The sequence below is a fragment of the Aquarana catesbeiana genome, linkage group LG02, assembly GCF_042186555.1.
Source record: "Aquarana catesbeiana isolate 2022-GZ linkage group LG02, ASM4218655v1, whole genome shotgun sequence".
Classification (NCBI taxonomy): domain Eukaryota; kingdom Metazoa; phylum Chordata; class Amphibia; order Anura; family Ranidae; genus Aquarana; species Aquarana catesbeiana.
The window spans coordinates 708278000-708350088 of record NC_133325.1 but is presented as its reverse complement, the minus strand read 5'-3'; the positions used below and the strand labels follow the sequence as shown (position 1 = coordinate 708350088).

Genomic DNA, 72089 nt, shown 5'->3' with positions numbered 1-72089 from the left:
GTCAAGTTATACAAAAGGGTAATAGCTGTGGGGGATGAGCTAATGGAGAAAATAGTGCAGTTGTTAGATGGAGGCAGGATAGGCTTCTCTGAAGAGGAAAGTTTTCAGGGATCGCCTAAAAGTGGATAAATTTGGAGACAGTCTGACAGATTGGGGTAGGGAATTCCAGAGGATGGGAGAGGCTCGGGAGAAGTCCTGGAGGCGGATATGGGAGGAGGTGATGAGGGAGCTAGAGAGCAGGAGATCTTGGGAGGAACGGAGAGAGCGATTAGGTTGGTATTTTGAGATTAGGTTAGTGATGTAGCTGGGGGCACAGTTGTGGATGGCTTTGTAACTTATTGTTAGTATTTTGAATTTAATTTGTTGGGCGAGTGGTAGCCAATGGAGGGATTGGCAGAGAGGGGTAGCAGACACTGAGCGGTTTGTAAGGTGAATGAGTCTGGCAGCCGCATTCGTGATGGACTGAAGGGGGGATAGTCTATTTAAAGGTAAGCCAATGAGGAGTGAGTTGCAGTAGTCAAGGCGAGAGATAGCCAGGGAATGAATCAGGAGCTTTGTGGTTTCGCTGGTTAGAAAGGGACGTAGTTTAGAGATGTTGCGGAGGTTGAGGTGGCAAGCTTTGGAAAGTGATTGGATGTGGGGCTGAAAGGAGAGTTCAGAATCTAGGATAACACCTAGCACCTGATATGTGGGGACGGGTGGATGGTTTTGCCATTGCTCTTCACAGAGAAGTCAGGGGAAGAGGCACGTGGGGGAGGAAATATTATAAGCTCGGTTTTGGACAAGTTGAGTTTGAGGAAGTGACATCCATACAGATATGTCGGTTAGTAAGTTAGTGATGCGTGAGGAGACCGATGGAGTGAGTTGAGGGGTGGAGAGATAGATTTGTGTATCATCAGCATAGAAATAATATTGAAAGCCGTGAGAGGCTGACCCAGGGAAGAGGTGTAGGTTGAAAATAAAAGAGGTCCAAGAACAGAACCTTGGGGGACCCCGACAGAGAAGGGAAGAGGAGTGGAGGAAGTAGAATTGTAAGTGACACTGAAGGTGCGTTGGGATAGGTAGGATGAGAGCCACTGAAGAGCACAGTCACGGAGACCGAGGGAGTAAAGTTTTTTTTTGAGGAGGGGGTGGTCAACCGTGTCAAAGGCAGCTGAAAGATCCAGAAGTAGGAGTACAGAATAGTGTCCGTTGATTTTTGCAGTTAGTAGGTCATTTGTGAGTTTTAAAAGAGCAGTTTCTGTGGAGTGTTGAGGGCGAAATCCAGATTGAAGGGGATCAAGAAGGTTGTTTTTAATGAGGTGGTCACTCAGTTGGTTGTAAACCAGGTGTTCAAGGAGTTTAGAGGAAAAAGGGGAGCAAGGAGATAGGGCGTAGGTTGTTAAGATTGATAGAGTCCAAGGATGGCTTTTTGAGTATGGGAGTGACCAGTGCATGTTTTAGAGCATCGGGGCAGATGCCAGAGGTGAGGGAGAGATTGAAGATGTGGGTTAGAGACTGTAGGATGGGGTCAGAGGGTGACCGTAGCATTTGAGAGGGAATAAGGTCCAGGGGACAAGTGGTTAGGTGGGTGATAGAAAGGAGTTTAGCAACTTCGTCTAAAGTAGCAGATTTGAATAGGGGGAGTGTCAGTTGTACCTGTTGACATGGGGTCTTAGCTGGGGGAGATACCTGTAGAGTGGAGATTTCATCACGGATTGTATCAGTCTTGTTTTTGAAATGATTAGCGATTTCCTGGGCAGTGAGTAAATCAGTGGGGGGAGGCGGTGGAGGACAAAGTAGAGAGTTGAAGGTAGAGAAGAGTTTACGGGGATTGGATGAGAAGGTGTTAATAAGAGTTGTAAAATAGGTTTGCTTGGCAGTGTGGAGGAAAGAATAGTATTTTTGGAGGGCAAATTTGTATTGGTTGAAGTCTTTGAGAGACTTAGTCTTGTGCCACAGACGCTCAAGAGCGCAACTACGTTTTTTGAGAATTTTAGTGTCATCTGTTTGCCAGGGTTGTAGGGGTCGAGGCCTGATTCTGTGTGTAGTGAGGGGAGCGAGCTTGTCCAGGGTGGAGGACAGAGATTTATTGTAGATGGACATGGCTTGGTTGGGGCAGGACAGGGGAGAGATTTTGTCATAGAGGTGGTCAGTAGCAGAATAGAGGAGAGAGGAGTTGAAGTTGCGAAAGTTTCTACGGGTGATGGTTAGGCGATTGGAGGGAAAGGTGGTGGAAGACAGGGGGAGAGAGAAACTAATAAGGTGGTGGTCGGAGAGAGGAAAAGGATTGTTTGAGAAGTTGCATGGAGTGCATAGGTAAGAGAATACAAGGTCAAGGGTGTTGCCATCAGAGTGAGTAGAAGCCTGTACCCATTGCTTCAGGTCAAATGAAGAGTCTAGACTAAGAAGTTTAGAAGTAGCAGGAGTGTTTGTATTAGTAGGGATGTTGAAATCACCGAGAAGGATTGTGGGAATATCGGAAGAGAGAAAGTAGGGTAGCCGGGAAGAAAACTCATCAAGGAAAGTCGATAATGGTCCAGGGGGCCGGTAGATCACAGCAATTCTTAGGGAAGTACTGTAGGAGAGAATAGACGTATACAGTGGGCTTCGAATGATGAGAGTGAAAAAGAGGGAGGAGGGTGAATAACCTGGAAGGTGCTCTGGGGGGATAGGAGGATTCCCACTCCACCTCCCTTGCGTCCATTAGGCCTGGGGGAGTGAGTCCAGTGAAGGCCACCCTGGGAGAGGGAAACAGGAGAAGGGGTGTCATATTCGTGGAGCCAGGTTTCTGTGAAAGCAAGTAGATTAAAGGAATTAGTGACAAAGAGGTCATGAACAGCAGTGAGTTAGTTGCAGACAGAGCGGGCGTTCCAGAGGGCGCAGGAGAGAGGGAGACTGGTGTTGGCAAGAAGAGGAATGGAGACTAAATTGTGTAGATTGCGACTACTGCCAGAGGGTGTAGGGTGATGGGTGTGTTGGGCACAGTTAAAAAAGGAGGGCCCAGGGTTTGGGGAAATATCTCCAGCGATTAGGAGAAGCAGAAGAGTGAGGGAGGTAATATGAGAATATGATTTGTATGAGGGGACATGTTTCAGTATCCTGGGGGGTATGTTAGCAAGTGGGCTTAGAGTTAGAAAGAGGTGATGAGTGCAGTAATAGGGGGAGGGGAGAAGTGAGGGTGATATGTACAGCTTGTGGGGTGGAGCAGAGGGATGAAGAAAAGAGAGTTTGAGGAGAGAGGCAGCAATTGTGAAAAGGAGGAGAGGTAAAGACTGCATGTTTCAGAGAGGAAGATGATAAAAGCACCTTTCAGGTACTCCACCCACCTCCCTCTCTGTCACTCTCCTCTTTCGAAACACACTGCATTCGTCTTTTCACTCCAGTTTCTTTAAGGATAGCTGTGATCTACAGGCCCCCTGGACCAGTATCAACCTTTCTTGATGACTTCTCTGCCTGGCTACCCTACTTTCTTTCTCTACGACAAAATCCCTATCCTGCACCAACCTAGCCACTTCTGTCTACAACGCCTTCTTCTAGCCTCACTGGACTCACTGGCCCCCCTCACTAAACACAGAATCAGGCCCTGACCCCTTCAACCTTGGCAAACAGATGATACTAGAAGTCTGAAAAAACGTAGTCGTGCTCACGAGTGCCTGTGGTGTAAGACTAAGTCTCAGAGAGATTTCAACCAATATAAATCTGTCTGAATTGTGAAGTATGTCCAGTCGGAGCCATCATCCCATGATACTTTTATTATCTTGGTCCAGCAGGGCAAATGCTCCTTTGCCCTCCAGCAGAGGGTTGTCTGCCATGGTTAGGTATTACCTATATTTATGTATAAAAATGTTTTCTGGTGTCTACAGGCACCTTTAGAGACAAATCTTTCAGTACAAGATAAGGAAAAGTCAGAACTATGTTTAGCCTCACGGTTTATAAACAGCAGAAAAAACATTGGTTGGGGAACCTATATATTTTTAAGTGAACTGTGTGGGAAATTTATTAGGAAGACGTAAGAAAAAAACAAGTAATGGTGAGACTCGACTTGTATAGTGTAAGTATTGATCACTTTGTAATTATGAAGTGTGCATTATGTTTCACATATTCAGGTCAGAATGCAAGATTTTGCCAAGGAACATGAGATTAATGAAAATACCCAAATGTATATATTTATATTGACCTTAGATACTCACTCTGAAGAATACCAATCAGAAAGATGATTAGGTGTCTTTTATAATTACAGAAAAAATAAAAGTAGGAATTTCTTGGAAATACCAATATTATATTTAAGAATTCACAAGGCTGTGTGCTTGGAAATATGTTTTTATGGCTGTGTCATTTTCTATTTGTAGTTTGACAAACTGGAAAGTTCAGGGAGTTTATAGGGAATTGCAGTTGTTCCAAAAAGGACTGTTACACTTTCTATGTGAGTAAATGAAAAATCATACTGCTGTAACTGAACTTTATTCTACGCTGTCAAAGTAGCAGCTTGTATTTTTCAGGTGGGAGAAATTATTTAAAGTAAACCTATCACAAACCTGAGCAGTTAAAACTGAGCACAGGAGCTTACCATCAGTATAAATACACATGATGTCCAATTAATTGTAAGATCACAAGCTAGAGACAGCTGAAGTTGTATGCCAATTATAAAGCCCAATTGAACCCCGAATTGAAGGACCCATTCAAACTGTGTGTGGTGGCAAGAAGTTTTCTACTTCAGATTAATGCCAGTCATCAAAAGGGCGCATGGAAAATAATTGTTTTCTATGTGCCTTGTTTACACCACAATCTATAAATGGAGCATTTGGAACTTTCATTCATTTGCACATCCTCCATTCATGAAGACCACATTGTGATAGTGCAGCATAAAAATGAAGCAGGGAACAGAAAGGGTGGGCATAGTCAACACACTTGATGAGTGCCTGTCACAGGTGAAGTTGCCCGTATTAACCCCCACACCACCAGAAGATCACAGCTGCAGGGGTGTTAATGGGGCAGAGGACAGAAGGTTTTAAAGAAAAGAGCAGCTACCAGTGCACATGCCACTCATGTATTGTCCCAGGTGCTTGTTTTTAAAAAAAAAATCACTAAACTTCAGCTTCCTTTCTTATTTTGTTTCTTCGAACTCTCCTTGAGCTTGGCCACTCTTTCTACCACCTCCTTATTTATCCTTTAAAAGAATCCTATACAAAGAGAAATAGAAAGCCTGCAATGCAATGTTAGTTGTGTGGTTTGCTTCAGTACTCTCCAAGTTGTTTGTAGGTGGGGTGGTGGTGTGTAGAAAAAGGTGCAGAGCATTACAGCCGTGTGCCCATGTGGTCTACTCTGAGTTGTATACCCCCTAGGGGTTCTTTAGGCTACACAAGGCGATGAACCAGGCCACTAACCCTTACACGTGGGGTAACACCTTGCCCGATGGCATGCTCACCAATGCCCGGGACCAGGCTAGGCAGTGGTCATGTGAAGAATCAAACATTAAGACAGCACTTCAATTCAGAGATGAGCCACATGTGTGCAGTACCAAAATACAGAGTTCCCCCATAAGCTGCTTCCTCCTATGTCCTATACACTTGTACTGATATATGTGTTGCATTTGGCGGGACATGCTGAGCCTCTGCTGAGCCTCTGCCCATTCCACCAGTCAGCGCATCTCTGTTACCTCACTCCCAGTATCAGAATGAGGTCCCACCGAACACATACTGTAGCGCGGACCTAATGCATGCTCACAATTAACACTTCTCTTCCTTTACCTAGTGAACAGGCCAAAGATCTCTGTAACACTAGTCCATGCCTGGTGACCAGCAGGGACAGATAGCTAGGGAGGAAGTCAGAGCACTGACCTCCTCGCTACTGAAGGACTTGTCACCTAACTAGGTACCACGCCAACCATTGGTTGCTGTTCTTCCTTGTGTTTTCTCATGGCAACTACCTCTTCTTCATCTTCTTGCTGAATGAACCTCTTTCGTAGTGACGTTACACATACACCATATGATGTCATGAACCTAAGTTCTTTATGAATGGGCCAATACCCCACATGCACCCATTGAATAACTTCAGACCGGGCTCTGAGCAATTGAATCAACTTTTACTGTAAACTTGGCACAACATGTATAACATGCAATAACATCTTTCTCATAACTAAATTTAACTGCGGCTGCCTCAAGTTACCTACACAGTTGAAGCCTCTTTGGGAAAAGTCATACCTGGAAATGCTTGAATAGAGAAGTCCATGCTCTTGGGGTGTTCCAGCGAATCAGTGTTCCAGAGCGGACTATAGGTCCCAGCAAGTCTCTACACATATCCCTAATTGCGTGTGTGTCCCCTTAGGATCCAGACCTGACCTTTTATAGAACACAGGAGGGAGGCTGGACCCCAGAGAAAGCCCAAACACATCAATAAGGGCAGCAAAACACTAACCCTTTCCTCCTGACCTGGGCAGCCGCGTGCTAACTAAACATACAGTAGGCTACCTGCCTACATGTTAACCTGCAACAAACATGTAGCAAGCAAAGTTAGGCCTCGTTTACACTAGTGGTTGGGCTCAGCTTTGGTTTACAGCCACCCAACTGCTTTCCCTTGTATAGATATGCCACAGCCTTGATGGTTTGCATTCCAGCGCAGCAAAAATTATAACCACTGTCATGTTCAGTGGGCAGTACCACCCATTGAACGTAAACCATTCAACTCAATAAGGGAGCCCCTCAACTGTGTGCAATGCAGGTGGTTGCGCAACGCTAGTGCGGGGTTCTAGGAGTTAAAACAGGGGATGAAGAGGCAATACAATGCCATCTCCCTGCCTGTCAAATCCTGTCTGAGGAGTGATCCAAATTGCAAACCTCGAAATCCTTATTTGCTTACTTGTGCTGGGTCAGTCACTCAAAAACTACTCAATACCCTGGATCAGCATGACTGCCAGCATTTTCTGAAGGAGAGGTCGACAATGGTATATTCTCTGCTGTACAGATTTCCTTTAATGCAATTGTTCAGCCTCAGCATTCTTTCTGGTGCTTTTAGGGAAAATGCTTGAATTTGAGATGCAATTCAGACATTTTTGCTATTTATTCACAATGACCTGTATATAGGAATAAAAACAATGCGTGGCAAAAGTCACATTAAACTCAAAAGAACACTGCTTCATACAGTTCAAATAAAAAGTCAACTGCTGCCTTCCAGATGCTTCGAAAATGTTTCACAAACAGATGTCAAAAGCAAAAGACAAACAAGCATGTACACTAACCCTTAATGAGGACCTGAGTGTGATAAATGCAAATAGTACACGATGGTCCTGCTGCTGCTTACAAGCGGGTTTCAAGAGATAAACTTCTGCTATATTACCACATTATATGGGTGGGTTAAATCATGGGTTTAGGGTCCCGAGGATGCAGGCTTTTATTTGTATTCTATTGGTAGAACTTAATGGACATGTGTCTTACTTCAACCTGGCGTGTACACTTGCAAAGTTCAGTTTAGCATGAACAGATGCTCTAAAGGGACACCTGTCAGGCTAGGAGCAGATAACAGGTAACAGTTCAAATGTGCTGATTATGCAAAGAGTTCACTGAACAACAGCACATCACATGAGCAGGTCTAAGCAAAGCAGGTCAGCTGGAACTTGCAGTTCACCACTGTGGATGAAGGTAGATGTTGGCTGGACCTTGTAGTTCACCTCTGCAGATGAAGGTAGATGTTTGCTGGAACTTGTAGTTCACCGATGCAGATGAAGGTAGAGGTTGGCTGGGCAGCCAAGTAGTAATGCTGAATCTGGCACAACAGTAGAATCAGGCAAAGCGTAGTCTAGCAAGCTGGATCATACACAGGTAGATCAGAGTCCAAACAGTACCGAATCAGAAGCAAGCAAGCAGGGTCGAAACTAGTCGGGTCATACACGAAATATACAGAGCAGATATTAGCTGGGTCAAGCAGTAGCACACAAAAGTAACATCTCTATCACAAGCACTGATTGTATGCTGATACAGGTGATGTAAAGGTGAGCTGGCCAATCACTGTTGTTTCCCAGGCAAAGGCTGTGTCAGGCGTGTTTTGCTGGCTCTTAAAGGGATCCTAGTACTGACAGTACCCCCCCCCCCTGCCTTTCTCGAGGGGTTTGGTCGGTCAGCATGAAGATCACAAGCTGGGACCCAAGATCGATCCTCTGGGCCGAAACAAGATATTGTAAGGAATTGCGTACTGGTCTGGAATCAAGAATAAATGCCACTTCATATTCCTGACTGTCCAACACATCCACAGGTTCTGGTTCATTTACTTGGAGGCTGCAATGAACAGGTTTCAACAATGAAACACGAAAGACATTTGGAATGCGCATGGATGGGGGAAGTTTTAATCTACAGGCCACAGGATTAACAATCTCTGAAATTTCATAGTGCCCGATGAATTTTGGGCCAAGTTTTTTAGATGGAACATGCAGGGACAGATTTCTAGATGATAGCCATACTTTGTCACCAACTTTATATCCTGGTGCCTTTGAGCGCCTCTTGTCAGCCATTTTCTTAAAAGCCTGGACAGAGAGAGAAATAGCACAATTAACATCAGACTGGATTTTGGAGAAATTTTCAATCTTAATGTTGGCATTTGGAACATCGGAGGGTGGAAGATCAAAGGAGCACACACTAGGATGCAACCCGTAAACACAGAAGAAAGGAGAGGCCCCTGTATATGTGCTGGCACAACTATTAAAGGCAAACTCCACCCACGGAAGGATGTTGACCCACTGCACGTCATTATTAACCATCAGACAACGTACCCTCTTCTCTAGAGTCTGATTAGTCCTTTCTGTTTGGCCATTTGTCTAAGGATGATATGCTGAAGAATATGATAACTTAATCTCCAGCTGAGAGCAAAGGGCCTTCCAAAACTGGGCTATAAACTGAGAGCCACGGTCTGAGACAATGTTAATTGGTGACTCATGGAGCCTGAAAACACGTTTACTGAATAAAGATTCCAGTTCTTTAGCCAATGGAGGTTTCGGAAGCCAAACAAAGCGGGCCATCTTACTGAACCTGTCTACCACAACCCAGATCGTGGAACATCCCTGAGACAGAGGCAAGTCAGTGATAAAGTCCATAGATAAATGGGTCCAGGGGCAGGTAGGTATTAGAGGAGGATGTAGGAGACCGGAGGGCTTAGAGGTACTACTCTTGCTTCTGGCACAAACTTCACAGGCCTAGACCAAGGCTAACACATCCTGCCTAATTGATGGACACCAGAGGTTGCAAGAGATAATCTCAAAAGTCTGTCTAAATCCTGGATGTGCTGCAGGTTTCGATGCATGTACCTGCTGCAATACATGCAAACGAAGAGCCAGGAGCACAAAAAGCATACCAGAGGGAGTGGAGGGAGGGGCCTCAGCCTGTGCAGGCAACAAGACCTCAGAGATGTCAGTCTGGGTAAAAGCCAAAATCCTATCCTCAGGGATAATGGGTTGTGGAGGAAGTGCAGAGGAGACTCTGATAAAAAGCTTTGAGACAAGGTATCAGCCTTAATGTTTTTTGGCCCTGATAGAAAAGAAATTGTGAAGTCAAATCTGGAGAAGGACAATTACCACCTGGCTTGACGTGAGTTCAGTCTTTTAGCAGAACGGATGTATTCAAGTTTTTTGTGGTCAGTCAGAACTATGAATGGATAGAGAGCTCCCTTTAGCCAATGTCTCAATTCCTCCAAAGCTAGCTTTATGGCTTGAAGTTCTCTGATACCTATATCATAATTTCGCTCTGCTGGGGAATATTTACGGGACAAGAAGGCACAGGGGTGGATGGCGGCATTTACAGGATCCTTTTGTTACAAAAGCGCCCCCACCCCTACTTCAGATGCATCTACCTCCACAATAAAAGGCAGCTCAGGAACAGGATGGGTAGAATTGGTGCAGAGGTAAAGGCTTTCTTCAGCTGAGTGAAGGCCACCTGGGCTTCAGTAGTCCATTTAAACTTAGTCGGAGTCTTCCTGGTGAGAGAGGTGATGGGATATGCAATGATGGCAAAGTCCTTAATGAATTTCCAAAGGAAATTTGCAAAGCCCAGGAAGCGCTGAATTGCCTTCAGGTCTGAAGGTGGTGCCCAGTCTAAAATGGCTTGAATCTTGGCTGGACCCATGGTGAGGCCTGTGTCAGAAATTAGGTAGCCCAGGAAAGGTACTTGTTTGACATGGAATAAACACTTTTCGGGCTTTACAAAAAGGGAGTGAGCCCTCAATCGGGCCAATACCAAGCAGGTGTGCCTCTGATGTGTTTCAAGATTGGGATAGTATATCAAAATATCATCCAAGTATAAAAGCATGAAGTGACCCAACAAGTCACAGAAAATGTAATTCATAAAGTTCTGAAAGACAGCTGGTGTTTTCCTGAGACTGAAAGGCATGAAAAGACATTCATAATGGCCATCCTTGGTGTTAAAGGCCATCTTCCATTCCTCTCCTGCACGGATGCGCACTAGATAAAGGCTGCCCTTAAGTCCAGTTTGGAGAGGATTTTGGCTCCCTGGATTTGGGAGAATAACTCTGTGATGAGAGGAAGAGGATACTGTTTGGGAACAGTTATCTTATTTAGGCCTCTGTAGTCAACACAAGGCCTCAGTCCCCCATCCTTCTTTGGGACAAAGAAGCATCCTGCGCCTGCGGGAGAAGTGAAGGGACGGATAAAACTCTTAGCTAGGTTTTCTTGAATATACTCTTGCAAAGCAAGATTCTCTGGCTCAGACAGTGGAAAAACTTTCACTCGAGGAGGAGTAGTGTCAGGCAAGAGGTCAATGGGACAATCATAACTGCGATGAGGAGGTAATGCATCAGCAATCCCTTCAGAAAATACATTCCAAAAGTCCTTATAACAAAGCGGAATGTGTTCCATTCCCAATTGACAGGCAGCAAATCGAACAGGGTGCTGGATGCAGTTTTTTACACACTGATTGGACCAAGCCAGAATATTATCTGTTTGCCCATCAATTACTGGATTGGGCTTCTGAAGCCATGGAAGGCCTAGGATCAAAGGAGTGGATGGAGAGTCAATGACAAGGCATGAAATCTTCTCCCAATGCAAAGCCCCCAATTGTAACTGGAAAGGGTTGGCGGATTGGAGCACTTGATCTTGTGAGAGAGGCCGATTATCCACAGAAATCAGGTGGATTGGGCAATCTAGAGCATGAGTTTCTAGGGACAAAGAGGTAATCAGAGTCTTATCAATAAAATTCTCAGCGACTATAGAATCTACAAAGGCCAGCAGTTCATGAGCCCCCGATCCAGAGTGAAAAACAGCAGGTAATAGTATACGATTGTCCTTCTGGGGAGATGAAAGCAGACCTAAGGTGACCTCCCCACAATCACCTAGGTCCTGTAGTTTTCCGGACGTGTAAGAACCGAGCATATGACCCTTGAGGCTACAATATAAGGAGAGTCCCATGTTACGCCGGCGTGTGTGCTCCTGGGAAGATAAACGGGCGGAGCCTATCTTCATAGGTTCTTCCTCAGATCTGGCACTGGTGGTGGAATAATTAGGTGGCAAGAGAGGTACATAATTTACCACAGTCGTAGTGAGTTCTCGCCTCCTTTCCCGCTGGAGGCGGTCAATTCTAATGGCTACCACTGGCACCCATGATCACCAGTATATACCAGTGTTTGTCAACATTTTTTCAGTTAAGGCACCCTTTAAAATTGTGGACAGTCTTGAGACACCCATTCTAAAATGTAAAAAACTAAAGTAAACTTGTTTTGTTCTAAGATTTGCCTCCATCAAATATTTAGGTATAGAGATTACTAGGCACCCACTGGAATTTATGACTAACAATATAGAACCGCTCTTCTCATACTTAAAATCCCGTACACAAACCGGGGCAAGACTCCCACTGGGAATAATTGGCAGAATCAACTTGTTTAAGATGATACTGTTGCCGAAGTTCCTTTATGTGCTCTGGAACTCCCCAATACTTATTCCCCTTAAAATCTTTAAAACAATTGATAAAATTATTAACTCTTTTGTCTGGGGCTCTCATAGACACAAATTGGCCTGGAACATGCTCAAGAACCCGACCTCCTCAGGAGGGGCAGCCCTACCGGATTTGTATACATACTACATAGCAGCTCAGCTCTCGCACTTTTATTATAGCCACAAGACAGATGAAGAAAGGTACCAATTCTTAGTATGTAAGAAAACTAATAGTAACTTATATTCCCCATTACAAGTGTTATTTAGAGGTGGGAACAGGAGGCATAAGAGAGAAGATCGAAACTTGCTGCTGTCCCAACATAGATGCGTGTGGGAGAGGGCGACCAAACTTATTGCAGCCGACTTCTTTCACTCGCACACACCTCTGTGGCACAACCCTCAATTGAATGAGCTGGTATCCCTACCTGGGGCTACCAGTTGGGCCGCTAAAGGGATAGTATTCTTATTCCAGGTCATTACTATATTTGGTGTAAGACACTTCCAAACATTATGTGAGGAATATGACCCCCCCCCCGCATGCAATTTAGATATATGCAATTAAAACACACGCTCCAAACTCAATTTGCGAATGGCCTCCCCAACCCACAAACACTATCATTGGTAGATGTGATTACAGGAACAAACCCAGACAAACTTATTTCCACTCTATACACTGCGCTGCGAAATAAGTCGGTAGCAAGGATTATTGACACAGCAAGGATTAGATGGGAAGAAGATGTAGGGCCAATAGACGACTCTGATGGGGAAGATATACTGGAGAATGTTAAAAAAATGTCACCTAAAATTTCAGAACGCCTGACTCAGCTGTATATGATACATAAATCCTATCTCACGCCTTCTAGAATTGCCAAATTCTCCCCACATCAAAACCCAAACTGCCCAAGATGCTCTAGTAACCGTGCTCATTCTTCCATCCATTATGGCTGTGCCCGGTGATACAAAGCTACTGGACACAGATTATAAAATTCCTGCACGATCACATGGGATCACCGGTCCAACTTGACCCCAAATTATGTCTCCTCGGGCTACTTCCAGATGCCACCACAGATAGATCCCTAGTTATATTTCTCAGTGAATCATTATTTTGTGCCAGAAAATTAGTCGCTAAACACTGGATGAGTACAGGCCCTCCCACCATACAGGCCTGGATTAGAGAAGTGAATGCGTCATTACCATATAAAAAGATTATGTACAAATACAGGGGATGCCCAAACAAATACCATAAAATATGGGATAAATGGTTAAACAATGCTAATACATGTGTGAGTTAACCTACGATGTTAACCCGTACATATGATGTGTGGGACACGGTCACCGTCCGATATAATGCCGCAATGCGATACCTTAAAGTCTGTACTTACTGTTATAACTCCTGTTTTTGGAAGAGATAATTCAGGGAAAATGTCACTCCACAGGTTAAAATGTATTTACCTACGTTCAATGTACAATATCCTATCCTACAGTTGTATGATATGTAATTATTAATGTATGTTGAATTTTCTTTTCAACAATAAACATGTTCTTTTGGAAAAAAAAAAAAAAAAACTTGTTTTGTTCTAGCTTTACATAATGCAGCAACATCCACACGTAGGACACCCAATGTTAGAGGTGATTTATTCTTCCAAATACACTTTTGCACACTGGTACTAGTATTCCAATGTTTCTATTTTCCCTCAATTTCTCTCCATCAGTCAGCTAATGTCACCCCAGTGCTGAGGGAGAGGGGCACAGGAGGGTTAAACAAGGATGCTGTGGAGGTTAAAGACATCGACCTTGTTAACTGATGACGTCATTGATTGGTTGTTAGGATGCCAGTGTCTAGAAAATCGTAATGGTACATAATGAAAACCGTGGCTTTGTGTAACTAAAAAGCAGGCTTGATCCATCTGCTGGCTTGTATTCAATTTTTGATCAATTTTTAGGCATTTTGCCAAGGCACCCCTGAAGAAACCTCAAGGCACCCTGGCTGAAAAAGGCTGGTATATTCTGTATATTTCTTTCTTGGCCATTGGATTTGCTCCAGATGTGATTTTCACCTGCTTAGAAGTCTAGATGGTTACGGCAACTCCAGACCCCCTACATGGCACCCCAGGGTTTTTTTTTTAATGAGTTTACTCATTACATTTACAGCTTGAAAGGCCTAGAGATGGAGTGAATCAGCTTCTCCCACCTACCTGAAACAACATCCCTACTACCTTCATTACCTTTATTAGGCAAAAAAGCTTCTTATGTGCCTCTGAGCAGCAAGCAGAATCTGTCAGCACCTCATAGGAATCATTCAAGTTTGTTCAAAAATTTAGCCACCTTAAGGCTGCTTTCACACTGGGGCGTTGAGGGTGTCGGCGGTAAAGCGCCGGTAAAGCGGCACTTTACCGTAATTTTTGTAGAGGTTTTCGGCCGCTAGTGTGGTGCTTTTAACCCCCGCTAGCAGCCGAAAAAGGGTTAAAACCGCCAGCAAAGCGTAGCTGCAGTGGTGCATTGCCGGTAGTTCGGCGGCGCTGCCCATTGATTTCAATGGGCAGGGGCGCTTTAGGAGCAGTGTAACACTGCTCCTACAGCTCTGCAAAGATGCGGCTTGCAGGACGTTTTTTACCGTCCCGCCAGCGCATCACTCCAATGTGAAAGCCCTCGGGCTTTCACATTGGAGTGAGAGGAGAGGCTCTTTGCAGGCGCTATTTTTAGCGTTATAACGCCTGTAAAGCACCTCAGTGTAAAAGTAGCCTTAGGAGTTCCATGGTAAAAAGTAACTGCAACAAATGATAAAATTTAAACTGCATCTTACAGGCAGAACATAGCACAGTTTTGCTCAGAAGCAACATAGTATTTATAGTCTGTTGGGCTGTACGTGCAGTGCAATGGAGTGTGCAATGGTAATGCTAAAATACTCATTCCAGAAACTCCTGCCTTGTTTCCCCGAAAATAAGCCCTACCCAAAAGTAAGACCTAGCATGATTATCAGAGTGGGCTGCAATATAAGCCCTACCCCGAAAATAAGCTCTATCAAATTTCACTAAAAAACCTATAATCCATTACTGTATACTGGTGCAGTGTCTCTGTTTATTACTATATTGATAATACAATGTTTTACAGCCGCCGGAGGTCCTCCCCTCTCGTCTCGGCTGATGTCTGCAGCCCCTTCCTCTTCAGTGTATGGAGTGGGCTGACGTCAGCGGGATCTCGGCTCTTCTTACTCTTCTTCTCCTCCCAGCTGACGTCAGCGGGATCTCGGCTGTTTTCTCTCTTCCTCTCTTCCCCGCTGACGTCAGCGGGATCTCGGCTCTTCTCTCTCATCCTCTCCTCCCCGCTGATGTCTGCGGTCCCTCCCTTTGCAGTACTCGGGGCGGGCTGACGTCAGCTGGGATCTCAGAGAAGAAGAGCAGATCACGCGAATGCCTAGGGGAGCTGTAAAGGTATTGTTTATAGTATAAAACTGTGGACACGCTAATGTACCAGTATAATATTTTTATTTAAAGTATTTAATAAGGATTTTAAGCAAGATGGATTTTTTAAATGATTAAACGGACACCTGACCTGACAGTGGGGGGGGGGGGGTGACACAGGAACTTTTTTATTTTTTATTGATTTATTCATGATTGACTTTTAGGTCATGGAGAGGGGTAAATGACACAGCACAAGCACTGTGCTATCTATCATGCTTTAAATGAACTGATTTTTTTTTTTTTTTTAGGGTTACAACCACTTTAACCACTTCCCACCCGGCCTATAGCAAAATGACGGCCGGGCGGTGGTTCAGTTATCCTGACTGAGCGTCATAAGACATCCTTCAGGATAACACACCGCTACACCGATCTCGGTAAAGAGCCTCTGACGAGGCTCTTTACCACGTGATCAGCCATGTCCAATCACGGCTGATCACGATGTAAACAGGAAAAGCCGTTGATCGGCTTTTCCTCACTCGGGTCTGACAGACCCGAGTAGAGGAGAGCCTATCGGCGGCTGTCCTGACGGGGGGGTCTACGCTGATTGTTTATCAGCGCAGCCTCCCCTCGGATGCCCACACTGGACCACCAGGGAAGCCGCCAGGACCTCCAGGGAAGAGGACAACGTGTGGATGGCCAGGTAAGTACCCCATGGTCATCCACATGTGAAAATGAATGCCCAATCTGTGCCAATCATTGCCCACAAATAGGCACTGATTGGCACCATTATGTAACAAATTACATCACTGATGCCCAGCAATGCCATCCATCAGTGTCATCAGTGCCACTCATCAGTGCCCATCCATGCCCATCAATGCCCGCCCATCAGTGCCCATCCGTGCCACCTATCAGTGCCACCCATAAGTACCCATTAGTGCCACCCATAAGTACCCATCAGTGCCACCTACGAGTGCCCATCTGTGCCACCTATGAGTGCCCATCAGTGCCACCTATCAGTGCCCATTGCCACCTATAAGTGCCCATCAGTAACGCTTATCAGTGCCCATCCGTGCCCATCAATGCCCGCCCATCAGTGCCCATCCGTGTCACCTATCAGTGCCACCCATAAGTACCCATCAGTGCCACCTACGAGTGCCCATCTGTGCCACCTATGAGTGCCCAACAGTGCCACCAATGAGTGCCACCTATCAGTTCCCATTGCCACCTATAAGTGCCCATCAGTGCCGCCTATCAGTGCCCATCATCCGTGCCATCAGTGCCACCTCATCAGTGCCATCTCATTGGTGCCATCTCATCGGTGCCCATCAGTGCTGCCTTATCAGTGTCTGTCAGTGCAGCCATATCAGTGCCTGTCATTGAAGAAGAAAACATACTTATTTACAAAAAAATTACAAAGAAAAACGTGTTTTTTTTCAAAATTTTCGGTCTTCTTTTATTTGTTGCGCAAAAAATAAAAATCGCAGAGGTGATCAAATACTACCAAAAGAAAGCTCTATTTGTGGGAAGAAAATGCTAAAAAATTTGTTTGGGTACAGTGTTGTATGTCCGCGCAATTGTCATTCAAATTGCTACAGCGCTGAAAGCTGAAAATTGGCCTGGGCAGGAAGGTGTCTAAGTGCCTGGTTTTGAAGTGGTTAATACCGTAATTAAATAAGACATCCCCTGAAAATAAGCCCTAGTGTGTTTTTTGTAGACAAAATGAATATAAGACCCGGTCTTATTTTCGGGGAAACACGGTATACAAGAAAAGGTATTCACTGACTTATCTCAGAGTGAATGTCAATGCTGCAATTCCTGGGAAAATCCACCAAACCGAGCATGAATGCAAATCTCATCCTTCTTGTGCCGCCTGGTCTAGAACATCAACATATTTTGACTGTCTTTCTCTCCTTTATTGGACTTTTAAAAGATATATATGGAATTTAAGTTCATTTTAAGAACTAGCCAAGATGGCAGATGATCCAATATTTTCCCATAGAGTGTCCAGCAGTCCTTATAATCCCCCCTCTTTGCGTCAAAAAACTTTTTTGCACCCAGGAACACTGACGCAAGAACTGATAAAAAATTCCATATTTTCACATATATATAATATCATTGTTTGTTATTCATGGAAGATAGCAATGAGATGGGAGAGAACAGACTGTTGGTGTCTGGCCATAGACCTGTTAATTAATGCCAGATCAGGCTGGAATGATACATTGGTTTCAGGTTCCATTTTTGTTCTTGTGTAAATCAATATGCACACATAATCTACATTACAGTAGTGCTGGTTGGTATGCATAAACACATCATATAACACCCTGCAATTATTTGTTTGGACGCACTTTTATTCAAGCTTGTTACTGTCTGTAAGGTGCTTGGTTTAAATTTGCAATTTGTAGTATTCATCCAAGAGGGCAGCTCATTTTTCATTGACCGTTTTAGAAAGCAATTTCCAGTTTGATATGAAAATGAATTTCAGCAGCACCTTGGAGTGTTGTTGAACATTTCTAGAGGGGAACAGATCATAAAATTGTTTCTCACTTATCCTTGTAAAATGATGGAATCGGCTAGTTAGGTACCAGCACATTTATAACTAGTAACAGAGTTCATTTCTCATAATTCATTTGCATCATTCTAATTACACAAAGAAAAATTAGGAATCTGGCTGAAAATGTAGTCACCTAAAAAACATTTTTGGAATGCCTCACTCTCTGTTCGGATGTAGTGTGATTTATGTAAAGTAAATCACTCACAAATTCTTTGTTATACGATTTTGTATTTAACATGATTTGAAATTATTTCTGTTTATGTCTGTTCTTCTTCCTCTTGAAAATTTAATACAATTTTATTGAATTAAAAAACATTTTTGGAAGACAAAATGCAGTTAGTTTGCTAATCTAGGAAGTAAATGTAAATGACCCCAACAGGATACAAGTAGCAAGAAATAATTTGATAAGGGTTTTTAACCCTTCCCTACTTTATCTAAAAAAAAAAAGTTTCTACACGTTAAGATGCCAAAACGTGAGTCTGCCTGCCAGCAAAGTTTTTGGTGGAGTTAGCCTTCAAAAAAAATATGGAGCCTGTTAGAAAATAGAGTAGAGAGTGGTATTTGGCACTAACGTGAGTGAACTGTTAAATATGTAATGCTAAAGTAAGATGCTCGTTGTGATGTGGTTATCACAGCTCATAGTCTAAAATTCCTGTGGAAAAGAACTAGAGAAATTGTTTACAGTAGTGCTGTCTGAACAGAGTAGACCTGCTGAGCAATAAGTCACGTTTATTTCACACAGTATGTGCTTAGTTATCCATGTGTCAATAGGGTCATTGCTCACATTTACTTGTATAACTCAGATACTTAACCCAACAATAAAAAAATATAATGCAAAGATATACTTCCTTGAAACATTCAACATTCAACAGCAGTTTGTGAGTAGGGATGGGCGAACGGTTTGTCCCGAGCATTAGTTCGGGCCGAACTTTCGTTATTCGGACGTTCAGTGAACAGCCGAACAACGTTTGTTCGCCCCCTCCCAAACCAACCACAATGCATTGTGGTGTTTAACAGTGCATTGCAAGCCCTGATTGGCTGAAGCAGTGAAAGCTTCAGCCAATCAAGGCACAGAGCACTGTTGTCAGAGTCATGATTGGACACTGTCATCATGACTTTATCCAACCATGGCTCATTCCCGCACCACAGTATAAAAGTATTCTTTCAATGGCAGCCATTTTCAGTGTGATTTTGGTGTTGAGAGAGATAGAACAGGGCTCTGTTCAGTGCTATTAGTTAGTGTGCTATACTGTGCTATTTTGCTTCAATTGTCATTGTAGAATATTAGTTTAGTGTCAGTCTAGGGATAGTGTGAGTGTAGTGAGGAGGACCATCATTCAGCTTTTCATAGTGTGCAGCTAGAGTAGGGACAGCTCAGATAGTTTCAGTGTAGTGTAGTGAGATTGTGTCAGTAATCTTGACATTAGTATATAGCTAGAGTAGGGACAGTTCAGACAGCTGCCAGTTTAACCACTTGAGCCCCGGACCATTATGCTGCCTAAGGACCAGAGGTCTTTTTCCAATTTCGCACTGCGTCGCTTTAACTGCTAATTGCGCGGTAATGCAATGCTGTACCCAAACGAAATTTGCGTCCTTTTCTTCCCACAAATAGAGCTTTCTTTTGATGGTATTTGATCACCTCTGCGGTTTTTATTTTTTGCGATATAAACGGAAAAAGACCGAAAATTTTGAAAAAAAATGATATTTTCTACTTTTTGTTATAAAAAAAATCCAATAAACTCAATTTTAGTCATACATTTAGGCCAAAATGTATTCGGCCACATGTCTTTGGTAAAAAAAATGTCAATAAGCGTATATTTATTGGTTTGCGCAAAAGTTATAGCGTCTACAAACTAGGGTACATTTTCTGTAATTTACACAGCTTTTAGTTTATGACTGCCTATGTCATTTCTTGAGGTGCTAAAATGGCAGGGCAGTACAAAACCCCCCAAATGACCCCATTTTGGAAAGTAGACACCCCAAGGAAATTGCTGAGAAGCATGTTGAACCCATTGAATATTTTTTTTTTGTCCCAAGTGATTGAATAATGACAAAAAAAAAAAAAAAATATTTACAAAAAGTTGTCACTAAATGATATATTGCTCACACAGGCCATGGGCCTATGTGGAATTGCACCCCAAAATACATTCTGCTGCTTCTCCTGAGTATGGGATACCACATGTGTGGGACTTTTTGGGAGCTTAGCCGCGTACGGGGCCCCGAAAATCAATCATCGCCTTCAGGATTTCTAAGGGTGTAAATTTATGATTTCACTCTTCACTGCCTATCACAGTTTCGGAGGCCATGGAATGCCCAGGTGGCACAAAACCCCCCCAAATGACCCCATTTTAGAAAGTAGACACCCCAAGCTATTTGCTGAGAGGCATATTGAGTCCATGGAATATTTTATATTTTGACACAAGTTGCGGGAAAGTGACACATTTTTTTTTGCACAAAGTTGTCACTAAATGATATATTGCTCACACAGGCCATGGGCATATGTGGAATTGCACCCCAAAATACATTTAGCTGCTTCTCCTGAGTATGGGGATACCACATGTGTGGGACTTTTTGGGAGCCTAGCTGTGCACGGGACCCCGAAAACAAATCACCGCCTTCAGGATTTCTAAGGGTGAAAATTTTTGATTTCACTCTTCACTGCCTGTCACAGTTTCGGAGGCCATGGAATGCCCAGGTGGCACAAAACCCCCCCAAATGACCCCATTTTGGAAAGTAGACACCCCAAGCTATATGCTGAGAGGCATGGTGAGTATTTTGCAGCTCTCATTTGTTTTTGAAAATGAAGAAAGACAAGAAAAAACTTTTTTTTTTTTCTTTTTTCAATTTTCAAAACTTTGTGACAAAAAGTGAGGTCTGCAAAATACTCACTATACCTCTCAGCAAATAGCTTGGGGTGTCTACTTTCCAAAATGGGGTCATTTGGGGGGGGGTTTGTGCCACCTGGGCATTCCATGGCCTCTGAAACTGTGATAGGCAGTGAAGAGTGAAATAAAAAATTCACGGTTTGAACTGTCCTGGCATTTTATGCACAACATTTAGAAGCTTATGTCACACATCACCCACTCTTCTAACCACTTGAAGACAAAGCCCTTTCTGACACTTATTGTTTACATGAAAAGTTATTTTTTTTTTGCAAGAAAATTACTTTGAACCCCCAAACATTATATATTTTTTTAAAGCAAATGCCCTACAGATTAAAATGGTGGGTGTTTCATTTTTTTTTTTCACACAGTATTTGCGCAGCGATTTTTCAAACGCATTTTTTGGGGAAAAAACACACTTTTTTAAATTTTAATGCACTAAAACACACTATATTGCCCAAATGTTTGATGAAATAAAAAAGATGATCTTAGGCCGAGTACATGGATACCAAACATGACATGCTTTACAATTGCGCACAAACGTGCAGTGGCAACAAAATAAATACATTTTTAAAAGCCTTTAAAAGCCTTTACAGGTTACCACTTTAGATTTACAGAGGAGGTCTACTGCAAAAATTAATGCCCTCGATCTAGCCTTCGCGGTGATACCTCACATGCACAATTGCTGTTTACGTTTGACGACAGACCGCCGCTTGCGTTTGCCTTAGCGCGAGAGCAGGGGGCGACAGGGGTGCTTTTTTTTTTTTTTTTTTTTCTTTATTATTTTTTTGCTTTTTTATCTTATTTTTAAACTGTTCCTTTCATTTTTTTTTTTAATCATTTTTATTGTTATCTCGGGGAATGTAAATATCCCCTATGATAGCAATAGGTAGTGACAGGTACTCTTTTTTGAAAAAATTGGGGTCTATTAGACCCTAGATCTCTCCTCTGCCCTCAAAGCATCTGACCACACCAAGATCGGTGTGATAAAATGCTTCCCCAATTTCCCAATGGCGCTAATTTACATCCGGCGAAATCTAAGTCATAAAATGCTCGTAGCTTCCGGTTTCTTAGGCCATAGAGATGTTTGGAGCCACTCTGGTCTCTGATCAGCTCTATGGTCAGCTGGCTGAATCACCGGCAGCATTTTCAAGTTCCCTGTTGAAACAGGAGAGCCAGAGAAAAACACGGAAGACTGTGGGGGAGGGGCATTCCCTCCCACGGCTTGTAAAAGCAGTCTAGAGGCTAATTAGCCGCTAGGATTGCTTTTACATGAAAGCCGACTGCTGGCTGAAAAGAATGATACCAAGATGATACCTAAACCTGCAGGCATCATTCTGGTATAACCACTCAAAGTTGTGAATGGCGTACCTGAAGACAAAAAAATGGTTAACAATAAAGCACAGTAAACAGTAAAGTATAAAAAATTGCATACCTGAAAAGCAAACATGATAAAACATAATAACAATAAAACATTGCAGAATAGAATACAGTAAAAAAGAGCAGAACAATAGAGAGAATAGAGAGAGAGAGAGAACAATAAAACGACAACTATTTTTTTTTATTTTATATATATTTTTTTTTTTTTACACTTTTTTTGTAACTAACTTTTATAACGGTAACCGTTTCCAGGTTCGGGTCTCTCAAAATGCGATGGCATCTTGGGAGACCCTGTGAAAGTGTGTCCTAGTCTGTGGAATGCTGTACCCTACGCTAATACTCAACTAGTGCATAGTAGCGTTCAAAACATTCACCAATGCAAAGACCAGGATTGTCAGGACAGGAGGGACAATAATAGTGGGTGTCACGTCTATATCCGCGCTTGCTGCAGACACAACATCTTTTTTGGGGGGGGTTCGTTGGGTAGGGGTACTCGGGAGGACATAAAGAAAATGCCTCTCATGCAGCCGACTGCATTTGGTTGGGGATGTGAATGGGGGAAGTACGGGCGCTGCAGAAGCGGTGGGTTCCCAATTAGGATTGGCGAATGCAGCAGGAAGGGCACTATGGGCACGACGGGCCTGTGTTTGTATTTTTGGTGGCAGCGGGACACTACTAGTGCTTGCCACCTCACCAGCTTGAACTGCACTTATGGGACTCGCCACGTCACCAAGTGTTACTGCAGTGCGGGTTTGACTACGACCGGGGTGTACTAGGCCGCTGGTGCTTGCCAGTTCACCAAAACGCTACCAAAAAAACTGTTAGCGATCGCAGGGATCAGGCCTGACTCTGCGAACGCTGCAGTTATGCGTTTAGTCTTTTGTAAGTGACAGTGATCGATCGATACTGCACTTGGGTGGGCTGGGCTGGGCCGGGCGGAGGGGCAAAACGCAGGTGCTAGCAGGTATCTGTGCTGATCCCGCTAACACTGCGTTTTTGGGAACCCTAAACTGCTGGGGACGCTAGTATAGATCTGATCGGATCAGATATTGATCCGTTCAGATACTATATCACTAAGGGAGGCGTATGCTGTGTACGTGGGTGTTAGCGCTACTGGCGCTAACCTGACGCTGCCTGGGGCTGGTGCTTGCCAGTTCACCAAAATACTACCAAAAAAACTGTTAGCGATCGCAGGGATCAGGCCTGACTCTGCGAACGCTGCAGTTATGCATCTAGTGCTTTGTAAGTGTCAGTGATCGATCGATACTGCACTTGGGTGGGCTGGGCTGGGCCGGGCGGAGGGGCAAAACGCAGGTGCTAGCAGGTATCTGTGCTGATCCCGCTAACACTGCGTTTTTGGGAACCCTAAACTGCTGGGGACGCTAGTATAGATCTGATCGGATCAGATATTGATCCGTTCAGATACTATATCACTAAGGGAGGCGTATGCTGTGTACGTGGGTGTTAGCGCTACTGGCGCTAACCTGACGCTGCCTGGGGCTGGTGCTTGCCAGTTCACCAAAATACTACCAAAAAAACTGTTAGCGATCGCAGGGATCAGGCCTGACTCTGCGAACGCTGCAGTTATGCGTTTAGTGTTTTGTAAGTGACAGTGATCGATCGATACTGCACTTGGGTGGGCTGGGCGGAGGGGCAAAACGCAGGTGCTAGCAGGTATCTGGGCTGATCCCGCTAACACTGCGTTTTTGGGAACCCTAAACTGGGGACGCTAGTATAGATCTGATCAGATCAGATATTGATCCGTTCAGATACTATACCACTAAGGAAGGCGTATGCTGCGTGCGTGGGTGTTAGCGGTACTGGCGCTAATCTGACGCTGCCTGGGGCGACGCATATCACCGCCGGGCGATCAGGGGGCTAAACCTTTATTCGGTAATAAACGGCGGGTGCCCTGACACTATAAAAAATATACGAACTAACCAGCGTCACCCGTAACACTTATACGGTGATCAGTGGTGAAAGGGTTAACTAGGGGGCCATCAAGGGGTTAAAACATTTATTCGGTAGTATATGGGGGTCCCTGACGCTATAAAACGCTGACGGCGAACCTCAATATTTACGTCCCTAACTAGCGTCACCAGCGACACTAATACAGCGATCAGAAAAATTATCGCTTAGCGACACTGGTGACAGGGGGTGATCAAGGGGTTAAAACTTTATTAGGGGGGGTTAGGGGGGTACCCTAGACCTAAAGGGGGGTAACAGTAACTGTCCCAACACTGTAACTGTCACAAACTGACACCAATGCAGTAATCAGAAAAAAAAAAAAAACAGCTTGGTGTCAGTTTGTGACAGGGGGGGGGGTGATTGGGGGGGGATCGGGGGGCGATCGGGGGGGGGATCGGGGTGTTTTGTGTGCCTGGCATGTTCTACTGTGTGTGTGTAGTGTTGTGTACTCACAGTGAAGTCTTCTCTCCTCGGGCCGGAACGGAAATTACTGAGCCGAGGAGAGATGACATCATTTCCTTTGCTGCTGTTTAGCATACAGCAGCAAAGGAATGATTCGATTGGCCGGCGGCGATCGCGAGGGGGGGGCCACGAACGGATGGCCTCCCCCTCACCTCCGATCGCCGTGGGACAAAACACGACCGCCTCGGGCACCGGGGGGGGTCCGATCGGACCCCCCACCCTCGGAAGGCAAATCACGTACATGTACGTGATTTTACCTGTCCGTGCCACCTTGCCGACGTACATCGGCGTGAGGCGGTCGTCAAGTGGTTAATGCCATACTGTGTTGCGTGCGTTACTGCCAGTTTAACGCCATATAGTTTTGCGTGCGTTACTGCCAGTTTAACGCCATATAGTTTTGTGTGCATTACTGCCAGTTTAAGGCCATATCGGTTTGCATGCGTTACTGCCACTTTAACGACATATAGTTCTGTGTACGTTACTACAAGTTTAACGCCATATAGTTTTGTGCATTACTGGCAGTTTAATGCCATATAGTTTTGCATGCATTACTGCCAGTTTAACGCTGTATAGTTTTGCATACGTTACTGCCAGTTTAACGCCATATCGTATTGCGTGCGTTACTGCCAGTTTAAGACCATATAGTTTTGTGTGCGTTACTGCCAGTTTAACGCCATATAGTTCTGTGCGCGTTACTACAAGTTTAACGCCATATAGTTTTGTGCGTTACTGCCAGTTTAAGGCCATATAGTTTTGCGTACGTTACTGCCAGTTTAACGCCATATAGTTCTGTGTGCGTTACTACAAGTTTAACGCCATATAGTTTTGTTCGTTACTGCCAGTTTAACGCCATATGGTTTTGCGTGCGTTACTGCCAGTTTAATGCCATATCGTTTTGCATGCGTTAGTGCCAGTTTAACGCCATATAGTTCTGTGTGCGTTACTACAAGTTTAACGCCATATAGTTTTGTGCGTTACTGCCAGTTTAATGCTATATAGTTTTGCGTGCGTTACTGCCAGTTTAACGCCATATCGTATTGCGTGCATTACTGCCAGTTTAATGCCATATAGTTCTGTGCGTCACTGTACGTTTGGTGCATTATATTGCAGTATATTATATTGTATCCATGGAGTGTGTCTGTGTAGTGTGAGTACTCAAATTAAAGGGCACCAAACACCTCTTTACATTGATTAAAATGCTTCTACGTACAGATATCAACTTCTCCTTTACATTTGCTTATAAGCACCGCCCCTCCCTCCCAATAATGTCTGGGAGAACAACAAGGAGAGACGTTCCCTTGGCTCTGTGGGGGGGCCAGCAACAAATGTGTCCACAGGCAAAGGTGGACGTGGTGGTCAGTCCTCAGGCAGGGCATCATTTCCTCTGTTTAGTGAGTTTGCCCATGCTATCCAGCCACAGCATGCAGAGGAGGTGGTAGACTGGCTTACTAAATCTTCCTCATCCTATGACATGCAAGCAGAGACAAGTGTGCAGTCCCCTGCAGTTGCCAGAGTAGATAGGTCTGCCTCTTTGTCCACAAAGACCAATTTTTCTGCACCTGTTTGACGGTGCATATCATTGCAATTTTTTACAGCAAGGCAAATTCTTGCTTTCATCAAGATTATCTCTATAGGGTTACGGTGGGAAGGCGCCTCCGACACCCAAAGACCAATTTTAACGCACCCGTTACTTCTATCCAAAGTCAAAGTGACACCAGGATGTATCCAAAAAATCTCTAATCTTGTTCCCAGTGCACTACATTGTGGCCTCATCATACACACTGGCTCCCCAGCTGTTTCTGAGCAAAATAAAGGCAGCTTGCAGGAAAAATGTCATTTTTTTTTGGCTTTATAAATTAAGTTATTGCTGCAGCAGATTCTAGACATGGTACAGATCTGCCACTTTACAATTAGACTAAGGGGACCCCCTGGCACTATATTAGAAGGAATTTTTCATTTTTAGGCTTTCACTTTAAAAAAAAAAAAAAAAATCACTGCTCATTTAAAAATGACGTTTTTATACAAAGTTATTTTTTATTGATCCGTGTCACCCAGGGCAGGACCTGGACCCCTATAACCATTGTATGCCTAATTACTTGCATTTAAGCCTTCAAAATGGGCACCTTTGATATTTAACGTTCAGGTCCCAGTGACTTTAATGGGGTTTGGTGTTTGGGTGCGAACATTCGCGGTGTTCGGACGTTCTGGTCCGAACCGAACAGGGGTCCGTTCGGCCCATCCCTATTTGTGACTGCTTTGGGCTGTTCTGGGCTCCACTGGCGGCAGGTTTGATTATTTCCCCCTGCCATCTGGAGAATTCCAGAATGTAGTGAGCTGGAAAGACAAACAAGCAACCTGCATATTTATGTTGTCTCAGCCAATCCCTGGAGGAGGGTGCCTAGAAGGTGGCTGGTGAAGTGCATAAATAGTAGGGTTGCACCGATACCACTTTTTTAAGACCGAGTACAAGTACCGATACTCGCTGATACCGATACTTTTTTTAATGTCATGTGACAGTGGCACATGTGTCAGTAGTTTTTTATTTTTATTTTTTTTACAATTTAATTTTTTTAATTTTTTTTTTAATTTTTATTTTTTAAATTTTGTATATTTTTGTTATTTTTTTTTTTAACAATGCTGTCTCTGAGAGCAGTGAAGGACACAGGGGGACAAGGAGGATGACACTGAGAGCTGGGGAGGACGCAGAGGGGGACTTGGTGGAGAAAACAGAGGGGGACCCAGAGGATGAAACAGATCGGGACCCGGAGGAGGACACGGGGAGCACAGAGGGGGACAGCTGGGGATGATTGGTGCGGCGGTGGTGGGGAAGTTACAAGCACCGATCTCTGTGACAGTCTCAGGGGACGGAGAGGAGGAGAATCAGCTGTCAGAAAAGCTATACAGGGAGATTGGTGCTTGTAACTTTCCCCCGCCGCTGCACCGATCATCCCTAAGGCCGCCCAAGCATCAGAGCATTTGCACGAGTACAGGTACTCATGCAAATGACTGATAATAAATAGTCTTGGATGTGGAGCTGCAGGGTTCTTGTCCAGGAGGAGAAGTTCCCAGCTTGAAGGGCTGCTGTCCTTCCAGGTAGCCCAGCTGAAATTCTACCTGTGCTCATCAAGGTCCTAGCTATAATAAAGTTGGCGGACCTGTTTGCTGAGAATCTCTGAAGCTAAGTAGGGAATTTCATTGAGGATCCAGTCTGAAGAGTTCACTAGGAAGATGACTGAACTCTTCAGAAGGAGACATCCAAGTATCCAGGGACATTGTGAGTACAGACCTGAGTGCAGGATCCTGGTGATTGTTGCTGCTAATATCCCTTGTTTGTCAGTACTAGTGCTTGCCAGGCCTGGGATATCTATGACAGTGTCTCAGTGCAGTCCAATTTCTGGGTCATTACTAGAGGGAACTGTCCTAAGTTCCCAGTACACCATCCAAGTTTATTCAGCAATAAATTTCAAGAAAAGTAACCCCTAGATTGTTCTTCGAGCCAGAAAGAGTAAATTGTGAAGCAGCAGCATAGAGTTGCCAGCCTGTAACAGGAAGTGCTGTTACTGGCATGATTTCTAGATAAGGAACTAGATAAGCAACAGATTTACATGTACAGTGAGATTTGATGCCAAACATACTGAAAATGAAGGTTTACATATTCTTTAGGAAGCCAATACACGTAGGAGGACCTCTGGATGTGAAGGCACTTCCAATCAGCATTAAAGGACAAGTTTACTTTAAAAAAGTTTAGTCCCCATCTAACTACCCCCAACTGCTTATTAACCTAAGTATCGCTGCCATTGGCTGCCACAATTCTTACATCTTGTGGCTTAATCTTCCTCCCAACTAGCTACACCTGCAAATTGAGCCCACATTGACTTCTATGTAAACGTTTCCACACCATCTCCTATGAGTTGCCAGTGTAATTCTGAGGTGCCAGAACAATGAAACTCAGATTAAAGTCTGCAGCTGACAATGGCTGAGCATCGCTGAACTTTGGCAAAGCTGTGTACATGTATGTATTTTGCATTTATTTGATATGTTGGTATATTTCTTTTGTGGTTGTTTGCTCTTACTTACTCTGTCTATAATTGTAATCCATTGATGTAAGATGATGATGTGTGGAAATAATAATTCCTCAGTGATTCTGTAATAATTGCCTGCTGAACAATAACAAGCACTGCCAAAAACCAAGTGAAACTTTAGAGTCCAAATGGAATGAAAGTGCTCACCAGTGATGAGCACATATAGTGAGCGAAACCCAGACTGTCGGGGACAGTGGCATTATTTTTTATTTTTTTTTATTATTGAAATAACACAAGTTAATCTAGATTTTAATTGTTTTTATAGGAATATTTTTAAGCAATTGAATACATTTGTTTCTGTAAGCATAACACATTATAGAATACATTTTTTGCTTTGTAAAAAAAAAAAAAAAAAAACAGGCATAAACCTGGAAATTTTAAATGAGCACATGATAATAATTGGTATATGTAGAAATTTCCTTCAGTATAAACTACATGGTAAAATGATCTCTAGATCCACAGACATAGCAAACTGAAGTTACAATGCAAATAGCAACTGTAAAGGACAACCCTTCTATTTATTAAAACAAAGGTCATTATTAGACAAGTAGGCGGCCCATCTCCTAATAAAAAAGGTAGAATTAAGAGGCAGGAGGAATACATTCTGAGGTCAGCTTAATTGGAAAAGTCAAGGCTTGCAGGTGCCTGTATTACTGAATCTACTGATATTTTTGGCAGGTTTGTATTTGACGGTATATGTTCAGGCCTGTGATAGATGAATTTTAAAGACAAAATAGGCCTTCTCTATTTATCAGTAAATTGTATTCCAGTAGCCAGGCAAAATATTAAATGATCCTATGAATTGAAGTTGTTCTTAAGCCTATTTCCCGCGAAGGCTGTACATTCAAGTGAAAATGGCATATGCAAAATATCTAATATTAAGTTCTACTTAATACCTTCAACATGTTATAGTAAAGTATATAACACACTGGGGGTTATTTACTAAAGGAAAATCAGCTTTGCACTGCAAGTGCACTTGAAAGTAAAGTCGCTGTAGATCCGAGGGGGACATGCAAGGAAAATAAAAAAACAGCATTTTAGCTTGTACATGATTGGATGATAAAATCAGCAGAGCTTCCACTCATTTCAGATCTACCCCTTAGATTTACAGCGACTGCACTTCCAAGTGCACTTTCATTCATGCTATCAATTACAGACTCAATTTTTAAGCTCCTAAGGTGAGGGTACATCCGGTGGGGGTTGTGTGTGCACAACGCATGAAGACACAATCATCACATGTTTGATGTCAATAAAATACTTATGAAAATAATATTTTTTCATACAACGTAACTCTAACAACTCATTTCCCTTGCCTTCCCTATTCTATGTACTGTACATGTCAGTGGACCATCAAGACTGGGAGAGGAGTCCTCTTCATAGGCAGAGTAGAAATGAAGAAAGACAGTTTCTCTGTTGGAGCTTATGGGAAAAAACAGTGTCCTTCTTGGCTTGGATGTGGACCAGGGGAATGCTCAGCTCTAAACCATTAGAGGTTTCACTTTAACAAAACTTCTTTCTTTTTTCACATTATTAGGACTGATGATTGGTTGCTCAAGCTTGAACATTCTGGGCAAAAGGGAAGGAGGTCACATCCTTCATGATCCTGAGAGGGACCAAGTATTTTCCAAGGGCCTTGATGCAGCAAAAAATGGCAAGGAAGTGTGGTAAAGGTGAGTATTAGCAGGTTGGGATTTGATTTTTTCAAGAGTATTTGTTACTCTGCCCTGAAAGTACACAGTCTACTGAGCTCACCCCATACCTCCCAGCACTGAAAGGTTTTAATGCTTTTTTAGTGTAGCCTTTAGGGGTAGAGGAATAGGCAGTAATACTTATGGTGTTATTCACTCATATGGCAGTTGGTGATTTTACCCCTCCAAGGATATAGGTTGGCCTCCACCACCCTCATGTACCCTGCATGGTATGTGATAATGTTGGAAAACCTGTGACCAGTGAAGCGGCAAGGGGAAGAGGCTTTAGGGAACCAGTCTTACAGCTCTTAGGAAGCCTAAAGGAGCAAGGGTTAATGTAAATATTACTGCCTATTTCTCTTCCTCTAGACTAAATTAGCATTTAACCCTTGCGGTGTGTAGGGGGAGACATTGCAAAAGTAATTCTGCATTGCCACTTAATAGCATTGATTGCAGTCACTGCCATTGCTGATATTGTTTTCAGAGTATATAACAACAAGGGGCAGATAAGCAGTCAATGGGCCAGTTAGGACTCTTGTTCTATGCTGCCTCTAAAGTGCGCTCCGTTTGTTATTGTCTTATATTAGGAATAGCTCTCATAGCAACATGTACACTTGAATGCCAATGCAGTCAGGTAGAACCCCAAGAATTTTTCAGCGTGCTATGTTCATGTTATATAAATACTGGAAAAAAATATAGAAGTTACTGGGCAGGAACTATAGTCTCAGTGATTTCCTGTAAACATAAGCTAGTAGCCTGCTTGACTCTGTAGATTTTTATGTTGCTTTATGAATTGCTTTTTCATCCAGCTAAGGAGCAGCATAGTTTTTTCATCACTCATGTGTTATTACCTTCCTAGGAAGGTGGTGGAAGTAATGAGGCCTTTCACTAACTAACCGCTGTGTTGAAAACGCCTTGTTCTGTTTTAGCTACCTGTCTGTATTACTCACTATAGATTTCCTGAACCTTTCCATAGGATTGCCGACTGGTATTTTACTGTGTGAGTGGGAAAGAAATTTAACAGAGCTGCTTACATACAACAAATGACTCTGCTTCCAGTGTAGGGTTGCCACCTTTTCTTCAAGTCAAACCTGAACACTTTAGCGGCACACTGAATTTTTTTTTTATAGTATAAACTATACATATATTTTGCTATTAAATAACATTTCTAATCATATAAAGTTAATAACAAGAGTCCCCTTTTACATCTGAATCCACAGAGTTCCCCTTTTACATCTGAACTTGCAGAGTTCCCTTTCACTGTTATGCCCCGTACACACGGTCGGACATTGATCGGACATTCCGACAACAAAATCCTAGGATTTTTTCCGACGGATGTTGGCTCAAACTTGTCTTGCATACACACGGTCACACAAAGTTGTCGGAAAATCCGATCGTTCTGAACGCGGTGACGTAAAACACGTACGTCGGGACTATAAACGGGGCAGTGGCCAATAGCTTTCATCTCTTTATTTATTCTGAGCATGCGTGGCACTTTGTCCGTCGGATTTGTGTACACACGATCGGAATTTCCAACAACGGATTTTGTTGTCGGAAAATTTTATAGCCTGCTCTCAAACTTTGTGTGTCGGAAAATCCGATGGAAAATGTCCGATGGAGCCCACACATGGTCGAAATTTCCGACAACACGCTCCGATCGGACATTTTCCATCGGAAAATCCGACCGTGTGTACGGGGCATAAGACCCCTTTCACACTGGGGCACTTTGCAGGTGCTACAGCGCTAGAAATAGCACCTGCAAAGTGCCCTGAATGAGCCGCTCCTCTCTCTTCAGTGTGAAAGCCCAAGGGCTTTAACACTGGAGTGGTGCGCTGGCAGGACGGTAAAAAAAGTCCTGCTAGCAGCATCTTTGGAGCGGTGAAGGAGCGGCGTGTATACCGCTCCTCCACCGCTCCTGCCCATTGAAATCAGTGGGGCAGCGCCCCTATACCGCTGGCAAAGTGCTGCTGCCCTTTTTAACCCTTTTTCAGCTGCTAGTGGGGGTTAAAAACACTCGCTAGCGGCCGAATACCCCCAATAATATGATGGTAAAGCGCCACTAAAAATAGCGGTGCTTTACCGCCAACGCCCCAGTGTGAAAGGGGCCTTAGGGGGGACTCTGCATACTCTGATGTAAGAGAGAACTCTGGGGCCTCTACCATAAGAGATGCTCTGGAAACCATGATTTAAGGGGGAACACTAAGAACTCTGATGTACAGAGAAGACTCTGATGTAAGGGGAAATACTGTGGCCTCTGGTGTAAAGGGGAACTCTGATGTAAGGGGTGCTCTGAAAATCCCTGATTTGCCCAAGTGTACTTACTCAGATGCAGGAGAGAGAAGGGGGTAGACTTCAGTCACAGACAGGGATGGATGGTGAGCTCACTCACCCCTTGGCAGTCAGCACCTCTCATCCAGATGTATCTGAGGCTGCTGGACTTCAAATTTCCAGCCCCAACTTTCCTTTTCTTTCCTTTTGCCTGAGGCACAGCGCCGGGGATTGGAGTGTGGACAGACACAGAAGAGTAGGGGTGGGGGGAAGAGGTGCAGATCGAGCCCTCTCTCCTCTCCCGTCTGTGTGTGTGTTTGGGGGGGAGGTTGTTAGTGCTGGCTTTGGGTAGTGTGACAGAGTGTGACAGACACTCTCAGCTTAGACAACTGCATGTAGCAACCCTGCTGGGAAGCCATAGTTCAGTCTAAATAATGTGTCCGGCTTTCAGGAAGTCTGAAACCCGGACACATGATTCCAAACCCAAACTGTCCGGGTGAATCCTGGAAGGTGGCAACCCTATTCCTGTATGTAAAATGCCTGGAACTTTTCACTTTTTCTTCACCAGCTGTATAGTTTGTAAAAGCAGAGATCTCAGCAGGTTCTGATGAACTGTTAGAATGGGCATGGTGGAGTGTATAGAAGGGGAAGTCAGAGACTTATTGATTGTGTTACCTACATCCTGGCTTAGCAGATCCCTATCTCCTCCATCTAATGTGCCCTGCCTCGAATGCATCTGGTTGAGCATCTATCCGAGATGGCTCAACAGTCTTTCTCCATGTGCTTACCCTCCTCCTTTTAATCCTCAACTAAAAATCTTCACTGTGCTGACAAATGTCTACAAGATTCTCCTCACTTTGGAGAAATTTACACACTTTCTGTTGTTATTAGTGTAGCTCACCCCCATAAGCCACTGGTGAATGAAGGTATCTCCCGCCCTGCACAGGCACACAGAATTTTCCACCACACGCTGGAGTCAAGAATCAGTCCGTGCAGCTTTGTTTTTGTATTTTATTAGGGATATTGAACTTGGATAGAGTTTAGGGTATTATGGGATGCCCACTTGATCAGCAAAGAATTCTTCAGGGACACAACTATATACAGTCTGTATATACATTTCTCCTTCTACCTCCAACACAATATTTCTTGTAGAACATGCAAAATGATAAGGGAAGTGAGGACAGTTGCTGAAGCTGTCCCCTCAAGGGAAGAATGGACTATCTCGGTACCAATAAACAAAATTAAACTTTAAGATAAAATATTTGTTTCTTACATATAAAATCATATATGACAACACAAAAAATGCAGGAAGATCAATACAGTAATCAAATACTTGTAGATTTCCGAACAAGTTGGTTATAGAATTTGCTCATAGGTTTATGCAATCCTCAACAGTTTCGCGATCAAGGGACTGCTTCTTCAGGAGGATAAATCTATAAGGTAAACAATATATATGAAACAGAATATACATATATCATATAACACATCAAACAACATATACAATAAATACAGCAAAAGCCAGGCATACCTGCTTACCAATGACTCTATGACCAAATGCACACATCAGTCACCTCAGGCTCCCCCCAAGGCGGACATGGGGGATTTATGGGGAAAGTAGTCTATCTAGGGATATTGTTTACCTTATAGATTCATCCTCCTGAAGAAGCGGTCCCTTGATCGCGAAACTGTTGAGGATTGCATAAATCTGTGAGCAAATTCTATAACCGACTTGTTCGGAAGTCGACAAGTATTTGATTACTGTATTGATCTTTCTGCATTTTCATTTTTTGTGTTGTGATATATGATTTTATATGTAATAAACAAATATTTTGTCTTAAAGTTTAACTTTGTTTATTGGTACCGAGATAGTCCATTCTTCCCTTGAGGGTCGAGTAAGACAGCTTCAGAAACTGTCCTCACTTCCCTTATCATTTTTCATGCAATTTATTTTGGATGATGGTACCTTTTATCTCAATTTCTATCAATTTTTGAACACGAGGAAAACTCACCAAAATTCTATTTCTTGTAGAACAACAACTCCCAGGACCAGCTGGCACTGTATGGATGGTCTGACAAGAGCAATCAGACCAGTAGCATATGCACTTTGCAAGCAGGGACCATGGGCCCCTTTGATAGTGTAGCACAAAAGTCCTAGTGCTCAGTTGTCCTACTCCTGTGGCTACTGATCCCAGCCCTACCTATTTAGGCACTGCCAGCCCACCTGGCTGTAAATGCCCCTTTCACTAGCCCTCCTGGCTAATATGACTCTGCATCCATCCAAGACTTTTTGCACCCAGTCCTTTCAGGCATGCCTCTCAGTCATCTGACTATAACACTCACCAGCCCACCTGGCTGTCTTCCTCCCTGGAGATTTGCCCGGCAGTGTTCTCCTGCTGTCCCCCACTTCGCTCCTGTGCCTCTGGTCAGGACACTTCTGTGTGTTGTGAAGAAGGTCCCTTCCACACCCGAGCCCAGGCCCGAGGTCATCCCCCCAGACTAGGGGGCTACCCTTAAGGGCCATCGACAGCCTAACACTCCATCTCCAGCTTCCACCCGAACTCCACTGCCCCCAGCTGGGCTGACTCTGAGTATTTGAGGGGGCCTGCCCCCTGCCAACCCATCTGTTGGGGATTGGTCAGGGACCTCAGAATACTCCAGGCAGCTCCTCCTCTTTTCCACTGCCATTCTTCTAGAATCTTCTGTAAGTTTCTAGAAGGAGGTCTAAGAGATGCTGCCTGTGAGTCATCCAGCCCTCACTGAGTCACTCACCTACCCAGATAAATCAAAACAACACAGGCTTGGCTGCCAGCCGAACCTGACAATTTATCTACACTAACAAAACCTATTCTACTTCTAGCACACTGGAGGGTGCTACATTAGGGACCCAAAGTGAAGGGAAATATCCTCCTGCCCCCACATATGACAGTAATGGGTGTTTGAGTGGTCAGTTGTCAAGTATCAGCACAGTCATTTGGGGGAAGGAGAATGAGTCACATGATTTCCATACCTGTAATTATCAGGTATTTCTCTTTGTTCCCTGCGACCAACTGGAGTAGCGGTGGAGCAAAGAAAAGGTTACTATTAGCAGCTATGGAGGACAACAATTAAGTACACCTTTTGCTTTGTTCTGCATTGGGAAAGCACAGGTTGACTCTAACACACAACTCCCTATAATCTAAACTAAAATGTATCCCACTAACACTAAGCTTAAACTGTAAAACTAAGTTAGCCCCTTCAAATCCATATTTATCTTGTAGCCAAAACAACCGGGCACTCTGTGTTGGGATCGGCACTGAAAATTCAGTGCGCTGATCTGTAACTTTGATAAATAAGGAAACAAGACCCATGTTAAAGTTTGGCGACTTCTAGTCTAGCGAGGTAGAAAAGTGGCCTATGGCTGAACTCCAAGCAGGCTAAACACCATTTATAACTGTTGTGTATTCTTTAAAAATATATCTTAAAGGTAACTAATTGAAGTACCTGAAACTGTGTTGATATCAGCTTCTTGTAATATTCTGTGCAGTAAAACTTCTTCTGCATACACATATGCTGACAAAGAACATGCTGACCAAAGGAAAGAGGATAGAGATAAACTCATAAGGTTGTTGCTTCTCTTTTATCGTCCAATCACAGGCTGGAGGGTGAGAAATAGCCAATTAGTATCGCATAAACTGTAGAGAAAGGTCAGGATACCAACCTGGCTGTAATACTTAGCATATCAGTGTGAATCTGAGGGCTAGGTGAACAAAATGACAAACCCTTTGTTAGGTGAAACAGCTCTCTTATACTGTATGTAGGGCTGGGTAAATGTGCAAGTTCCCAAATTGTAAAAGTTAATGTGAACCAAATTGAAGACAATGCAACCACCTGAGCCCTGCTGAGGGCCCATTGGTTGTTAGAATGCTGCTAGCATTCTAGCAACTCATGGTGAATCCCCAACCTCATTCAGCTGCCTGCTGGGAGATACCTGATCAACAGCTCAATGTAAACAAGGGAATGAGGATATGGCTGATGTCATTAATCAAATATGGCAATGGCCAGCATCATAAGTGTGCACAACATTTTGCATTAGTCTGTGCACTCCAAAGCTCAAACATATATGTACAGCTTGCATAGTTAAGGAGTGCGCTATGTATAGGCTGCAGGGCTCAGCATTGCGCTATGTACAGTGTGCGGAGTTAAGGAGTGTGCTATGTACAGTGTGCAGAGTTAAGGAGTGTGCTATGTACAGGGTGCAGAGTTAAGGCCTGTGCTATGTACAGGGTGCAGAGTTAAGGAGTGTGCTATGTACAGGATGCAGAGTTAAGGAGTGCGCTATGTACAGGGTGCAGAGTTAAGGAGTGCGCTATGTACATCATCTGACAGTTTACCACTCCCCAGTACAAAGCTTTCCCCCAAACCCACCCTTTGCTTTCAGTACAGAGCTGTCCCTTTTGCCCCAAATCATCTCTTCCCCACCTAAACAATGCCATAAAAGAGGAGAGAGGGGCTGCTGCTGAAGGGCAGCTATAACTTACAGTAGCAGTGTTCAGGCTGCCAGCATGGGCTTTAGGAGGAGCTGCCGCCAAGGCACTAGAGCTGTGCACATCCCCCTCCCCCTCCCTCCTCTGCTCTCATAGAATAGTGCAGAGCACGCACCGCTGGGACATGAGCCTGTCACTTGTACACACAGAAGCCGGTCTTCAGTGTGTGCATGTGACAGTAGCAAGCGGCGGGCAAGAGACTATTGCCGTAGGTGGTGGAACTCTGTTCCAGCTAAAAAAAAGCCCTGTGTGCAGAGGGTGATTAGGAGGTCCCATGCACATCCTGCACACCCCGTGTGTACGCCTATGGCCAATATCCTATCAGCCAATGAGCCCTAAGCGGGAAACTGTCACATTTACTGGCACTAGTAATACTTCGACTAAATTAATGGCTTCCCAGCAACTGGCGGTTTAGTTCGCCGTGCAGGTGAACAGGCCATTTTGTTCACCTTCTCTGTGAAGGCTTAATACCCAGAGTTTGTGGCGGCTCAGAGTTCAAATTTGAACCCAATCTTTACTTATATGTATTTCAGTTGAATATAGCTGAGTTTCGGTAGTTTGGCATTAAGGATTGATGAATATCCATGCAGTAAATATCGTTATTGATGAAAATAGAAATTGGTATGATTTAGCACACTGTGATTTATTGCTATAGGGCAGTGATGGCGAACCTTGGCACTCCAGATGTTTTGGAACTACATTTCCCATAATGCTCAACTACACTGCAGATTGCATAAGCATCATGGGAAATGTAGTTTCAAAACATCTGGGGTGCCAAGGTTCGCCATCACTGCTATAGGGTCTCTACAGGGATGAATATGGAAATACTGTCAGTTTTATAACCTTGGGTCATTGAGCTGTTGGAGTTTTGTAAATTATTGCAATAAGGGAAATTTCATGTTCATAAAACAGAACATGTACAGTATTATTCCTTAATTTGTATTATATGCCTTATTATATTCTTAGATACATAGTATGCAAGAACCGCCCTCCTTGCACCTGAGTGGTAGTTAATTGGGGGAAATGACGATTACTGTATTTTATTTATTTTGGTATAACTTTCATGTAACTTTTTAAAAGCAGATATCCGTATAGACAGTCTCAGATATGGGAGCCAGCTACCACAGCTATTTCCTATGCCAGAGTACGCAAAAAGTGTGGATATCTATGTAGCACTTTCAGTGTATGGTTTCTTTTCCCCTCTAACTGTGAGAGCGGAACTTATTTAACCACAAAGTTTTTATTAATTAAATCATAGCTCAATTTTCCATTCTTGCTCTGTGTGTGATCTGACATACTGTATATTCACTAGAATCAGCAGTGGCAATGCATCACTCTCTGCTATGTCTCTTTTATGTTATACGGTGCACTCTTTTGAGGAATTTTAGTCTCGTTAAAAGTTGGAGGATGCTATTTTAAAAACAAGGAGGTGCTCTATCTACTAAATCAATTAACATTTTTGCTTTCTTGGCTTTTAATGATAATAGCTAATGCTCAGTTTGTCGGTCTGCATAACCCAAGAACAGCCCAGTAATTGTATGCATGCCATTTACTGCACCATGGTGATGGATGGCATATCTCATGCATGAACAGTGTAGGGAAAGCTACTATAGACCTGTCACCATAAACTTGTAGACAGGTGCAGCCTATTTTCTCCACTGCAGTTCGCGCCCAACTACAGAGGAAGAGGAAGTCTTCTATGATTACCTGTGTCACAGGGTCAGCTATCCGATTGCATGCTGGTGTCCCATGTGACTCTGGAGGCCATCTTGGGTTGGGCAGAGTCTATTTAAGACCCTGGCTCTCAGGCTTGGAGCGCATTTCCCTTGTGGCTACAGTAGGGAAGGTCACCTGTCTGTCAGAAACAGTGCTTAGTATCAGGGATAGGTTCCTGAGGAATAGGGAAAGTGCAGGGATACGTCTTGGGTACAGACTGGCTAGGCCACATTCCGCTCCTCAAGACAGATGCTGTCAGCACACCTGTGATCTCCTGCTACAGGAGAGGGTGGAAGTGAGGCTAGGGCCAGGAGGGTGCTACAGTTAGAATGGACTTTACCCCTCCACCTCATTTAAAAACTGCCACCATTACTGTAATAACTATTGCAAAATAAACACTCACAGACATCATTGGTGGCCAGCTTCTTCTTCTGGGTTTACACTGTGGGCCCACCGATGATGTCAGTACCAGATCTGGAAAAAAAAAAAAGAACTGACTTTTTCCAAGTTCTTTTTATATACACAGACCTCACAGTTTTTCTACAAGAGTTCCCTAGAAGGCACCAGTGATGTAGTCTTCCAAGGGGTCAACAGGGCCTCTTCACCAAGTTTTTTTGTCAAAGCTTAACCACTTCTGGACCGGCTCACCCCGATATACATCGGCACTTTGAAGAGAGATATCGTTGTTATGGCAGCAGCTAGCTACCATAACCCTGGTATCCTCTTCTTCAGTGAGCGCTCCGGTTTCAGATAAAAGTGGTCTCTGTGGCAGCTTTGTTGCAAGATCACTTTTATCGGCTTCGGAAGCGGGCCCCCCCGCCACTCTCTGGTGCCCTCCGCTGCTTACCAGAGCCGTTGGTAGCGGCAGAGGCGATCGGGTTCTCTCCCTGGCTTGGTATGGAGGCGAGTGAGGGGAACATGGCCCCACCCGTCTCCATACCATTGCAGGGCAAAAGCGACGTCAAAACGTCACTTCTGCCCATAGCTCTTAAAGCAACATTTTTTAATTACATTTTATTTTATTTTTATTTTTTTTATTGAATTTTAGTGTAAATATGAGATTTGAGGTCTTTTTGACCCCAGATCTCATATTTAAGAGGTCCTGTCATGCTTTTTTCTATGTTTACATTCCTTATAATATGAATACAAGTGACACAATTTTTTTTTAAAAGAACAGTGTGAAAATAAAAAATAAAAGGTAAAATAAATAAGAAAACAAGTAAACATTTTTAAACGCGCCCCGTCCCGCCGAGCTCACATGCAGAAGCGAACGCATAAGTGAGCAGCGCCCGCATATGAAAATGGTGTTCAATGTGAGGTATCGCCACCAGTGTTAATTTAGTCGACTAAAACATTTTAGTCGACTAAAATGACTAAAACATTTTAGTCAACGAAATGAATACTATTTTAGTCGACTAAAATACGACTAAAACTAAAACAATTGAGATGACTAAAATATGACTAAAACTAAAAGCCATTTTAGTCAAAAGACTAAAATGAGACTAAAACTAAAATGCCATTTTAGTCAAAAGACTAAAGCTAAATTGCAATTACTGAAATGTACTCGAGATTTTAGTCGACTAAAAAGTAGGACATTTTAGTCGACTAAAATGTACTGGAGATTTAGTCGACTAAATAGAGAAACCTATGCAATGCATGCCTGGGCGACTTGGCAAAGGTGCAAGTGCTTCTTTTGGTGCGACATGGTGCATTTTTCGCCCCATAGATTTCAATGGGAGCATATGAGAAAAACACATGAAAATCACATTAAAACACATAAAAAATGCATTAAAAACGTACAAAAAAAAAAAGCATAAAGTGCAGACCCACAAATGTAAACATAGCCTAAACATTAGTAATTACTGTAAGATATTTAAAAATTATAATACAGTGCTTCATTCACCAAGGACTTTTAATTCAGGTCAGCAGGCTGGTTGGTTGTGCGGCCTCACAGAGCTGTATAAATATCAGGAATGGGTGAACAGAAATGCAAATCCTTTGGCAGGCAATGCAGCACTGATTTATGTATTTCATTAATGTATTCAGTACTTTGACTGGATTTCAGCTTTAAAATGGGGTTATAGGGCCGCTTTATATAAATTTATAAATTAAACATAACTCATCAGAACTGTTCTTTAACTTTTTTTTTTAACTTAGTGAAATATTATACTACTATTCCCAAGGGAGACTTCTTTATGCTATAAGACATTTTGATCCATCTGGACTTAACAAAACATGGAAAATAGTGATCATGTATTGTACACTTTCGCACATGGCTGCCTTTCAAAGGAAACAGTTCTGGATGTTTCTGTGTCTAGACCACAGAAGAAAAATACTTTTTGTACTAATTAACCTATCAAAGGCATAAAAGTCTATGATTAGGACAATGAAGAACAGCACCAAACTATATATCTGAGATTAAACAAAACACTGCCAACTGGATTCACTTTATGTTTTCATTTAGATTTGTATGTACATGAAATTTTTGTAAAATGACCCTTTTCTACCTTTACAATGTGTAGACATTTTTAAACAATAACTTTTACAAAAAAATTCCAAATCTTTGAGGCTAGGATCCATTTAAAAGGTATTTTGGCATTTTTATGGGGACCACATGTTAGATTTTGACATTTATTTATATTAAAGACTAAAAGATTTGGTTCCCCTGTGTGTCCAATTAACAAAAGTGCTGAAGAGGGAAGCGGTAGAGGATAGAGATGTATATTTAGGTGCTTCTTTCGTGAGGTACTGCAAGAGTTCTGTAAGAGAATCCAGGGAATGCTAATATTTGATAATACCACAATTGGAGACCACCAGAATGCAAATTCCAATTGCTATCATGCATTCAAACTCAATAGTGAGTTGACATTTTACAGCTTTGCCTACAGGCCTTGCTGGACCGCATTGCAACATAATATATTAGGTATGTCATAAATTGTACTATTAGCCTATACTTACTACTCCGTCAAATCCGTTTGGCTGCTGAGAATGAAGTCATCCCAAGTGACAACACTGGGTGCTTGAGCAACCAATTACCAAGCACCAGTACATGGGAGGAAGGGGAGTAAGCAACGTGGGCATAGCACATGCTCAATTTAAGCGATGGGCACCACTGACTTACTGTTCATAGATGCCATCTGCCTTTACCAAAGGGGCCTCATGACTGTAGTGAGTTCCTCCATGCCAGAGGAGGCTTGGTAGTTAGAGACAGTGATGTTAATTTACTAAAACCGGAAAGTGAAAATCTGGCGCAGCTGTTCATGGTAGCCAATCAGCTTCAAACTTTAGCTTGTTCAATTAAGCTTTGACAAAAAAAAAAAAAAAATGGAAGCTAATTGGTTTCTATGCAGAGCTGCACCAGATTTTGCACTCTCCAGTTTTAGTAAATCAACTCATTGTCTGGAAAGGGCCCACCCCCTTACCAGAGCTTCCTTGCACCTCCTTGCTCCTTCCCAGTCAGTAAGAATACTTTTCAAGTCTAAGTATGGAGGAGCACACGACTTGCTCGTTGATGAAGGTGGCTGAAACTATCGCTGGGCTGAAGCACTAGCACATGACCAAGTGAGGAACATCACCACTTTCCTGGGTCATGACAGCTTATCTGAAAAGAAGTAAGGAGATGTGGGAGAGCTCAGACAAGGTGCTTATAGGGGGGTCAGGGTATGTCCTTTAGAGAGCACGGGCAAGATCACAGCATGTATTTAGGGAACAAGGAGGATTGGTCAAATCGTAGGTTGAAAGTGAACTTGGATAATTGTTTTTACCTTGGTCCACCATTTAATAGTAGCAGATAAGTCACTCTGCTTTTTTGGAGCCTTTAGTGTTTTTCTATGTTTGCCACCACTCCAGCTGGTAAAATATGCCCCAGTGTACTCTGGTATGCCTAAAGGTGATATGGTCTGTGGTGTATATAACACCATTTGGGGCTGTTTTTGATGGTAAATCAATGGTAAATTCCTGTTTTTTCTTTTTCTGGCTGATTTTTTTTGGCATTTTAAAATTTCCTTTCAGGTAAGTATTATGGAGTTGGTGCAAGCCATTCTGTTACCTCAGCTAGCATAGATGGTGTTTCAGTGGATATAATTGATACAAGCTCTATACTGTAATAACATTTTGAACTGTGATTTCATATTCTTATCCTATAGAGGTGAATGGTAAAAGGGCTACTAAAGCATCTAAGCTTGGCATTGCAACTGGGAGTTAAATTACTCATTAATGATGTTGCCACTAAGGCCTTGTTTACATTAGTACAATTTCAGATGTGACTTGGGTCACACAGAATCACTTGACAATGGAAATTTCATTTTATTTAATTGTACCCATTCTAATCAATGCTACTCAGAATGGTGCGATTTTGGAAAAGGTTCCTGCACTACACTACTGGGATTTACATTGTGACTTTTCCAAAAAATTGGCAAAACCTGGCACCCATTGCTTCTCTGGAGATGTAAATGTCTGCTTCATTGACTAAATTCTATGCATTTAGCAAATATACTATCTGCAGCACCAACAGTAAAAATAACGTCATTTATATACTGCAGTGATGGAATTCACACAACTGCTTTATTTCATCTAGCCAGAACCCAGAGAACCCAGTTATAATTAAACAAATTATCTGATTGCTAGGTTTTCCAGTGGAGATCATTTGTATAGCAGGCAGATCTTGGCAGGTACCAAAATATATGTTTAATTTTGGTTGCCAGCGATATTAATAGTTCTTTCATATGAGGTAACTTTCTTTTTAGGTAGTGGTACTTTAAATTAAAAACAGAACACAAACACTCAGAAAGTATGTGATAATTCCCCTTTAATAAAACTCTGTTTACCCAGGATTCCACACCACACATTATATGGAGCATAATTCTTCACAGAGGTAGGGTGCTGGATGGATAGCAACGTTTAGCATTAAAGCATACACGTACAGATGTCATCAGCAATTGTGAACAATGCGTACATTTATTAATACCAACTTTTAGGTATCCCACAGGATTCCTTCTGTCAAGAAGCCAAGTCTTACATTTGGAGAAAGGAAGCCTGCAAGGTCTTGAAAACTTGGTCAAGTTTTAATAAATGTTCACCTATTTCATAACTGTTGGCAAGATCTGTAAATAATGAAGCTATATATAACAGTGATGAGCTCATCGTGACTTTTGGCCTTAAGAGCAGGAAGGCCAACTTTGGACCAACTGTTTAGACATGCCAGGGCACTACACAGTTGTTGGTAACTATAAAGGGTATTGTACTTTTAGATTGTAATGTGTATGGTCAGATTTAAGAGTAGCAATCAATAGCATCCAATCATAACTCATGCTTCAAAAGAATACAAAGCTGATTCCGATTGATTGCTATGGGTTATTGCATTGAAGAGTTAAAACATATCTCTTCAAAATCTTTTAGGCTTTTCAAATAGGAAAAGTTAAAAAGAACCAAACACTATAGGGCTGATTTACTAAAACTGGAAAGTGCAAAATCTGGCGCAGCTCTGATAAGAAACCAATCAGTTTCCAAGTTTTTTTGTCAAAGCTTAACCACTTCTGGACCGGCTCACCCCGATATACATCGGCACTTTGAAGAGAGATATCGTTGTTATGGCAGCAGCTAGCTACCATAACCCTGGTATCCTCTTCTTCAGTGAGCGCTCCGGTTTCAGATAAAAGTGGTCTCTGTGGCAGCTTTGTTGCAAGATCACTTTTATCGGCTTCGGAAGCGGGCCCCCCCGCCACTCTCTGGTGCCCTCCGCTGCTTACCAGAGCTGTTGGTAGCGGCAGAGGCGATCGGGTTCTCTCCCTGGCTTGGTATGGAGGCGAGTGAGGGGAACATGGCCCCACCCGTCTCCATACCATTGCAGGGCAAAAGCGACGTCAAAACGTCACTTCTGCCCATAGCTCTTAAAGCAACATTTTTTAATTACATTTTATTTTATTTTTATTTTTTTTATTGAATTTTAGTGTAAATATGAGATTTGAGGTCTTTTTGACCCCAGATCTCATATTTAAGAGGTCCTGTCATGCTTTTTTCTATGTTTACATTCCTTATAATATGAATACAAGTGACACAATTTTCTTTTAAAAGAACAGTGTGAAAATAAAAAATAAAAGGTAAAATAAATAAGAAAAAAAGTAAACATTTTTAAACGCGCCCCGTCCCGCCGAGCTCACATGCAGAAGCGAACGCATAAGTGAGCAGCGCCCGCATATGAAAATGGTGTTTAATGTGAGGTATAGCTAACCAGTGTTAATTTAGTCGACTAAAACATTTTAGTCGACTAAAATGACTAAAACATTTTAGTCGACGAAATGAATACTATTTTAGTCGACTAAAATACGACTTAAACTAAAACAATTGAGATGACTAAAATATGACTAAAACTAAAAGCCATTTTAGTCAAAAGACTAAAATGAGACTAAAACTAAAATGCCATTTTAGTCCTAAGACTAAAATGAGACTAAAACTAAAATGCCATTTTAGTCAAAAGACTATGACTAAAGCTAAATTGCAATTACTGAAATGTACTCAAGATTTTAGTCGACTAAAAAGTAGGACATTTTAGTCGACTAAAATGTACTGGAGATTTAGTCGACTAAATACGACTGAAACTAAAACAATTGCAGAAGACTAAAATGGGACTAAAACTAAAATGCCATTTTAGTCCTAAGACTAAAATTAACATTGATCGCCACGATCAGTAGAGCAAGAAAAATAATTCTAGTCCTAGATCTCCTCTGTAACTCAAAACATGCAACCTGTAGAATTTTTTAAATGTCGCCTATGAAGGGTAAAAGTTTGTCGCCATTTCACGAGCAGGCGCAATTTTGAAGCATGACATGTTGGTTATCAATTTATCCGCTGTAACATTATCTTTCACAATATAAAAAAAATTGGGCTAACTTTACTGTTGTCTTATTTTTTAATTTAAAAAAGTGTATTTTTTCCCAAAAAAAGTGCGCCTATAAGACCGCTGCTCAAATACGGTATGACAGAAAGTATTGCAACGACCGCTAGGGTGTTAGAAAAAAATATATAATGTTTGGGGGTTCTAAGTAATTTTCTAGCAAAAAAAAATGTTTTTAACTTGTAAACACCAAAACTCAGAAAGAGGCTCGGTCCTTAAAGCGTTTGTTAACCCAAAAAAGAAAAATTAATATCCTGGTCCCTTAAAGCAGATTACATAGCACAGCGTTTGTGCTATGTAATCTGCCCCCCTCTAAACTGTTAAAAAAACACCCTAAACCTACCACTTCCGGTATGGCCTCTCTAAACAGACCTCAATAACCAGGGCAGCTCTGCCCTGATCACCGTGGTCAAGTTGCCTCCCTCAGTGATAGGCTGCTCTCCTCTCTCCCCCCTCACGCCCTCCTTGCCTCTGCTCTCCTCTCTCCCCCTCATGCCCTCCTTCTTCCCTGTCAGCGCCCTCTCTGTCTGTCTCTGCTTAGCAATGCCCCCCATCCGCTATTATTAAAAAAAAATAAACCTATAATTGTCACTGCCAGACCCTCTATTACTGGAAAGCGGCCGCGAGTCATGTGACCGGCCTGAAGACAGCTAAAAATTCGTATTTACAACACTCATTTTGAAAAATGCTTAACACAGTGTGCTATGCCAGCCTCTAATAGAGGGGCTGGCATAGACTTTTACAAATGGGTTCACAAACCCTTTAAGCGGTTAATTGAACAAGCTGAAGTTAGAAGCTGATTGGCTACCATGCACAGCTACACCGGATTGTGCACTCTCCAGTTTTAGGAAGTCAACCCCTATGTGTGAAAAGCACTAGCTTAGATGAGAAAATCACCAGTTTGCTTTGAAGCTTTAGAACAAGGGTTTTTAACTGGGGGTGCCCATACCCATTGGGTGAATGGGAACCAAATAATGGCACTGGATCTCTGGATTTATTAAAGGGTGATTTCATTGATTTTCAAAAGGACCCAAGAAATAAATTACCAAGGAAAAAAACGTTCAGTGCTTAGTGGCAAACTTAACTCACTATTTCCCCCTAAAATAAATATGCCATAACATATAAACAGTGGTGAAATCAGTAATCTCTTGTGTCCATAAAGTAACACACTCTTGTGCCAAAAAATGTCCACATTCAGTGCAAAAAGTCCAACTATCCACATCCAGTGCAAAGAACCAAAAAGAATCTTCTGTGAAAATTCAAATCACCATATAAAGTGTTTTAATAAAGGACAAAGTGCTCCCAATCGAGTGCTGTATTCCTTACGTGTGACATTCAGCTCACCCTTTAGGTTGAACCTCTTGACCAGGGGTAGGCAACCTCAGCCCTCCAGCTGTTTTGAAACTACAAGTTCCATAAGATATTGCAAGACCCTAACAATCGCAGGCATGACTCCTAGAGGCAGAGGCATGATGGGATTTGTAGTTTCACTACAGCTGGAGGGCCGAGACTGCCTACCCCTCCAGTCTAGGCCATAGATGTGCACAGCCTATTGCATTAGGGTGTGCACCCCAAAGCGCAAACACATATGCGTGTATGTGCATGTGTATATATACTGACGGTGTCAGCAGAGCAATGGACAGTGCCAGTAGGGCAGTGGATGTTGTGAGTAGTTTTTTATTTTATTTATTTATTTATATTTTAATTATTTTTTTATTATTATTTTTTACAATTTTAGTTTTCCTTTATTATTTTTTTACAGTTTTTTTAGGAGTTCTGTTAGGGGACTTTGGTGAAATATCAGGGGTCTAAACAGAGGGAATCTGTGCCACAGGGGTCGATTGGGTGATTGGGGCCCAGGCACACTTGGCACACCCTATGTGCACGCCTATGGGCTAGACCACAGGTGTCAAACTAGAGGCTCTCCAGCTGTTGAGGAACTACAAGTCCCATGAGGCATTGCAAGGCAGACAGTTACAAGCTTGACACCCACAGTCAGAGGCATGATGGGACTTAGTTCCACAACAGCTGGAGGGCCGCCAGTTTGACACCCGTGCTCTAGACTATAGGAGGTCAAAAAAAGCTCCGATAATAACCCCAGTGTTGGAACACAGCTCCTATGCAGGCCCTGCATCCAGCTTTCCAAGTTGAAAAACTCTCCAAAAGACAGCATCCTCAACAAAATGTCAAATCAACATAGGGGGTTATTTACTAAAGGCAAATCCACTTTGCACTACAAGTGCAAAGTGCACTTGAAATTGCACTGAGAGTGCACATGGAAGTGCAGTCGCTGTAGATCCAAGGGGGACATGCAAGGAAAATAAAAAAACTGCATTTTAGCTTGCACATAATTGGATAATAAAATCAGCAGAGCTTCCCCTCATTTCAGATCTACCCCTCAGATTTACAGTGACTGCACTTCCAAGTGCACTTTCAGTGCAATTTCAAGTGCACTTTGCACTTGTAGTTTTCACTTGTAGTGTAAAGTGGATTTGCCTTTCGTAAATAACCCCCAATGTGTTCTCTGTATACATGTTATTTAAAACAATTAGGATCAAAAGCATTAACATGCACAATAGTAGAATCGTTTGGCCAATATATATGTATCAATATTTGTTGAGATAACAGTGCCTCCTGCAGTTCACAGTGTAATCTTGCGCTCTCTCTGCTCCTCGGCGCTCTCCCCTTTAACCAAGATTTTATTTTGAAAATCTGGTAATTTAAGGTTAATTTACTAAAGGGGGTGAGAATATTTGCACAAAAATGTGTGAATGTCTGGAAGGTTTACTCCTTTTTGCTATTCAGCACTGCACTACTAATTTATACCATTTTTTTTCTCACAAGTTGAGCTTACATTTGGTGGTATTTGATCACCACTGGGTCACCACCCAATATTTTCTATTTTTTGTTATAAAACATATCCAATAAAAAAAATTAAAAAAACACATTTCTTCAAAAATGTAGGCCAAAATGTAATCTGCTACATGTCTTTGGTAAAAAAGAAATCCCAATAAGTGTAAATTAATTTGTTTGTGTGACAGTGTCTACAAACTATGGTATACTGTATATATTTCAAATGTGATCAATTCTGATGTACTGATGGCCTTTCTCATTTCTTGAGGCCCCTAAAATGCAAGGACAGTACAAATGACACCCCAATGAACCCTTTTTTTTGGAAGGTAGACAGTCTGAGGTATTTAGTAAGAGGCGTGGCACATTTTTTCTTTTTAATGGTTTTTATTGAAATCAAGTTTTGACAGATAACAGTGGTTTACATTGATACAGGTTTTGTGTCAACAGTAGTGTTACAATAGTGGGTCTCAAATTAGCACAAATGGATCATTATATAATTGTATTAAAACAAAGGTACTAACCCTGTCCATTCCTGTCTATAAACAAACTAATCGCTCATGAGATGCCCAGCACATACCATCGATAAAGCTGTTCACTGTATACCTAATGATAGTATTAATAGCCTTTATAACATGTCAAGGCTATTCTGGTGTAACCTCAGAAGGCTTTGCATATAAAAAAAAGAAGTAATAGGGGAGAAGGGGAAGATAGTACCATGAAATTCCCCGTAGAGGGATTGGCGTGTGGTGGAATTATAATTCCCAACTCGGAGTTACAACAGAAAGCCCAGGTATTAAGCATGTGCTGGGCTTAGTGTACTGTAGAGCCCACTATCAAGCATGGAGGAACCCAACTAGGGACAAAGTTTGTATGAAGAGATGAAAAAAGAGGAAAGGAGGAAAAGAAGAAAGAGGAGAGAGGAAAAGGGAGAAAAAAGAGGACGAGAGAATGTGCAAACGACCTCCACGCTCCAGGCTACTGACCCCCCGCCCCTCATGGTGACTGGAGATATCTGATCCAAGGGTTCCAAACCTTTTCAAATCTATTTTGTTAGTCACGAAGAATACTAGTTAATTTTTCATTTATCATGATCCAGGAGATTTTGTTTTTAACTAATGCCAAGTTTATCAGGGGGATTTTCCATGCTCACGCTATGGTTATCTTAGCTGCCAAAAGGATAAAAAAAGATGAGGGATCTAAGGTGTCTGGGCAGTTCACTCGAAAGGTCAGAAAATAAGGCTGTCTTAACATTTTTAGGTATATTTACTCCAGTCACCGAATAAACCAAGTTAAAAATTCTTATCCAGAATCTCTTGACTTTCGGACATGTCCACCAGGTTTGGAGCATTTTGCACTCTTCACCACACCCCCTGAAACAGAGAGGCGATGCATCTGGGTGAATTTTGGTTATCCGCGTCAGAATGAGGTACCATCGTGACAATACCTTGTAATTCGCCTCTACCAAGGAAGTGTTTAAAATTCCCCTGTGCACCATGGTTAGACCACTTGCACCAAACGTCCTCGTCAATCGTCTCCCCCAGGTCCGCCTCCCAAGCTAATTGATAGGAAAGCTTAGAGCCCTGGTCTGTTAGCAAAACATACAACTCTGAAATACTGCCCTGCGTCCCGGGCCCTCTTAGGCATTTATTTTCATAGAACGTTCTAGCGGTGATGTCTCCCTGGTCTCTACAAAGTGAATGTAAATAATGGGTAATTTGGGAGTTGAAACGTCTCCGTCGGGGGCATGTCTAAAATGGCACATTTTTTGAAGTTGTAATTATTTTGTCACAATTTTTTGGAAAATGAAGAAATTAAATAAAATGTGTTTTTGTTTTTTTACATACTCTCACCAGAGCAGTACAGTGTCATCATATGACTGGTGTAGCAGTGATCAGGGACGCTGACTGGTGACAGTATGGTAAAAAAAAATTAAATAACTTTTTATTCAATTTTGTAAACATTTTATTTTTTTTACTATTTTTTTACACGCTATCATTAGAGTAGTTCAGTGTCACCATAGTACCACTATACTACTACAGTGATGATCATCATAATAGCAATGTTTTCAAATGTCATGAATGGGTTACATTCATGTCAGCTGTGATTACTATTGATTTGTGATTAGCTACAGCTAATCAAACAGGACAGGGTGCCGTGATTGGCCCAGTTATGTGATCGCTGTGGGCCAATTACAGCTCACTGGTATAGGAAGCAGAGCTGTTATGAATAAGATTCATTCATAATAGCTTTGTTTACATTGCGATCATGTCCATCGGAGGGGGGAGCGAAGCCTGCTCGTAAACTAAAGCAGGCACAATGACGTACATGTACGGTTTCCGACAATTCGGTGCTGATGGTGCTGATGGACATCCGACTTCCAATGCTGATGGGAAGTATGCATGGTGTGTCTTTGATCTGCTGCATTAAAGTGGTTGTAAACCCTTACATAACCAGAGATGAAACAAACCCTCCTACATAGATTGTACCTGTTTATCTTTAGTCTTCTCTTTTTTACATGTGTTCAAAGTTCAGAATTTATAAAGCTTGTCTCAGCTGCTAGAAAACTGTGAGGAAAGCTCTGAGAGCTGATTGGAGGGATGGGACACCCCCCCCTTCACACAGCCCTCAGGAACAGAGCTGAAGCTGTCAATCAGCTGGAGGTCCCTCCCCTATCATGTTTTTTTTCTCCTTGTTATAGCAGAGGAATGAAGCAGCAGACAGAAATGACACATAATGCTGGTAATTGAGACAAATACACACTATAGTGGGATATGCTTTGTTCATATTTCATGCCTGAGGTTTACAACCACTTTAGGCTTCCTTGGCCGACCACTGTTGCTATGGCCCTCAACGTTGTCTGTTTCTTTGTGCTTCTTCAAATGAGCTTGAACAGCACATTCTGCTTTGAGATCTTTGCCTGGGAGAGACTTTGCTGGTGCAGTATAACTACCTTGTGTCTTGTTGCTGTGCTCAGTTCTGCAGGGGTGTTTGACCTGTGACATGAAACTGTCTTCCACAACCTCACCTTAGTAGCAGAGATTGGCTGTTCCTCACCCAGTTTTATGCCTCCTACACAGCTGTTTCCATTTCAGTTAATGACTGAGCTTCAGCCTACATATGAAATTGATGATCATTAGCACCTGCTTCATATCATTGGTTAATATACACCCAACTCTAAAGATACAATATCCCAGACTTTATGCGAGTGTACAAAACGTGGAAGTGTAAGAATTGATGCTAGCTAAGCCAAAGTGTAGTCACAAAAAATATTGATTTGATTTTTGATTTTTCTTTTGTTCACTCACTATGAATTTCGTGAATTTATAAAAATAAAAAAATTGAAAGCATTCTTACTTTACAGCACAACTGCCTAAAACTTTTACACAGTACCGTATACAGAATATACACTATATATGAATAAAAAAAAGTGCAGATTAACAATAGTATTAAAACCAAATTACCAAATAACTAACTAAATAAATACATTTATTTATTTAGTTATTTATTTTGTATTAGCACTATCTGTATAGCTTATTTAACACTTTAGTAAGCAAAGGAGGCAATCTGCACATTTGTATTATTATATAGATTATTATGGGTATTTATTCATTTTCCTAAAAGTGCAGCTTTGCATAGTATTGCAAGTTTGCACAAATTTTTGGATTACAATTTTTTGATATTTACATTTTTTTAAATTTAAAGATAAATATGAATAATTTATTCTGAGTTTTTACATACGTATTTTGGCAGTTGTATATAATATAGAGAACTATATATAGTGCTGTAATTTATTTGTCATATTTTTGTATCTGTTTGGGTCTTCATACAGCAGCTTGCCAGTAACACGTAGATTTAGGCCTCATGTACACTGCTGCTGGTAAACGGACGTTTAGGAGCAGTTGGGCATTTTTTTTCAGCTGCCCCTGAACTCTCCTTTGTGTTATCCTATCAGTACATGTACACAAGGTCGTTTATATTTGTTTCTAGGCAGTTGAGTTTAGAAGCATTTTTTGGAAAGCAAAAAAAAAAAAAGCGTTCAGGATGGATGTTCAGAAGTATTTGAAACGCAAAAATGCCGGTAAAAGCTTGTAAACGCATATAAACGCGGTAACTCACTTTTAGCCGTGTTTCGTTTACAGACATTTTTAACCACTTCAGCCCTGGAAGATTTTACCCCCTTCCTGACCAGAGCACTTTTTACAATTTGGCACTCCGTTGTTTTAACCGACAATTGCGCGGTCATGCAATGCTGTACCCAAATGAAATTTACGTCCTTTTTTTCCCACAAATAGAGCTTTCTTTTGATGGTATTTTGATCACCTCTGCGGTTTTTATTTTTTGTGTTATAAACAAAAAAAGAGCAACAATTTTGAAAAAAAACAATATTTTTTACTTTTTGCTATAATAAATATCCCCCAATTTTTTTTTGGGGAAAAACAAATTTCTTCATCAATTTAGGCCAACATATATTCCTTCTACATATTTATGGTAAAAAAAAAATTGCAATAAGCGTATATTGATTGGATTGCGCAAAAGGTATAGCGTCTACAAACTATGGGAAAGATTTATGGCATTTTTATTATTTTTTTTTTGCAAAGTAATGGCGGTGATCTGTGAATTTTAGCAGTATCGGACAGATCGGACACTTTTGACACAATTTTGGGACCACTGACAATTATACAGCGATCAGTGCTATAAAAATGCACTGATTACTGTGTAAATGTCACTGGCAGGGAGGAGGCTAACACTAGGGGGCAATCAAGGGGTTAAATGTGTGTTCCCTCAGTGTGTTCTAACTGTATGGGGATAGGACTGAGTAGGAGAGGAGACATGTTGCTGTTCCTACTTACTAGGAACAAACGACATGTCTCCTCTGCCCTGAAAGAACAGGGATTTGTGTGATTAAACACACAAATCCCCATGCTGGTGCTAGTGCAGGTAAGTATAACATGTTTTTATTTTTAAACAAAAAAAAAACAAGAATTTGGTATCACTTTAAGAATCTCTGCTTTAAGAAGAACTTCTTAAGTTGTAGGTGGTAGAAACAGGCTGTTGAGCCACATGTGTACTGTCCCTCCAAGCTGCAAAGGCAGCTGTATTGGGGTATACACATGCCGTGGTTGTGATGCTATGCATTGCAGAGTGGGAAAAATTATCCTCCCATGAGGTCTGGCAGGCAGTACCGCCCACCCGTTGTGACCCATTTAAATGATTAGGGCCATGCCGCAACTGCCTCACAATCACAGATGGTACAGAGGGTTAAAACAAGTATTGAGGCATTGATGTTCTACCTTTCTTTCTTGGAGCCATATAATGCTTTGTATTTTTCTATACTGTCAGTTTAAGCCCCTGCGTGGGTGGATCTGGTGCTCCTTTTGTTATTCCTTTTTAATTGAACAAAAACTATTGAAAAAAAAAAAAAAAAAAAACAGGTGATGAGGGTGTGACATAATGCCTCTTCCTCACCTGTCAAACATCTTCTGAAGAGTGAGTACTCCTAAGAATCCTACTGCAAGTGTAAATGAGCCCCAATTCATCTAATAGCTACTCACAGGTTTATTTACTAAAACTATGAATTACAAAGTGGCTGTTTCAATACTTTGGTATTGTTTGAAAACTGTGTACTTTAAGCTGAAATTCTCCAATAAAATGGCCTTTGCCGGCATCTACAAATTAGAAGCAGGTAGAAATCTACAATGAGGTTTGCTAAAATCCTATAAATATATAACTGAGTTAACTTTTTACCAAAAACAAAGTATGAATTCAAATGACAGGTAAGTACAAGAAGGCCATAATCTGTCATTATCATGCTTTCCCTGATAATCATCAATTTGAGCTAAGTACAACAACTTGGCTCCTCCATAGAAGCGCTCTGTTTTTACTGGAAGTTCTAATATGTACAGAAGTGTAATGAATGCTTTTCTGGGCAAGGTGTCCCTGTGTTTTTTGGATGACAAAGAACGTTTATGTCTGAGGCTGACAAGAAGTTAAATATTGTAACTGTAAGAAGATGACAACTCCAGCACGTGTCAGCTATTTAAGATAAGAGGTAATAGCTGAAAATAATGAAACATTTGCTGTTAGACAGGAAAATGAAGCGTGAACCAAATGAGCCAAAAATGTTCCAGTGTAGATTATGTGTAATTATAAACACTCTCAAAGTGTAAGATGGTTAATAATGGTGTCACATAACTGAATTCATGTCAACTCCCATTTTTCTCATAGTAAAAATGCAAAACCTAAACTGACACCTTTTGGCCACTCAGTAAATATGGGGTGGTTTACTTTTCTTCTGTTCTGTCCTATATGTGACAGGCTCATGGAAAGAATCTGGTATGCATACCTATTGAGGAACACTACTTTGGAAGCTGTTTCTAAAACTAGTCAGCTGTATTGCCTGTGGTATCCCTGCAGCTGATCTTTCTCCATTAATAACTTATCATGCTGTAGCGTCTACCCCAACTTTCCAGGATGGAGACCCAAAGAGGTAGGGAGGGCTGACTTACTTCCTCAGGGTGCAGGTTATTAGGCATGGTGGGTGATGAACAAGATAGAAATTGGGTGCCAGTCACGTTTAAGCTTAAACAAAGAGAAGTTTATTTCTCACAACAGGAAAAATGCTGGATAGAGGGGATAGGGCACAGGACACCCTTAGTCAAAAATAGTAACGATCAGCAAATAGGCAAATTGGCAGACTCCTTAGACAAAAATGGTGGGAAAAGGTAGACAGCAGTACAGGAAAAGAGCCTTTTAGCTGAACTAGTACATCTGTACTTTGTAGGATAGGCTGTCTCCTATGGTAACTGAATTTAACTCATGGAAAGTGTAGGAATTCTATGGATGATTCCATCTTGATGCTTTCCCAGGCTCTTCATGGATCCCTGGTCCATGCAAGAGTCACCTCTGTTACTTCGTCTCAGGTCTCCATCCCTCTTAGAATTGTTTTCGGATGTTTAGCAGGCTTTTCTCAGCATAATCTCGAATACCCGGATAGGCCATGGATAGGCCTAGCAGCCAGGAGAACACCTGGATAGGCCTCAGGCTTCAGGCCTAGCAGCCAGGAGCTGTTTCACACACAACCACCCAGACCTGGGCGGGAAAGACTTAGATCACCTGACTTCTTCCAAATAAATAGCTTCTCCCAGCATTCATAGCAGCCAGTCTGATTGGCTGGGAAAAAGTATGTGTATCCATAACCTGAACTCACTGTAGCCCATTATACTAATGTCAAAGGCAACAGTTCCACCTACTGACAAAAGGGAGAAGCCACAACTGAACAGAATTAGGAAGGAAGCCATTTGACCACTAAACACTACAAATTAGCCAGGTTAGCTACCACCTAGCAAAACTAAATTTACCTGTAACCCTGTTTTAGGATGAGGGTGCTACAATGCCTTAACCTGGACCCTTCGACTAAACTGCTCTTTCACACAGTAGGTCGGACTAGAGGGGCTGGCATTTAGCAAAATCGAACAAGTTATACCCTACAAAAAAAACAAAAAGAGACAGCTCCAATAGGTCACGAGGTTCACACGATTTTGCCCCATTTGGGGAAATGCTTATTACTCTGATCTAGCTTTGCTACAATATGGGGCAAAACGGATGGGGTATGGTGTCATCCACTTGCGACATCTTTTCTCTAATGGGACATTGCGCCCCTTCCTGGAATTGCAGAACATGTTCCACCTACCCTGCTCGATGCAGTTTTACTATTTACAGCTACTTCATGCAGTTAAGACACAGCAAGGGGTTAATCTTTGGGTGCAATCGTCCACTCCCATATTTAATTATATAAATGAGGTGACTAAATACAAAGGTTTCATATTGCAATGTTACTCCATGCTGTTAAATAGCTTCCTTAGAGACCACCCGATTAGTGCACTCTCCCGTTGGGAAAGAGATATGGACGCATTTGAAGAAGAACAATGGGAGGAGGCCCTATTGGCAGTCTAATAGTGCTCCTTAAATGTGGCACAGTGCCTATCACAACTTTAATTACTTTTAAGGGTACATAATACACCTTCAAGATTGTTCCGTATGGGCATAAGAGAAACTCCTGCTTGTACTAGATGCTGCAGATATCACAGTGATCTAATTCATCTTGTGTGGAGGTGCCCAAAACTGCATTTGTATTGGAGGGGAGTTATAGCTACCATTAACAAAATATTTAAGGCCTCTTTATGTGAGGACCCCAAACAGTGTATACTTGGAATTCTGCATGATCTCCCTGTAGATTAAACCACTAGACAGGCCATAGCTAGAGCTCTCTTCCAGGCCCGCCGGGTAATATTGAGACACTGGACATCCACTGATCCTCCATCATTGAAAGAGTGGGTGTCTCAGATAGGTGATACTTTAAGGCTTGAAAGGTATATTTTTCAACACAGGGGGTGCTCGGAAAATTTGGTAAACTATGGGCCCCATGGTTAGACACCCCAAGATTAGCTCTGGTTGATCTTGTCCTGAATTGGTTGCTGATTAGTTAGCAGAACATTATTAATTATCATGTTTATGTCCTTGAGAGTTTATGGGCAGTGCCTCTATTCTTATTACCTCTGGCAATTATCATTTCTGTTGGAGATGTTATCCACTGTCATAAGTGACATGGACATTCACTGTATTGTTCATTTAAGCACAAGAGACTCCATTTTGTTCTCACTGTTGAAATGTGTTCCGTAACCTTCACCTAACATGCAGACACATCTTCTGCTAGAAGATCTCTACTCCCCCATCCCCTCTCAAGGTTTTACTTTTGCAATTGTTCTATTCGTTAGCTTTTAATAACATATTTCTATTTGTTAGTTTTTAATAACATCTCACACCACCCCTTTCTTATCTATGTATAAAATAACATGTAAGAATACATTTTGACACTGAACGAACATTTTAAACACAGTGACTGAGTCCTGTGAATCTGTTCCTGCAGCTTCAGTATTAACTTTTGTTTTTAGAGTCCCAGAAATTAGTCATAACAGTTTTGGTGAGTCAGATATCAGGAGTTTGGCAGAGTCTCCAGAAGGAACCACGCTTTGATCGGGATCATCGGGAATGCAGACCTCTAAATGCCGGCTAGGTAAGCTGTCCTTAAGCTTGCTATATTTCTGCCTTTCCTATGTATCCTATCTGTCGGTTCTCAAGGAAACCAGACCACTCTCGGACCTTTCTGGTTGGGTAACGTGTGTGTGTGAATGTGTTTGTGTCCCCCTTCATGGGTTGGACTGTGTGTGGATAGGGAGAATCCTCTACAGTTCCCTGCACTGACTCCTTGTGGGCGACCTGGGTCAGAGGCGCATGGTAGGGTCAGATAAAACTCACAGAGAAGAGACGAGGAGGATCTCTTAATGAGTGTTTGTCTATTGTCATAAACCCCTTCTATCCACGTAGATAAGTGGAGACTATTCTTGTAAATCTGCAGATTTGCTGTACTATTTGTTTTAGAGGCAAGAGGGTATAGGCACAAGTAGAGAAGACTGGCCATTCATTATGGGCATTAAATTAATTAAGGGAATGAAGGGTGAGAGGCCTTCAGAAAATGCCCAGCGCAAGATGAGTACCAGAGAATATATGAACCGAAGGTACGGTTCTGCCTATACTGAGCCCCTAGATAAATGGGTAGAATGGACAAAGGGAAAAGCTAAACCTTTAAAATCTGAAGGGACTTTTGATTTACAAGTATGGCAAACTTTTCTGCACGATAATGGCCCACTACTGTGCAGTGAAGGAACGTGGAGAATAGCTTGCACATGGGAGACAGAAGCTAAAGCAGCAAATCAAACTGGCTTGATGGAGATGTTTAATAAAAGTACTGCCCAAATTTACTACGTTTGGCCAGAAGACTCTGTAGAGGAGGACCCCCCACCTTATGTGGCTGCCAGTTTGGCTTTAAGGGGTCCACGCACAAAAGCAAAAGAATTAGATTACATGGAACAAACAAAAGACGTGCTGGGCAATATAGTAGCGAGCAGAGGTTTAACAGCCCCATATCAACCTACAAAGAGGGTTTTGTCTCGTATCCTAGAAACAGATGATTGGCATAAATCAAAAGGCACATTTGCAAAACTAGATCTCTCTGAACTTAAGGCTTTGGCCAGAGAAAGAGAGATGGAGTCTGAACTTCCAGAGCAAATCATAATTTCCAAATTGTGGCAGCAAGATGAAGAGAGAAGGAAGGGAGAGGCCACCCCTTCTGCCCCTGGCACAGAACAACCTGTCGCAGTTTATCCTGTCAGAACCCAATTAGTTTTTGAAGGTAATGCTGTTTACAGTAAGTCTCAAATTAGATGGCATGTACCATTTAATCCCCAAGAAATGAGATCCATATTAGAGGGATTGGGAGATCCTAGAAAGAATCCAATTGGGTTTGCAAACAAACTTAGTGCTGCACAGGAAGCATATAAGGCTTCTGCTACTGACATTTATTAGCTTCTTATTAAAGCAGTGGGAAGCAACATGTCTGGCTATATACTTAAAGAATGAGGTATAGAAGTCAAAAATCTAGGTAAGATGGTTAGTGGGAGGGATGGTTAGACGGCAGGTTTGTGAGAAATTGAAGGAAAAATTGCCCCAAATATACGGACAAACCAGACATGCTGAATTTATGAATGCTAAGCAAGGGAAAAAGGAACCTGCAAAGGCTTATTGTAGGCGGTTGAGCGATATGGCTGAGGAAGCAGGCCTTAAAATAGAGGAAGAGAAGGCAGGAGAAACTGCAAGTCCATCTACACAACTGGTGAAACAAAGGTTTCTTGATGGTTTAATACCCCAGTTGAAAGAAAAGTTGTTCACAGCAAGGCCTGAGGCAGGCAATATGTCTATTCGAGACATCCTGCCTATCCTGATATCCATAGAAAACAGAATTAACCAAAAAGACAGCAAACTCAAGGTTATGTACATGGGGAAGCAGAGAGGAAGAGGAAGAGGCAAAGGCAATTTCAGAAATCATGGCAATCGGGGACCAATTATATGCTAAAATTGTAATGGGGAAAGACACATAGCCAAATTCTGCCATCTGATGCTGATCCCAGTTCTCTGCCAAAAGCAGTGGATCAGGCATAGGAAAATGGCATGCCAGTATCAATAATGTTAAATAGAGGAGACAATGGTCCCGAGTCCAGAGTAAAAGTATTTTTACAAGAACTCCCCTATCCTGGAGGAGAAACAGAATTAACCTGTTTAATCGATACTGGTGCTAGCCAAAGTGTTTTTAATATAGAAGACTTACCTCCAGGATTATTATCTACAAATGTTATCTTTGGTGTTGGTCTAACCGGGACCTCTACTGATTTGGTTAAGTCCAAGCCACTTAAAGTCAGGCTAGGACAGCAAACAGAAATTGTCACTAAAGTGTTTGTTTCAGACACAGTACCTACTAATCTTTTGGGAGCTGGCATTTTGAACCAAAGTTTAGCAAACATAGACTACACTCCTACAGGCATCCAAGTGGGAGAAGTTTTAAATTCTGCCTGTGGAGTGTTTTTAATCCAAGACTCCACTCTGCCATTTCCACCAGAATTTAAAGTGATTCCTGTTGAATTATGGGCCACCAGCAAATATGATGTAGGTCTGCTGGATTGCACCCCAGTCATGAAAAAAATTAAACCAGGAGCCCATCTCCCACAGATTAAACAGTACCCACTGAGTATTGCTCAGACTGAGGGGATAAAGGATCAAAATACTCAACTGAAAGCAGCATGGGTTGTTGTACCAATAAAGTCCAAAGTCAATACACCCCTGTTCCCAATTGCAAAGAAGCCAGACAAGAAGGGTGGGCAGGTGATATACCGCATGGTGCATGATTTGAGAGCCATTAACAATATAATTGAGGCAGATACCCCGATCGTGCCCAACCCCTGCACTTTACTAAGTGGAATACCTGCCTCCAGCATCTGCTTTACAGTGACTGATCTTGCAAACGCTTTCTTTTCAGTGCCCCTGCACCCAGACCCTTTTTTCATTTACCCATGATGCCCAAAAGTTAGCATGGACAAGATTGCCCCAAGGCTGTGTGAGTAGCCCCTCTGAATATAATACTGCGTTAAAGCAAGTATTGGACCAATGGTCCCCCTCACACCCAAACACAGTTTTGCTTCAGTACATAGACGATTTGCTTATTTGTTCTGATACAAAGGACATTTGTAGCAGAAAAACAGTAAGCCTTCTCATGTTTCTCTATAACAGTAACAACAAAGTTAGCAAAGATAAGGTACAATACTGCCAAGAGAAAGTGATCTTCCTGGGTCACTGCATTTTACATGGAATCCGCCACCTAACCCCAGATCGAGTTAAAACTCTACAAAAATGTGAAAAACCAAGAAATGTACGGCAACTACGTGCCTTCCTGGGGTTAGTGGGATATTGTAGTGACTGGATTCCAAATGCATCAGAACTTATGGCTCCTCTATATGAGGCTACCACTAGAAACCCTTTCAAACTCACATGGGACAATTAATTGCAAATGGATTTGCTGCAGATGTACTCACCCAGCTAGATGGAGACAAACAGAGGCCTGTGATGTATGTATCAGCCTCATTAGACCCTGTCATCAAAGGCTCCACCAGTTGTATGCGAGCCATAGCAGCCTGCATTTTGCTGCTAGACAAAGTAACCAAGCTTGTACTAGATTCTGCTCTGATCCTGTATGTGCCACTTGCAGTACAAGAAATCATGAATCAAGTACTGTAAATACCAGACATGTGTCTGCCAGTAGATTTGACAAGTACCAGTCTGCCCTTTTTGCTCCATCGAATTTAACAATCAAACGATGTGTTACTTTAATTCCGGCTACTCTTCTTCCTATAATTGATGAGGAAGATGTAACAAATGGTACTGATCTAGAACGTGAGAGTTTTTCTCATGATTGTATGGCTCTGATGGAGGTAGAAAGGGCCTCTGTCACACCAGCAAAAGATGAGCCCTTATCAGATTGTGACACACACTTATTCGTAGATGGTTCCAGATTTTACACTGATGATGGTCAGCCACACACAGGGTTTGCTGTAACCACTACAGACACCAATTTACACCGGGAAGTATTGACACCCCAGATGTCAGCACAGGAAGTGGAGTTGTGTGCTGTTGTCAAAGCATGTCATCTCCTAGAGAATCAAAGGGGAAACGTTTACACTGGCAGCAGATATGAATTTGAATAGCTCACGATTTTGGGCCTATTTGGAAAGCACAGAACTTTCTGACTAGTGCAGGGAAGCCAGTGAGACATGCAAACTCATAGAGCGGCTATTTGAGGCCTTATAGAAACCAGCAGAATTTGCCACCTTGAAGGTAAAAGGACATGCAAGGGGAAATGACATGACAGCCAGAGTTAATGCTTTAGCGGACCAAGCGGCAAAGGATGCTGCCCTTATGGCATTTGAAGTTACACCCACTGTAGGGGTCGCCTAGGTAGCGGTGACAGATTCCCCTCATCAAGAGCAGTGGGATGTAGAAACTTTAATTCAGTTGCAGAACCAGGCTCCTGATGAAGAGAAGGATAAGTGGATCAAATGTAATGCTATCCAAAATCAGCAGGGACTGTGGAGTGCTGACAACAGGTGGCGTCTACCCAGGAGTTTGTACCCAGTTGTAGCACAACTGGCACATGGCGTCAGTCATCTTGCTAAGGGCGCGATGGTGACACTTACTGACTGTTATTGGATAGCACCTGGATTTAGTGCATTTGCAGCCAGGTTTTGTGCTTCATGTCTCACTTGTGCTCTGTACAATGCAGGGAGGCCTGTCCATGTTCCCCAAAAGCATTCTCCTAAGCCAAATTTCCCTTTCCAAAGAATTCAAATAGACTACATTCAGATGCCCAGAATAGGCACCTATGAGTACGCTTTAGTGTGTGTTGACATGTTCTCAGGTTGGCCGAGTGCTGGCTGGTAGCTAAAGCAAATGCAAAAACAACAGCAAAGAAAATTTTGAATTAAATAGTTTGTAGAAAAGGAGTTCTTGAAACTATTGAGAGTGACAGAGGAACCCATTTTACTGGGGAAGTAATGAAAGAGGTAATGGAAGCCCTTCACGTACAGCAAGCTTTCCATACACCTTATCATCCACAAAGTAGTGGTAAATGTGAGAGACCTAATGGAATTTGAAAAACAGATGTGCAAAAATTAAAGTACATACAGGAAAAGGATGGGTGGAAGCTTTGCCATTATATTATATTTTGTACGAACTACCCCTAACCAACCACATGGGCTGTCCCCTATGAGATTTTATTTGGAGGGCCACCCAAAACAGGGCTATATTTTCCCCAACAATTGCAGGCTTCTCACTCTAATCTGTTAGAATATGTTCAGATTTTGCAAAGAACATTGAATAAAATACATGAAGGTGTTTATAAATCTTTCCCTGACCCAGATTCTGTTTCAGGTATTCACAGAATCCAACCAGGTGACTGGATAGTGGTCAAGCGACACGCCAGAAAGCCACTAGAACCAAAATTTGACAGACCATATTTGGTGCTTTTGACAACTGGTTCCGCTGTCCAGTTGGAAGGAAAGCTCACCTGGATTCATGCCAGTCACTACAAGAAAATCCTGAAGTGATGATATCCTTTGAAAAAATTATGATGATGTTTCTTTTCTTTTTGTTGTTTTTGAGAACTGAGACATGGAAAAATAACCCTTTCATCCAAATGTTAAAATTGTATACAACCCTTAGCAACTGCTGGATGTGTTCTCACAATACCCATGATAGCAATGCCTCTCAAATTCACTGATCTAAACAGAACCAGAATAAATGGCTCATATATACAGTCTCCACAGCTAATGAGCACAGATCAGTAATTTTGATGGTTTCAAAACAGATAGACACTTCACAGATTTGTTTAAACATTACATGCCCGTTTAACACTAAATGTACACAGTTGGACAATTCAGATTGCACCGGAGCAAAAATTACAGTTTATGGAGGAAACTATGGTCAATATTATTATATCCCAGATCCAGAACTAAATAGAACCCTTTATAGTACAAATTGCTCACAATTCCCAATATGTGAAAATATCGGTTACCTGAGATTCCATGTTATTGCTTCCAGTTTTTTAGGAGCAGGTATACCATCCATACGTAGAGGGTTATATTATATATGTGGAAATAAAGCTTACGCCTGGCTTCCTACTAATGTTATAGGTACATGTTATATTGGGAAGTTAGCACCTGCTTTGGCTGTTCGCAAAGATACAGTGCGGCCAGATCAAAGTCCAGAATACCCTCTAGTGTTCAAAAGAGAGCTGTTCACTGAAGGTGACATGACATGGACATTGTTCCCTTCCTGGACAGGATGGAGAATTGAAGCAATTAAAAGAATAAATAATTACACTAGAATTGTAGATGAGATTATTAACCTTTCTACCACTGATATACAGGCAGGTCAATAAATATTGGGACATTGACACAGTTCTAATCTTTTTGGCTCTATACACCAGTGTTTCTCAACTCCAGTCCTCAAGGCACCCCAACAGGTCAAGTTTTCAGGATTTCCCTCAGATGAAATGGCTGTGGTAATTACCAAGGCAGTGAAACTGATCAAATCACCTGTGAAAAATAATGGAAAGCCTGAAAATATGTTGGGGCGCCTTGAGGACTGGAGTTGAGAAACACTGCTATACACCACCACAATGGATTTGAAATTAAACGAACAAGATGTGCTTTAACTGCAGACTTTCAGCTTTAATTTTAGGATATTTACATCCAAATCAGGTGAAAGGTGTAGGAATTACATCAGTTTGTATATGTGCCTCCCACTTTTTAAGCGACCAAAAGTAATGGGACAGATTAACAATCATCCATCAAACTTTCACTTTATAATACTTGGTTGCAAATCCTTTGCGGTCAATTACAGCCTGAAGTCTGGAATGCATAGACATCACCAGACACTGGTTTTCATCCCTGGTGATGCTCTGCCAGGCCTCTACTGCAACTGTTTTCAGTTCCTGCTTGTTCTTGGGGCATTTTCCCTTCAGTTTTTTCTTCAGCAAGTCTAATGCATGCTCAATCAGATTCAGGTCAGGTGATTGACTTGGCCATTGCATACCATTCCACTTCTTTCCCTTAAAAAACTCTTTGGTTGCTTTCGCAGTATGCTTCGGGTCATTGTCCATCTGCACTGTGAAGCGCCGTTCAATGAGTTCTGAAGCATTTTGCTGAATATGAGCAGATAATATTGCCCAGAACACTTCAGAATTCATCCTGCTGCTTTTGTCAGCAGTCACATCATCACTAAATACAAGAGAACCATTTCCATTGGCAGCTATACATGCCCACGCCATGACACTACCACCACCATGCTTCACTGATGAGGTGGTATGCTTTGGATCATGAGCAGTTCCTTTCCTTCTCCATACTCTTCTCTTCCCATCACTCTGGTACAAGTTGATCTTGGTCTCATCTGTCCATAGGATGTTGTTCCAGAACTGTGAAGGGTTTTTTAGATGTTGTTTGACAAACTCTAACCTGACCTTCCTGTTTTGAGGCTCACCAATGGTTTACATCTTGTGGTGAACCCTCTGTATTCACTCTGGTGAAGTCTTCTCTTGATTTTTGACTGTGACACACATACACCTACCTGCTGGAGAGTGTTCTTGATCTGGCCAACTGTTGTGAAGGGTGTTTTCTTCACCAGGGAAAGAATTATTCGGTCATCCACCATAGCTGTTTTCCGTGGTCTTCCGGGTCTTTTGGTGTTGCTAAGCTCACCAGTGTGTTCTTTTCTTTTAAGGATGTTCCAAACAGATGATTTGGCCATACCTAATGTTTTTGCCATCTCTCTGATGGGTTTGTTTTTTCAGCCTAATGATGGCTTGCTTCACTGATAGTGACAGCTCCTTGGATCTCATATTGAGAGTTGACAGCAACAGATTCCAAATGCAAATAGCACACTTGAAATTAACTCTGGACCTTTTATCTGCTCCTTGTAAATGGGATGATGAGGGAATAACACACACCTGGCCATGGAACAGCTGAGCAGCCAAATGTCCCATTACTTTTGGTCCCTTAAAAAGTGGTAGGCACATATACAAACTGTTATAATTCCTACACCGTTCACCTGATTTTGATGTAAATATCCTTAACTTAAAGCTGAAAGTCAGCAGTTAAAGCACATCTTGTTTGTTTTATTTCAAATCCATTGTGGTGGTGTATAGAGCCAAAAAGATTAGAATTGTGTCGATGTACCAATATTTATGGACCTGACTGTAGGTTTATTAAGTGAAAAAATGGCTCAGCTTAAAATAGTAGTATTAGAGCACAGATTAACACTAAATGATCTCACTGCAGCTCAAGGTGGGATGTGTAAGGTATTTTGCACTGAATGTTGTATATACATTTCTGATCATGAGGACATTATTAAAGGGCATCTTGCTAAGATAAGAGAACTACAGAATAAGGCCAGAGATATTGCTAAAGATGGATGGAACCACAGGGTTTAGGAGGTTTTGGTGACTTTTTATATGGCATAGCAACATGGTTACAGAAATTAGGCCCTTACATTGTGATGTTCCTATTTCTCATATTTGTTATTTACTTCCTCATCAGGCTATGCCTCTGTGTGACTACCCGCTGTACCAACACATGTACCACCAGCCCTGATGAACCCATTATTGTGAGAAAGCTAGGAGAGGGCTAAACTGGACGCCGCCTCTCTGCGCCAATGTAACAGGGGTTACCAGCAATTGGCTGAATGTAACCCGGAGAAGAATGGTGTCAAATAAACAAAAGGAGGGAAATGACATGGACATTCACTGTATTGTTCATTTAAGCACAAGAGACTCCATTTTGTTCTCACTGTTGAAATGTGTCCTGTAACCTTCTCCTAACACACAGACACAACTTCTGCTAGAGGCTCTCTACTCCCCCCTCCCCTCTCAAGGTTTTACTTTTGCAATTGTTCTATTCGCTAGCTTTTAATAACATATTTCTATTTGTTAGTTTTTAATAACATCTCACACCACCCCTTTCTTATCTATGTACAAAATAACATGTAATAATACATTTTGACACTGAACGGACATTTTAAACACAGTGCTTTAGTACTATGAATCCTTTCCCTGCAGCTGCAGTATTAACTTTTGTTTTTGGAGTCCCAATCAGAAATTAGTCATAACATAAGTATTTCTTTTATAACTCCTGTATGACTGCAACCTATGATGATGATGTAGTTGTATGATGTTTATGCTTTAAAGAGGATCTAACATTACAGATTTTTGACATTGTCCTGCCCCCAATGGGACAAGGTACATGTAGTACTTTGTCTCATTTAGCTAGGTGCTTCCTAAGTGTACTTGTGAAGTCCAACCTGACCCCTACTCAGACCCCAACCTTCCCAGCAAATCTGACAACAGCTAAAAGGGAGACAGGTCAATCCTAACTTCAGCTTCTCTCAGCTCTGATAGTTTCCAGGGGCAAGGAGAATGCAGAGGGAGAATTAGCTGAGTCAGCTTCCTCTCCCTCTACATCTTCTTGTCTCGGGAAAGTTCCAGAGTCAAGGCAAGCTGTAGTTAGGTTTGATCCATGTGTCCTAGCTATGTGGGACACGTTACTACATGTACTACATGGGACAAAGTACTACATGTACTGGGTCCCATGAGAGAGGGAGGGCTGCAGTCTCTTTAACACGGTTTGGGAGCTGTACTGAGCTGCTTTGTCAGCTTTATCTGTAACCACTGCAGAATTTAGAAGGGTGAAATTGAATGAAATAATGGATGCAGGGATGAATATCTTTACTTAGGAGCTGCATAATATGTATATATACAGTATATATATATATATATATATATATATATATATATATATATATATATATACACACACACTCACCAGCCACTTTATTAGGTACACCTATTCAAATGCTTGGCAACACAAATTGCTAATCAGCCAATCATATGGCAGCAACTCTATGCATTTAGGCATTTAGGCATCTAGACGTGGTGAAGACAAGTTTAATCCGAGCATCAGAATGGTGAAGAAAGGGGATTTAAGTGATTTTTAATGTTGCATGGTTGTTGGTGCCAGATGGGCTGGTCTGAATATTTCAAAAACTGCTGATCTACTGGGATGTTCATGCACATCCATCTCTAGGGTTTACAGAGAATGGTCCAAAAAGGAGAAAATATCAGGTGAGCGGCAGTTGTGTGGACAAAAATACCTTGTAGATGTCAGAGCAGAATGGGCACAGTGGTTTGAGATGATAGAAAGGTAACAGTAACTCAAATAACCACTCGTTACAACCAAGGTATGCAGAATACTAAACACAAAACACATCAAACCTTGAAGCAGATGGGATACAGCAGCAGAAGACCACTCCGGATGCCACTACTGTCAGCTAAGAACAGGAAACTGAGGCTACAATTCGCACAGGCTCACCAAAATTGGAAAATAAAAGATTGGAAAAACGTTGCCTGGACTAATGAGTCTTGATTTCAGCTGCGACATTCAGATGTTAGGGTCAGAATTTGGCGTAAACAGCATGAAAGCATGGATCCATCCTGCCTTGTATCAATGGTTCAGGCTGGTGGTGATGGTGTGATGGTGTGGGGGATATTTTCTTGGCACAATTTGGGCCCCTTAGTGCCAATTGAGCATTGTTTAAACACCGTGTCCTACCTAAGTATTGTTGCTGTCCATCCCATTATGACTACAGTGTAGCAGAGGCGGCCCTTTAATTGGGCAAATTAGGCGGTTGCCTAAGGCCTCGCGCTCACAGGGGCCTCATGGCCACCTTATTTGCCTGAGGGAGGAAGGGGAGAGCCCAGCATCGGGAAGAATTGGCCATGAATTTGCGGGACCAAACTCCTCATGCATACTCTGCACTAACAACAGATGGACTGCCTCCCCCTCTCATTTCTATTATGGGCTGCACGGAGGGAGACCTGGGGTAAGTCACTGACCCTCGGGCCACTGTAATGCCTGTAAAAAGGGCCGCACCAGTGATGACAGGGGACATCTCATTGGGTAGTCCAGAGAGCAATGAGCTGCAGGCTGCTGGGTTGACTGGTAGGTGAAGCCCCGCTGCCCACTTGTATTGCGGTTTCACCCCGACAATGCAGAAGCTGCTCAAGCTGCTGGTAGTGATGGCGGTCTGATGAGTTCAGAGATTGGGGTGAGTCCAATGACAGAAAGGATCAGTTTTTCTGAACACTGACATATGACCGTTCTCTCCATCACCCAACCCCTGTATGCAGACAACTCCTCTTCCATGTGACCGGACTGGCTCCTGGAGCCCACGCATCACAGGTTATCCCGGATCGCACACAGGAGTGCAGAACAAAAAGCCTCCTTCTCTCTACCCATCTCTCTCCCTCTCACCTCTCTCCTCTCCCCCCTCTCTCTTCCCCCCTCTCTCCCTCTTTCTCCCTCTCCTCTCCCCCCCCCTCTATCCCTCTCCTCTTTCTTCCTCCCCCTCTCCTCCCTCCCTCCCCTCTCTCTCTTCCACCTACCCCCCTCCTTCTCCTACCTCTCCCCCCTTTCCCACCCTCTCTCCCACTCCTCTCTCTCTCCCACTCTTCTCTCTCTCCCCCCTCTCTCTCCCCCTCTCTCCCACCTCCTCCCCTTTCCCACCCTTCTCTCTCCCACTCTTCCCTCTCTCTCCCCCCTTTCCCTCCCCTCTCTCTCTCCCCTTCTCTCCCCCACCCCTCCCCTCTCGGTCCCCCCTTTCTCTCCCCCTCTCTCTCTCCCCCTCTCTCTCTCCCCCTCATCTCTCTCCCCCCTCTCCCACCCCTCTCTCTCTTCCCCCTCTCTCTCTCCCCCCTCCCACTACACTCTCTCTCCACCCTCTCCCAGCCTTCTCTCTTCCCTTCTCCCACTCCTCTCTATTCCCTTCTCCCACCCCTCTCTCTCCACCCTTCTCCCACCCCTCTGTTTCCCCCTTCTCCCACCCCCTCTCTCTCCCTCTCCTCTCTCCCCCTCTCTCTCCTCTCTCCCCCCTCTCCCCTTTCTACACCCCTCTCTCTCCCCCTTACACACTCTCTCACATTTTTTCCTCCTTCCCTCTTTCTCTCCTTTCTCTTCCTCCCTCTCACCCTCCTTTTTACAACCCCCCCTCTCTTTCTCCACCTTTCTCCTCTTTTACTTCTCCTCTTTCTCTTAGTAGGGAAGAAGGAGAGTGGTAGGTAGGCCGAGTTGCTGCACCAGGGAGCTTTGGGTTGTACTTGCCCCCCTGGGCCAAAAGTTCCCAGTCAGCCCCTGCACTGGGATCATAGGATTTGCGTAGAGTCTGCAAGTGGGAGATCATCCCTGGTCCTGCATCCTTTAATTTCTGTCCCTAAAACACATTACATAGATGATTAGCTCATGCATATATGAATGAGTTCTGTATTCTGGTTCACTGACCATAGTCAATGCATTGGCTGTGTGCATAGCAGGTATGGGGCATAGATATAAGAAAATAGATGATGGATCTATGACCAAGGTTATGTGAAATGTAGGCAAAACAGAAAGCTGTCTAGTAAGTGACGATCACTATACATAGGGAGCTTGTGTTGCAGTGCGTATCCTGCTGTGATATGATCCAATGACATGCCGGACTGGCCATCAGTTTAATGTACACATCGCTTGAATTATTTTTCCTATTATGTGCGTGAGTGGGGCCTCACAGAGCCTAGAGTCACCTCTGAGTGTACACATCTTCTGATGGCTACTTCCAGGATAATGCACCATGTCACAAAGCTCAAATCATCTCAAACTGGTTGATTGAACATGACAATGAGTTCACTGTAGTCCAATGGCCTCCACAGTCATCAGATCTCAATCCAATAGAGCACCTTTGGGATGTGGTGGAATGGGAGATTTTCATCATGAATGTGCAGCCGACAAATCTGCAGCAACTCCGTAATGCTATCATGTCAATATGGACCAAAATATGAGGAATGTTTCCAACACCTTGTTGAAACTATTCCACAAAGAATTGAGGCAGTTCGGAAGGCAAAAGGATGTCCAACCCGGTACTAGCAAGGTGTACCTAATAAAGTAGCAAGTAAGTGTATATATCCTTGCAGTGATAGTGTTGGTGTGTTTGTACATGTTCATTTAGTGTGAGGAGCAACAGGTAGAAATATGTGTCCTGGACTAGGTGCAATAAATAACAGAAACAAGATATATTCTCTAATTATAAATTGCCATTATCCAACTATGTGCCCTGGTACTTGGAAAAAGTTTAATGGATCTAAGTCAGGATCAGCCAGTGCATTAAACTGGTCACCATTAAAGAATGGTTCCAACAGTTATAATCAAAGATTCAAAAATTTAAAGATTTTACTGTTAGTCTTGTCAGCAAAGTAGAAGGTCTTTGTAGACAAGGGGACCGTTCAGTTAGAATCATTGACTGGGTGGGTTCACCAGAAGGTCCCCCAAGACAGGAAACATGCCAATGCCTTGGCCACAGTCATGTGCTTAGGATCGAATGCTCACCCCAAATATATCTGTATGTTTTGGGAATTGTTCTTTATTTTCCTTGGCCGTCTCTAACTTCAGTCCTTTCTGAGTAAAAGACCTGGAAGAAGTAAGAAGCAAATTAGGTTAGAGAAGTTAGAACTCCTATCTGAATACTAATTTTGGGGTCAGTGACTCAAAGTATCGACGCAATTGGAACAGCGTGATAGCCAGACAAGCAGCATTTTCAGAAAGAGCAGTCCAAAGACTTTTTAGCATGCAATGCTTCTATATACAGATTACTATGAAGAAAAGTAATGCTGTGACTAAGGGTGGATTAATATAATCATTCCTACTCCTTGATATACTTCAACCTTTACAGAGTTAAGCTTTGTTCCGTGAAATAGTTTGATTGCTGTCCAGAATCCATAAAAGTAAAATGTTGCCTGATACTGGCTTTAATTCTTGCTACAGGCCCAACATTTTATGAAACATTATTATTTTGCATCCAAAAAATATAAACTTTAACGATTCATTTTGCATATTTGATAATAAATGTTGTTTTCCCACCATTCCCCTTTAAATTTAATAGTTAGTCCTACCATCTCAGTAATTGGAAGTAGACTTCATGGTCTGACATATGCACTGATTCAGTCCCAACTGGTGGCTTCACTGAGAGCCAACTTTTAATAGCCAGCACCTGGCGCTAGTCTGCATGAAATACACAGATGCATCAAGACAAGAATGAGTGATCTTACTCTGCATATGACTCCGCAGTGCTTGTCAAGTCTATTTGCATTTTCTTTCTTGCAGTCTACTTACCTGTTGTAGCCAAGTTGGGTCAGGCATATTATTATGAAAACAAAGGTCCTGCTGACATTTGGAGATACTTGTATAGTTTGATGTAACAGGTTATTTATCACGTTTTCCTTCTATAGTGTCCAAGAGCCACAGATTACGGTTTTCATCAGCTTACTGTTTAACCTTAGGATAGTTAAGATCTCTGAAGCTTGCCTGGAAAAATTAACTGAGCATCCAGATAAATAAACAATATGGAACTGCCTACTCATATTCCCAACAGACAGGAATAGATTTAGTGTGAAAAGGTTTCAATCTGTTTTAGCTTATGTTTGGCTATTCCAGGAAAAGTCAGT

At 42.4% G+C, this 72089-nt stretch overlaps 1 long non-coding RNA gene across 2 annotated transcripts; it reads left to right on the top strand.

The window, feature by feature from the left end:
- Nucleotides 1-15232: 15232 nt before the first annotated feature.
- Nucleotides 15233-67325, top strand: LOC141130082 (uncharacterized). 2 transcript variants are annotated; one of them, XR_012241981.1, is made up of 3 exons: nucleotides 15233-15336; nucleotides 30166-30301; nucleotides 66106-67325. It is a non-coding gene; the product is annotated as an uncharacterized lncRNA (long non-coding RNA). The 2 variants fall into 2 exon arrangements; XR_012241982.1 differs by lacking the exon at nucleotides 66106-67325 and adding an exon at nucleotides 62942-64190.
- The last annotated feature ends 4764 nt before the right edge of the window (nucleotides 67326-72089 follow it).